The sequence below is a fragment of the Coffea arabica genome, chromosome 8c (assembly GCF_036785885.1).
Source record: "Coffea arabica cultivar ET-39 chromosome 8c, Coffea Arabica ET-39 HiFi, whole genome shotgun sequence".
Lineage (NCBI taxonomy): Eukaryota > Viridiplantae > Streptophyta > Magnoliopsida > Gentianales > Rubiaceae > Coffea > Coffea arabica.
In genome coordinates, this window is record NC_092325.1 from 38,210,000 (window position 1) to 38,261,293 (window position 51,294).

Sequence of the window (51,294 nt, forward strand, 5' to 3'; positions counted from 1 at the left end):
CGCCGCCCGTACCCACTGCCATCTCCAACTCCACCGCGCGCCACCTTCTTCCTCGACCAGACCGCGCGCCGCCTCTCTGCTCAGTTCACTTTCGGCTCCAGCTCGTCTCCACAGTCGCCACACACCGCCTGCTGCTGCCTCCTGTCGTTTGGTTATCGTCCAAGGTGGAGGTATTTGGACTTTATTCCCCAATTTCTAATATTGATTGGTGCTGTTTCGGATTTTCCACAATTGGTATTGGTGACGGTTGGAATTTATTTTCTCAATTGTTGATTTCCGCCAGTGGTACTGGTTGGATTATTCTTGCTTGGCATTGCTATTTTAATTTTGGAATTGGGTGAACTTGTGCAATTGGTTGGCCAACTGGAGCCATTTGTTGAAATTTTTGGGGTGAGCTGACATACTGCTGTCGTGAGTCAATGTGTTGAGGTCTAGTTTGCTTGTATGCTGGAGGAGTTATTGGGGTTTTACGGGGGCTTTGCTTGCGTTAATTTGGCTATTGCATATTGAGCTCAGATCCTGTGCCAGTTGACTTACATTGTGGGGTTCATCTTGCACAATTTCATTGTTGGGGGGGACCTCTGACTGATTGCTTCAACTTTTGAAGTGGGAAGGCCTTGACTGGGCATCTTTAATTGCTGAAAAACTTCTTTTTGATTGGGTTACTACTGGGCATTCTTGCTTTGTTCTGCTGAATCTCCTTTGCTAGTTACATTTGCTGGTTTCTATACCTGTTAAAGCTTCTTGTTGGTCTGAGTTCACTGTGGGAGGTCATGGTGCGACCGAAATCGTCCTCTAGGTCTAGGACCCCTCGTTCTCAACCTCCTCCACAAGCCTCCATCCCTGTGAATACACCTACCAACCTACCCTACTGTTCTAATGTGCGAACCCGTTTGGGTAGGGGTGCTCAGGTAGATACCCCAGCTCACTTTGGAGGACACTTGACCTTCACTAGACCTGCGGATCAGCAGAGGTATGCCAAAGTCTGTGAGCGGCGTATCATACCTTCTAAAACTAGTTGCAAATTAACCATGATGGGCCTAGGCATACGAGAGGAGGTAGAGCAGATGTTCACTGCCATCGGGTGGCGCCCATATCTCGATATCTTCTGCCCCGCATTTGTCGAGCTAACTCGGGAGTTTTATGCTACCTTCGAGTTTGAGTTGCCCTCGAGGTTCACTCTCGCGACACCTAATGTCATTCGCTTCCGTCTGATGGGTCGGGAATTTAATTTTTCGATTACCGAATTTAATTTGGCATTCGGGTTCATTACTCGTGAGTATGCTGAGACGAGGGAGTATAGTGAGAGTGCCTGTGACTACGTAGAGCCATTCCTCTCCCGCTACCATGACGTATGGGAGGAAATGTCCGTCGATGGGGAGCGCTACGATCCTTCCCGGTCTAGGAGTTCCTTTCTTAAGGACCCTAGTGCCCGCTTTGTTCAGCGATTCCTAGCCTACAGCTACTCTGGGAGGAAGGACAGCTCCGGTATACTCTCTCGCCCCGAGTTTTTCTTCCTCTGGAGTATGAAGAACAACATCAAGGTCAATTTGGGGTGTTGGTTGGCGGCGCAGTTCAAGACGGTTCTGACCAAGAAGAACAAACCTCTGATCCTTGGGTCTTTTATCACTCACTTGGCGACCGAGCTAGGGGTTCTTGACTTGGAGGACCATGACCTGCATTTGGCAGTCGAGATGGAGCTCTTGGATGTGGATTGCTTAGAGAGGATGGGAGTCGTCGAGCACTTGCCCGATGGTTCCTACTAGTTTACCCCTCCGGGACCACCTCGAGCTCCGGGTGCACGCCCTACGCCCCGACCAGAACCCTCTTCCTTTCATGAGTCGGCCGAGGACACTGCTGGGCCGTCATCTTCTGCACCACCTCCACGCCGTGGGACTTCTGAATGGCAGCAACTCCGGGAGCAGGTTCAGGATTTGCAGGCCCGAATGACCAACGTCGACGCCAATGTCGCAGGCATAGCACAGAATTTGGCGCAGTTTCTGATGCATACGGGCTTTGCACCTCCGTTTCCACCTCGCCCTCCGTTTTGACCCGGTTTCAGGGAAGTTTGGTCCTTTTCCCTCTCACTTTTGCTTTCTATTTGTCACATTGGGGACAATGTGTCCTATAGGTATGGGGGGAATGGGTCTAAAGTGGTGCTAGTGTTTTCCGTTTTTAGTAGTTTTTAGTTTTTAGTACTTTTTAGTTTTCGGTTTTAGTTTTTAGTTTTTAATAGTTTCTAGTTTTATTAGTTTTTAGTTTTAATTCTAGTTGTTTATTTTTCTTTCTTTGTGACTATTAATTCTAGTTTTAATTCTTAGTTTTAATCCTATGTGACTATTAAAAAAAACAAAAAAAAACAAAAAAAAAAAGAAAAAATTTTTTTGGTTTATTGACTCTAGTTCTACTTTTGCCAAGTTTTTTTTTAAATATAATGTATCGGGTTAGTGTGGTTGGATTCGAGATGTCCCCTTGGTGAATATCGGACTGCTTGGTTCTTTTGATTTCCGTGTTAACTTTTCTAGGCATTGGGAATGATTGTTGGCATTTTAATGTGAACTGGTCCAATATTGACTCCAGTTCTCCATGTTTGGCACTAATGAGGCGAGCTGCCCCTATGTTTAGTTGGTAGTGCTGTTATTTTGCGTTTCTGCTTTGATTAGCTGTGAATAAGCTTGACTGTACTCCTCTATTGGCTACTACCGAGTAACCGGGAATCTGCACCTAAAAGTGTCGATTCTCGCGTCAAAAGGTGGTACTTAATATGAGTACGTGGTTGCATAGCGGTAGGAGCCGAGTAACCGGGCTCCTTCATCTAAAAATGTCGGAGTTCGCGTCAAAAGGCTCCGGCGGCTAGAGACTAAGTCCTCTTGTGTCGAATATTATTATGTGCTTTAAAAACCAAAAAAAAAAAAAACAAAAAAAAAGGGGGAAAAAAAGAGAGAATACATAATAGGGAAGCTTGCTGGTTTATGGACTCGATATGGGGACTTGTGTGCATATTTGGACCATTAACTGATAAATGCTGTGTGTCATTCTTTTTCCTTAGACTGGTTAATTTGGAAATTGAAGGAGCTCGCGGTAGAGGCTAACTAGGGGGATGTTTCTCGGATTTTAACTACTAGTGCCCGATATATGATTTTCTCTTGAATCTCTTGGCAATGTGGTAGATTAGAGTGATGACCGATATATGATTTTTGGGGTCTGTTCACTTTTCCCATGCTTGAGGGCAAGCATGATTTAGGTGTGGGGGGAATTGATAGGGTATAATTTGTTAGTAATTTTATTATTAATTTCCCCTTTCATCCCTGATAAATATTGTGTTAATTGCACATATCTACTTATATTTGGTTTGTGGCCTTTATTTCAGGGGTAGAACAAAAAATTACCAAACATGAGGGATGTTCTGGAGAAAATTGAGTCTTCAAGCGAGTCACAGGCCAGGGCCACAGTGCTGAAAAGAACTGGACTCCCATGCCTTTATTCTTGTTGACCAAGAGGATTACACCCGGAGACTTAGAGAACTAGAAGGCTTGGGCCTTTGACTTCGGTGGGGACCACGGAGGAAAGGAAAAGGGCTTTGGTCCTTTGGTTCTAAAAGAAGAAACAAAGCAACGTAAAAAGCCTAAGGGAACTAAGAAGAAATGGGGCAGCTTTTGGCCAATTGGTGGGGACCACTGGATATCTTTCCTTTGGCTTTAAATAGGGAGCTAACGTACGAAGATGAGGGGGCCAGCTTTTAGTTCTTTTGCTTTAGTTCAGTTTTTAGTTTTCCTTTCTTTTCCTAGGACTGGCCTCTGACACACGCCAGGTGTTTGACAATATTCCCCAACGGGGAAAACATCCTTCATTCCTTACTTTTTAGTACAAAACAATGTCTTCGCAATTTATTAATTCATGTGGTGATTTAATTATGTGGCGTGGCTAAATCTTCCATCTAGTCAAGGGTCAACTCGACGGCGCAGTCCCGAAAATCTGTGAGATCTAATTAGTTTTCACGCGTTCCTTAATTTATTCATATTTGCACATTGCCTGCTTGTATTTTCATGGGATTATTTTATTAATTGGATGTCAAGGGCCCGATGTTCAATGTGATTTATTAATCTCGTGCCAATTTAGTCAATTAAATCCGTAATTGTTTGATTGATTAATATTAGTGGCAACTGGTGTGTTTGCACATTAGGGGAACGTGCAATCTAATTTAAATAACCCTCGTAGCGTGTTATTGGTTAGGGCTAGGTTTTTCTAATATTAATGCAATTGGAAAATTAATTCCTATGGTCGTACCTAGGAGTATTTGCTGATTAGGGGTAATCAACGGTCGTACCTTGGTTATCAATAATTTAAGGAAAAATTGGTCATCAGACTATAACTAGCCTATTAATAAATTAAGTGAACCTCTCCTGCATCAATGATCGGATAAGTGGACTGTGCCTGAGTAGTTGCATCCTTCGCTAGAATTTATTTATTCCTGACTAAATTCCTGCTATATTTGTGCTAGTGATTTATTCATTTTTAATTAAATTGTCTAATTATTTTTAGTTTCATTCCGGTAAAATCCCCCCCCCCCCTTATCAATTGGACTTTAAAAAGAGACAAATATCTCCAGTCCCTGAGGAGACGACCCTACTTGCCACTGTCTACTATTCAGTAATTTTTGTCAATTAATTAATACTGGTATATCGGATTAAGCAAACTCTTCGGGAATAGGGTGAATCAAGTAACCCATTGCACACCTAGAGTCCCTGCTCCAGTACCTAGGATTAATTATTGACTGCTTTTAGTGGTAGTTAGGTTTTATATTTATTGACTTAATGTCATATGTGCATATCAGGTGTATGCTAGATTTAGAAAAAAAATAATAATAAAGTAATGTTCCAATGTTATCCCTAAAATCTATATCAGATTGTCATCCTGAAGCTAATTTGCTTCATTTTATAATGTGTGATAGACAAGAAAAGGTTTTTTTTTTTTTTTTTCAAAACATTGGTGGTCCCAAGATCTTTAATGAAACGGAAAGAATTTGCTGCGATCATCTTTCTTCCTCATGCACAAATTCTTTCTCAATAAAAATTAGAAATTCATTGAATATTCATCATGATCGTGATTAGTGCAAATATTCATTGTGTACTGTTGATGAATCATTTTCCGGTACCGGAGATCCTTAGCCACGGGAACTTCTATTCATTGTTAATGACAAAGCGATCATGAGTTAATAGCTACTTAGCTGTTCAGATTAGATAAATTCATCGTATTTCATGCACTTAGGTCAATATTTTTGCGTCCATGTAATTTCCATATTAATTTTAAGAATTTTCATATTTTATTTATTGTTTAGAAATGTTGTGATTTGGAGTGCCTTTTTTTTTTGGAGAGAGTTGGTATTTTTATTATTCCATTTTATTTTATTTTGTCGTTCCTTGCGTGCCCTGAGCATTACTTCAACAAGGCACTAGATTTTGTTGAAATAAATTAAACTCTAACAAATACTTTGGGATGACATCGTCCGTTTTGCTTTGTTTTGGTCTTTCGCTTTTCTTTCTACTTTAGTTAAGAATTTCAATCGACAATTTTTTAGCATACAGAGATTATTCAATTAGAGTGACCGTCTTAGACTTTTCTCAGAGATTATTTAGGTCGTCAATATTAACCAATCTGAATGCTCTCACAATTTCTATATCCGTGGCCCACAATTTATTATTCTCTCAGGTCTACAACAGTCATCCAGTCTACTAAATGACTTGTCCACTTCACTCAACCACTTGTTAGGAAGGACCAAATGGTTGCTATAATTTTTAAGTCTATAATTTTAAGCTTGCATTTTAGTACACTGCATGTCCACCCTGTAAGGACTAGAAGACTTTAGTGTCTTGGTATAAATACTAGGGAGATGGACAAAGATAGAAAACGTCTCAAATCATAAATTACAGTAACCACTTTTCCTCAAGCTATATTTGTTCACTATTAATATTTATTACAAAGGATAAATATCTTGTACGACAAGACAAAATTTTTTTATCTACAATATATACTAATATGACAAACCGGTTAGAACAATAAAGCATAGTACCTGCAAGAAGAAAGGAGGCATCCTTTTAAGGAAAAAGGATTAAGGAATATTGACATTTTTTCCCATGCATTAGTACCTACAAGAAGACATCCCTTTTCCATGCTACTGAGCGCAACACATAACTTTTGTTTTTTCTTTTTTCTGAATAATAGAATGAGTTAATTACTTATAAGACAATATCAAGAATGAAATTGCTTTTCTAAAATATAGAAGCAATGAACTTCCAACTTATACACACATATATACATCGGAGAGAAAGTGTGACATGACAAAATTGAGAAGGAAAAAATGAAAAAGACAACCAGTGATTGTACCTCCTAAAAGTTCTATGCTTTGCTTCACAATGGAAAACAGAATTGAGTACTCTGCCTCGCAATGAAAAACAGAATGAGTTCAACTGCCAATAACATCTTGACCATAAATACCTGTGGCTGCATAACTGATTGATCCTTTACAGCAAATATTACTGCTGGTTCCTTGCTCGGAAGATCTGTTGATGGGTTCTGGAAGAAGCATTGCCAATCCAAAATCACCCACACGAGCAACAAGACCATTGTCAAGAAGAATGTTACATGGTTTAAGATCACAATGAACAATCTCTGCTTCACAGTGGTTGTGAAGATACTGCAATGCTGAAGCCACATCAATTGCAATGTTCAGCTTCTGAGAAAGATTAAGGCGTCTTGAGTTTGTTGCCAGATTGGTTGTCTATGCAGGATGCAACCACAAGTCCAGATTTCCATTTTCCATAAACTCATAGGCTAGAGCTTTGAATTCATCACCCTTGGAATCAATACTGGGGTAAAACACATGTTTTTTATTCATTTTTTTAAATTTAAGTGGTAATTTCCTTCGGATAAAAAAAAAGTAAAAAGATTAAAGGGTTAATTGGGGGTTAGGAAGGAGACAAGATAGGATAAGAGTTCACAACCAATTAAAACTCTTATCTAAACCACCAGGTAGTGGGTAGTATTAGGGATCTAAAATATCTGTCTAAGAGTTTAAAGAAATAACAATACTCTTATTTCTCATTATCGTCATTTCCTTAGAACTAGAGCCGGCAGAAGACGTCACTGTCAATCAAACAAACAACTAGGCACCTAGACATGTAAGTTCCAAACTCACATTAAAAATTTTCTTTTAAATCTTATTAGTTTCATAAATTATTTTAAAGATTTTACGAGTATGTATATTACTTTATATATATATATATATATATATATATATATATATATATATGCTTGTACGAGAGATTTAGAGGTATTTCGCGAATTATGCGCTTTCCAATGGGATTAATCTGAAATGCCGGTTTAAAGGTCATCTTACCAAGTCAAAAGAGATGTAGTGTGCAATGTCTTAAATCTTAATGACTATGGGCCATTGTTTAGACCTGCTTGTACAAGAAGTGAATTCCGTAGTTGATAGTTGCTGTTTTAATGTTGATGTCTTAAATCTTAATGACTATGGGCCTCCTTGTACAAGAAGTAAACTCCGTAGTCATCCTGTTGTCTTAGATCTTAATGACCATGGTATTTTAAACTTTAGTACTGCTATAGAATAGTGTTTTTTCGACCAGTTTTTTGACATCCAACTTGCAAAGATGAAAAGTTGCTACCATTAAACTTTAAGGGTACTAAGGATTTCAAATGACAGCCACGAAACCGATCTAACGATGCTGGAATTTTCAAACATAGATTACCCATGAAAAAAAAAATGTTACCCATGAAATTGGTTAGATAAAAAAAATTAATCGAGGAATTCAAAAAGTCAATTGCAGTTAGGAAAAATTGTATTTTTTTTCAAAAAGTCAATTGGTCTTCAATGATGGATATATAGAGATATGCATATTATTGATTCCGGTGTTAGACTTGGCCTAAACTATTGATTGTATGGTGCAGCGATGGTGGTACCTTCTGGGTAGTAGTAGAGAAGGAAATGAAAAAAATGTAAGAACAAAGGAAGAAAGAGAAAATACGCTTAATTTTTAAGAGGTTTTAAGGGTTTTTGAATTGACATTTATGTACCAATACATCTGGTTAATTTTAGTTAAAATGATAAGTTAATGGAATATGGGAATTATTCTATTAATTTTGAGCATTCCGTCAAGAATTGGATTTAAGCGGGACGAAATTTACAATTTAAAGAGTAAAGTGTAGTTTAAGGATGAAAATGGTAGTCGGAGCAGAGAGTGCAAAGTGCAATTAACACAAGTGAAAGCTAAAATAATGGTGTTATTTTAAACAAGTTGAAAATGAGATTGTTTAATGAACAAATCATTAATGGTATATAGACAAGCAGGTTTTCTGACGCTTGCAAAGTTTGATATTTAAATTCAAATTGAAATAGCGTGGTTGCGCATCTAAACTCGTAAATATATACATTAGAGGTGCAAAAAAGATTAAGCCTTAATGATATTATCAAAGCAACAAAGTGTACCTTCATATAAGTTGGTATTTCACTTTGCTTCATGAACTAATTATGTAAAAACATTCCCTCAGAAACTCTGTTTGGATTAGCTGTTTTTGGGAGTGTTTTTGAAAAATTTTACTGTAATAGAGTTTTTAGAGTATATTTTGGGATATTTTTAGAAAATATTTTGGAATATTTAAGAGTTATAGGGTTTTTAAAATTTAGACTATTTTTTAGAGTACCTTTTAAAGTACTTTTTAAAAATTTTTATAATATTTGAAAAACTAGTTTTTGAAAAACAGAGAATTTTTGTCAAAATATTACACTTTGCCCCCTATACACTTTTTTGCTTTCCTTTTTCCCTGCTAATGGAGAGTCTATTATTACTACGATGGTAATTCCCTATACACTTTGTTGTGTAATTTCGGGTCTTAATTTTGTTAAAACTAGTGATTTAATGTGTGATTTAAGAACTTTACTACAGGAACTAATGTAATTGATACTTTACCCAATTTGTGCTTCTCCCGAATTTTGACCCTAAGTTGGGCTGCCAGAGCCAGAGGACGCGACTTGCACATGGATGAATTGTTCACTCAAAAATCCTTTTCCCTTCTGATTTTTTTTTCTTGGCAGTTCCGTCAATTATTTAACATTTTATCTTTTCTTTTCATTTCTCCTTCCTCTTCACTTCCTTCTTTAACTTTTCTTTCAACCCGATATTGCCTAGGTTACTTACTAGGCCCTACTAACATTTTACGTTCAAAATCATCAAGATATGACATAAAAATATGAACCCCACCACGGAAAGATCCACAGCTTTAAGAGGCAAGGTGACTTAATTGAGCAATACATGGATATGGTAATAAGGGAACATACGAATTTATTGTACAATTGATGATCATATGTTGTTCTCATAGTAACTGAAATTGCCTATAGTAGCAAAATCAATATTCAAAGAAAGTGGGAGCAAGACTATGCATTGTAAGTATAATGTATTGCATACTATCCAAGCATAATATGGAAGCATTAAGATGTTCAAGCACAATTGAATCAATTGACTGCCTCCCAGAACTTCTAATTCTTATAAATTGAATGTGAACCCGTTAGAGGTTAACTGATGTATAATTTTCAACATATTTCTTATTTCATGATTCGCATGTATTTCTAGCGTGTGTTTCAGTCAACTGCCACAACTGATAATAATTTAGGTCTATTTTTCACTTTATATAAGACCACAAGGGGCTAAGTCGATATTAATGAACAATAAGGGTTTGGCGTGATAAATGCAAATCTACAAGGTAAAACAATAAGGATTTTATTATACTTTTTGATCTTTTTTAACAGTTAAACGATTGATGAAGAACCTCAAGATTATTGTAGCATCATGAGAGCGTTCAATGGTAAGAAAAAGTCATAAAATTTCTTTAATAAAGTAGTGGGACTGCTCTTATTGCTTTGAAATTTCTTTGAAGAACCTAAAGGAATATGTTTGAATCATCCATTTATTTTTATCAACATATATAGAGTAAGAGCCGAAGGCCTGTTGTGACCTGGAATGGTTTTCGTCGTCCTCTCACGTGCCGCACATGTGAGTCACCAGCCTTTTTTTCCCGCGCGATGCGCCGACGCCTGCATATACTTCCTCTCTAGGGTTTTCTTAAATTTCCACCGCTGCCGCTACCGCCGCTTTCTTTCTTCTCTCCTCCTCTCCTTCGCCTCACCTCTATCCTCAGAAGCTAAACCCATCCCAACGCCAACAGATTACTCGCGCGGTCCTGCAGTTTCACTACTGCTGGTGGCAACAGTAGTAGTAGTAGGTAGGACCATAGCTGTCACACTCAAATGGACCAAAATGGTACCGTTAATTCCTGTCATCGTCAATTGCCCTCCTCTGACAGATTTCTCGGCGTTTTCGCTCTGACTGAACGAAGCACTGCTCTCACTACTTTCTGGAGACAACTCTGCCTCCAGAGCTTAACGAAGACGACGTGTTCTGGATTGGTGACTTTACTGAGCTTCATGGCCGGTCCTCTTCCCCTTCCTCAGTCATCAACATGCGCCAGATCTCTCTCTTTTTTTCCCCTTTCTCTTGGTTTTGGGTTAAAACCTTCATTGCATTGAATTTTTTTCACTTTTTTCAGGTTGCAGGTAGAATGATTTTTAATTTCTGGACTCTTATTCTCTGTCTAAGATAGAGTTGGAAGCGCAGAAGCATCTTCCGCAGCTTGCTCTGTTTTTTGCCCTTTCTAAGGTACTACCTTCTTTGTTCTGATGTGCTTTCCCATTTTTTCTATTTCCCTTGTTCAAGCTTTTGTGGATTGTCCCTTGTTCAAGCTTGTTCAAGCAACATCGTTAATACTCGCATATAGTTGGTTCACACCATTTTGAAAGACCTCCACCCCAGCCCACCGCGCATATCATATCACATATGTTGCCGGCGGCCAACCTCAGTGAGTATTGCTTACAAATCAAACTGTACTTTGAGAAGAGTTGCTTACAAATCAACCTCAGTGAGTATAGAGAGTTGGTCCGATCGATCAGCACTTCCCTTTATTAATTCCCTTTGTTCAATTGTTGTTTTTAATTACTACATGCAATGCCTTTGGGTCTAAACGTGAAAGTACATTCTTGCTTTTACAAGTACCGGCTAAAGTAAGAGTATGTTTTATTATTATTTTTAGTGATTAATACGGAACAAAATCAATTGGCAGAAAAGAAAACACAGAGGTAAATTTAGCAGCTTCATTTTATCTTGAGAATCAAGTTACTTGAACTCACTCCCATTCATTTCCATTCAGTCAGTCAACCTCCCCAAGAAGTCCAACTCCCCAACCCCCTCCCGGCCAGAGTCTATTTAAAAAAAAAATGGGGAGAGAGTTGGTGGGGAAGAAGCAAAAAATTGGGACCTTTGTAGTCAGTACCGTGCGATGATCTGATGAAATATACATATATCTTTTAACTTTTAGAGCTGTTAACTTGCAAACCTATTTTTGGTTGGTTAGCAGTAATTAGGCCTTATGTGAATCAATTTTTTTAAAAAAGTGACGTGTGAAACTAACTTGGTGATACAAATTTGTAGGTCATTCGCAGTTAAGGATGACATATTTTGCTTGTTTGAGGGAGCACTTGATAATCTAGGGAGTCTGAAGCAACAATACAGGCTTCCAAAGTCTTCAAATGAGGTGGCTTTGATGATTGAAGCGCCTTGACAGGGCACGTTATCCTCCAAACCATGTTGTTGGCCACCTAGAAAGGAATTTTGCATTTATTGTCTTCGGCAAGGCCACCTCCACCTTGTTTGTGGCTACTGTGAGTGATCTTCGCATTTCCTTACCTACCAATTTGACTTAATTGAAATGTTTTAACAGTCTGGTTGGTGATGTTGTGACAGGATGAAAAGGCTAAGGTTCCTCTATATTGTGGAATCACTGCTGATGGATGGGTAGCATTTGCAGATGATGCTGACTTGCTTAAAGGTGCTTGTGGCAAGTCCCTTGCATCTTTCCCTCAAGGTAAATTTGATTCTTAGGCACTCAATTCAGCCATCAAAGAATTGATTCTTAAATTAATGAATACATTAACTGCTTGTGTTAAGGAACACTAAAGTTCCTTTCTTTTTGTTAGTACATCTTTTCTTTCAAATTTCTTTGCTATGTTGAACAATTCCAATCTTGTAATGTGCGTTGATGTCTGTTTGTTCAGGTTCCTTCTTCTCCACAGCTTTGGGTGAACTGAGAAGCTATGAGAATCCAAAGAATAAGATCACTACAATTCCAGCTAAAGAGGAAGAAATATGGGGAGCAAAGTTCATGGTAAACAGATGAGATTCTCTCTATGTTACCAGCCAAATAACACAGAAAAGAAAAAAAAATTGTGCAAACCTTTTTTTTTTTGGAATCCAGGAACATATACTCAGTGAGGTCATTTGGTCCCTTATTAGGGGGATCTATTGGTCAAAGATGATTGTTTATCATGTGGGCTTGTCTTAAAATCATGGCTTAGATTCACTCTGGTTTGGTGATGCTGAAATTTGTTCTCTTTTGCAATATCTTTTTGGTGATTTATTCCAGGTGGAAGGGCCAGCAGTTTTTGCAGTCACAAAATAGAAGTTCATAATCTCCTCCGCCTGCAATGTGCAAGTTGCTAAAAGACAAGAAAACAGTGGAAGGGGATTGGAAAGGAAGGGGGGTGATTTCTGGGACCATGTAAAATTTAGTGGAGCTGTCGTTCCCTTAGTAGCCGATCATCTTCAACAAAGACCAACTAAACATAGAGCCAAAAATTGTACTCCTGTTCTAGCTCATGCAGGGAGTTGAAGGCCCATCTACAAAGGAGTAAGGAGACTACCTTGTATCAAATATTTATAGCTCCTTCTTTATGAATTAAAGGCTGCCGTGAGATGTTAGTGATTTGCTGCAACTTTGTCGGTCATTAGTAGCTCTAACAAAGTCTAATATGACTAGTGGCAAATTCGATGCTTTATTATTATAGATTTTGCTTATCATGCCTTGATATTTCTGATGTAGAAAATGTTCAATTTAGCAAGTTAATACGCCTTTCATCCTTTTTTCTGCCTTTTGCTTTATATCCTCTCCGATATTTTCCTTCCATATCATATGCTTGTCTTGGGCATCTTCTCTTTCTATACCTCCGCGCACCGCGCGGATTATACCTCCTAGTTTTCAAATAAAAAGCCAAAGGTGTCTTCTTCATTAGCTCACCCCATTAACAACTTCAGCTTGGAGATTCAGACCTGTAAGCAGCTGCAAATCAAGAATTCATGCATTAGTATGAGAAGCCATCTTTTTCCATGCTTGTAAGCACAACACATAGCTGTTGCTTTTTTTTTTTTTGGTTTGGACTGGAATAGATTTTGACTGGTAGAACGAGTTTGCTTGCAAGCTTATGTCAAGAATAAAATACTTTACCTAATATAGAAAAAATGGACTTCAACTTGTGGGCTGTATTAAATGCTTGAGTATACCTGCAGATATTAAGCTTCAAGATTTTCTTGATGCACTCTGACACCAAGGAAAACATCTTTAATGAGATGTAATTTTCTGACAACATCATTCATATGCATCCTATCATATGGTAATCTTGCAGAGCACTTAAGTCCAATTTTCAGCAGGGAAATAATGCACTCCATCTCTTTTCCACCATTGCTATTTTTCCCTCCAGGAGTCATATTTCTGTTTTCATCTCCTTCAAGAAAAAGCAACGGGTCCACTATCTCAGAAACTCGTTCATGCAAAGCCCCATTAACATAGTTATGTAGATCAAGGTCACCAACGAATATATCATCTGTTGGCCTCCTTCTTGTAATCATTTCTAGCAAAAGAATGCCGTAGCTGTAGACATCCCCCTGAGTTGATGCCGCAAGACCCATTCCATACTCTGAGATTTTGTTTCTAGACATGTTATTATTGGGTAATAAAAGAAAAACTATAAAAAAAACTAAGTGATTAAAATTAATCAAATGTTAGATTGGGGCATAATGGACCTTCTTTTATAACAAAGTGAATTAACTAAAATTAGCTACTATTCATCAGTGATTAGAGATCTCATAGTAATTATAATAAAAAAAATTAAAAAGAATTAAATGTCCCAAAAGTTCTATATTTCTGTGCACAATTAAGTAACATCAGTGACCATAAAAAGTTGTAATTACCTGGAGCTGCATAACCTATTGTTCCTTTTATGGCAATAGTACTGCTGGTTCCTTGCTCCGAAGAAGTGTTTACGGGTTTCGGGAGAAGCCTTGCCAATCCAAAATCACCCACATGGGCAACAAGATCATTGTCAAGAAGAATGTTACTTGGTTTTAGATCACAATGAACAATCTCTGCTTGGCAGTGGTCGTGAAGATACTGAAATGCTGAAGCTACATCAATTGCAATATTTAGCTTCTGAAGAAGATTAAAACTTCTTGAGCTTGTTGCCTGATCAGTTGTCTCTGCAGGATGCAGCCACAAGTCCAGATTTCCATTTTCCAAAAACTCATAGACTAGAGCTTTGAATTCATCACCCTTGGAATCAATACTGGAGCAATAACTCACGATAGAAACGAGGTTTCTATGGCGAATATTTCTCAATGCTTTGCACTCGGCCTTCAAACTTTTAGAAGCTCCGTTCTTTTGAAGATCAAGAACTTTGACCGCTACAAGCATATTGCCATGTTTTTCTAGCCTTCCTTTGAAGACAGATCCAAAATTTCCTGAACCAATTAAGTTTTCTGGAGAAAATCCTGAAGTTGCACGAAGAAGTTCATGGTAAGAAATTCGCAAGAGCTTGTCGACTCTTGTAGGCATGCTAGAGAATCCGGCCACCAGTCTTCTTTTTCCTTTATGATATACCAAGAAATATAACAACAATGCACCGAGAACCAGAAGCGTTGCTGGTAAAACAATGGACATCAATATGATAACCTTCAGCTTTCCTCTGTTTTTCCCCTTAATCAGTGGACAAGGTGGGAACTCCAATTCTGGAATCCCTCCACAGAGTTTGTTGTTGCCAATCAGTGATATTTGACTCGCATTGCTGAAAACTCCTGTGTTCGGTGCCGCACCCTCGATGTCGTTATAGGAAAGGTTTAAGTACCTCAAAAATTGAAGCTTCTCAAGTTCTTTTGGTATTGGACCAGTCAAGTTATTACTTGAAAGGTCTAATTGCTGGATGCTCTTCCAAGAAGCCAAATTTGGTGGAATTGTTCCTTGGAAAAAATTGGATTGCATAAAAAGAATCTCCAGATTTGTACAATCAGCAAGTGATATGGGTATACCTCCACTAAGTTGGTTTTGGGAAACATCTAAATCCACCAAATGTATAAGCTTTCCAACTTCAGGAGGCAGAGAACCACTAAACGAATTTTCACTTAAGTACAAATGCATCAGTGATGAGTGCGTCTGCAGAAAATGTGGTGATATAATTCCAGTGAAGTTGTTTTGAGATAATTGCAGAAATTGCAAATTTTGACAGTTTATAAGAACATCAAATATATTGCCCCCTTCAAACTGGTTGATTGATAAGTCCAGAAGGCATAGACTGGTGGCGTTACATAGGGTAGAGACTATCTGTCCTGACAACTCATTTTGGTATAGACTTAAAAATTGCAAATTTTGTAATTTGCCAAAATCTCTTGGAATGACCCCTGAAAGATAGTTCAATTTAAGGCTAAGGAGATATAGGTTGACAAAATTTCCAAACCCTTCTGGAATAGTTCCTGACAGTTGGTTTCCTCCCAAGTACAATGCTGCGAGTTGATTTGAGAGATTGGCCATGATTTTAGGTACATTACCTCCAAATGTATTGGCACTCAAGGAAAGAATTCTTAGATTACTGCAGTTGGTCAGTGATGCAATAAAATCCAAATCTCCTGTAGAATTATTGCCGAAGAGATTGTGATTAAGATTAGCTCTTTTGAGTTGTGTCAGATCTCCTAAATTAGCTGGAACTTGGCCTGCGAACTTATTATAGGGAAGATCAAGTATCTCAAGCCCAGAAGCATTAGTGATTGAAGTTGGAAAGTTTCCAGAGAAATTGTTCCCCTCGACATACAACACTTGTAGATTTGGTAGGGTGAGGCCTATGTTGGTTGGGAGATTGCCATGAAAGGAATTGCCGCCCACTGAAATGACAGTAATGGCTGAACTATTAAAGATGGAGGCAGGGATTATACCAGATAGTTTATTTTCTGAAGCTGCAAAAAAAGATAACCTTTTTAAGAGCCCCATTTCCATGGGCAAATTTCCCTCCAGATTGTTGAAGGCAAGACTGAGTGAAGTCAGCGATGATAAGTTCCCAATGGAAGAGGGAATCTCTCCCGTCAAATTGTTTTGGTTAAAACTTATTCGTTTAAGCTTCTTCACACTGCTCAGCTGATCAATCGGAATTTTCCCTTCTAGCTTGTTCCTCGTTAGGCTAATAGTTACCAACTCTGAGCAGTAGTTCAAGTTTGCTGGGATTTTTCCACTGATTGCGTTACTTGACAGGTTCAAGACTCTCAGCCTGAAGAGGCGACCGAATTCTTGGGGAATCTCACCATGGAATTGATTCTCCCCAAGTTGAATGAACCTCATGAAGCTTAGATTTCCGACCTGAGGAGATATGGTTCCAGACAACTGCTTCTGCCTTAGAGTCAAGGCAATGATCCTCTGATGTCGGGTACTACAGGTGACTCCTTCCCACTGACAATGGTGTTGTGAATGGTTCCAGGACTTCAGCGCTCCAAACGGGTCGTCATATATCTGATTCTTGAATTCAAGCAGAGCAAGGCGATCAGTTTCATTTTGAATTGTTTAGAGGCTGAAACATGGTTTACTGAAAAGCTCATGGCAACTAAGAGTAGGAGAAAAATGTTTGCTAATGTTGATGAGCGAAACCCCCACATGGTATTTGGAATTTCGATGGGCTGTGAAGGCAGAGATGGATTAATTTGCAACAAATTGATGATTGAATGATAAAAGTTTCTGTGGAATGGGAACAATGTTTGAGCTGTTATAGATTCTTGTAGTTCTGCTTTATATAGCCCAAACAACTGGAACGAAATTTGGGCTTAATTTTCTTGGTATATTTTCGAGAAAAATGAGCTAAACTTCGATGTGAGAACTTAATACAGTGAGCTTCCAACAACACAAATACTGATGATATTTCGCAATGGCTGTGGTCCAAAGTCAGAGCTCTTAGTCTCTGGAGATATCAGATTCCATCCAAAGTGTAGACTCTGCTTGATTGCCATCCATATATCAGACGAACTGTTAATTATTCGCTAATTGGTCAAGCCTCGGCTTATCTATGATAACTTCAAGCAACTAGAACGAGCACAAGGCCTCAAAATATTCTCAGGATCATGACTTGACTAGTTATGCTAAAAGTGAAATTTCCACAATTTTCAGTCGTTGGTTAAAAGAAAAATCAACACATATTACTAGACAATGACCCATCGAAACCAAGAAGACTGGCTGGCTAGCTGCACTCGACGGAATCAAGACCCACATGATGGCTTGACTACTGGAAACCAATTGTGGTGTTGCCGCTCATGACGGGGTGGCAACCACATTCCATTGCTTTGCTCTGAGTCTTCACAAACATGCAAAACTGAGCACAAATAATTTACCTGAGGTTGGAGAAAATGTGTTGTCTTCTCTTGACCTAATCAACAAAAGCATTCGCTTCTTCTTACTTAGTTATATTTTTATTCCTTCCCTCATCTTCTAATTTACGGCCAACCTCATGTTTTCCCTCAACTTACATTTCTTCGTGTGTTTTCCTGATGCTAATCACAATTTTAGCAGCTTGAAGATCTTCACATTAAGTTAGATTTGTATGTAGTCAGAAATTAATTGAGATGACTAGTCAGTGGCAGATTTAAAGTAGGGGCAGGGTCACCAAATTCCACTAGTATAGCCTTCAATTTTAGTAAGTTTTTAGCTTTGCCTCCCAATAAATTTTTCTGAAAAGTGAATGTACTGCTCCAAAATCAATCACTAGGTTTGTGATTTTATGGAATTGGAATACTAAACAATTCAAAATCAAATTCTTTTTACTCTAATCATTTAGTTTCCTTGAAAGTCATTTTAATTTACTACTCATTAGTTAAATACGTTCTTGGGATTTTTTCCAATAAAATAAAAAGTACATTTTGTTAATAAGTATATAGAATTAAATAATTGTCCGTGCAATGAGAAATAAAGATAAAGTAATATTTTCCAATGTATCACACGTCAACGAGCAATTTAAAGATGTTTAGTATGCATTTCAAAAGAAAGCGATTATCTTATTAGTGAGTTTTAGCATGCCATTTTGGGTTATATTAATCATGATGTACATTTATTACATTTGCTTGTTATACAAATGTTATTGTTATGTCTTTCAGAAAAATAAAGAAGAAGCTTTAATATTATTTTTGCTTCACTAGAAATTATTTCTGGCTCTGCCCTATGACCAGTGTAAAGGTTTACATTAGCATGTTGGTAACTCAGAAATGCCCTTCTATGAGAGACATTAATTTCCAAAAGCTAAAGAATAAAATTAATAGAATGGACAAATCGTACAACAGATCAAATTTGCTTCAATAGAATGGTCAAGTTTTTTTTCTTATTTATTCTTAGGTAAGTTATACTTTATCATCTTGTTTATTAGAGCCATTTCACATAATCTCCTTGTGATTAAACTGAAGTGTCAAGCAATAGAAAATAACGTTCAAACTACAAAACTTCACCTCAAACTTCACATTCTACTTTGTAGTCTTCTCGGAGAGAAAATCTCCCTTCATGCCAGAAGCTCTCTAAAAATAAAAACAAGCCAATCTTCAAAACTTCACACCCTCGCCCACAAAAGAAACCATTCTTTTTGTACCTAATCAATCCCACCGAAAACAAAAGCAAAAGCCACATTTGTTTGTCGGGCTTCTTCTCACCAAAGGCACCGTGAATCAAGAAAGGAAATTATCTTTACACAATGGTCAAGTCTTCACGGTCCCCACCTAATTGAGATGTTGGCTAGCCAAATGCAATTCAATTCTTCTTCATCAGCAAAAGGAAAGGGCGTTGGTTTACACCATGCATGTGGGCCAATCGTGTAAAGCTTTTAGAAGCTCTCACAGTAATATTCTCAAGAAGGTTTCTGCTCCAATTTCTGAAATTGGGTTTAAATACCAAATATAAATATATATCACAATTAAAGCAATACTTGACAAGATCAAAGAGAAAAATTAACAATAAAATTACTAACAATTGACACCCTATCAGTTGGCCTCCTTCTTGTGATCATCTCCAGCAGAAATATCCCATAGCTATAAACATCGCCTTGAGGTGATGCAGGGAGACCCATCCCGTACTCTGAAATTTTCTTTCAATATGTTACTCTGATGAAAAAGCAACTCAAGGCAACTCTTCGAAATAGGATTAATGAATCAAGTGTGAGAAATCGTAACTAAGTAGAAGCAAAATGCAAATGCTTTGCAAAAACAACTGGCTTTGGTCAGGGGTAATTAATTCTATTACCGCAGTTAAGAAGTAAGAATACACGACAATAAAAATATAAGTTTATTATTAAAAATTTTTAATTACACTTTAGCTTGAATTCTGTTTCACAGAGAATCTAGTGTTGTTTAAGAACCAGTGATTCAATTTGGTTTAGGCTTTTTGTATCTACAAATCTTGGCCATACCTTAATAGATTGGAATTGGATATAAATTACCTGGAGCCGCATATCCGATTGATCCTTTAATTGCAACAGCACTGCTGGTTCCCTGGTCAGAAGAAGTACTGATGGTTTCAGGAAGAAGCCTTGCTAATCCAAATCACCCACGTGAGCAACGAAGTCATTGTCAAGAAGAATGTTGCTTGGCTTCAAATCACAATGAACAATTGTTGTTTCACATTGGTTGTGAAGATAATGCACCGCTGAAGCAACATCAATTGCAATATTCAGCCTCTGAATAAGATTAAGGCAGCTGGATGTTGTTGCTTGATCAGTTGTTTCTGGATGCAACCACAAGTCAAGATTTCCATTTTCCATGAACTCGTAAAACTAGAGCCTTGAATTCATGACCTTTGGAATCAACGCTGGAGCAATAACTTAAGATAGACACTAAATTTCGATGGTGGATGTTTCTTAGTGCTTTGCACTCAGCCTTGAAGCTCTTAGAAGCCCCATTCTTCTGAAGGTCAAGAACTTTAACTGCAACAAGCCTATCTCCGTGTTGATCTAGCCTGCCTTTGTAAACAATCCCAAAACTTCCTGATCCGATCAAGTTTTCTGGAGAAAATCCCGAAGTTGCACGCGGGAGTTCATGGTAAGAAACTCTCAAGAGCTTATCCACTGTTGGGTGCACGAAAGATGAGCTGGCTTCTCTTCGATATCTTTTTTGGTATACTCCCAAATAGAACAACAATATTATACCAAAAGCCAAGAATGTTACTAGTAAAATTGTGGATAATAGGACAATGATCTTATGCTTTTCCTTTTTCTTTCCCATGATCACTTGACAAGGTGGGAAACGCAATTCAGTAATGCCTCCAAAAAGTTTGGTGTTTCCCATCAAAACTATTAGGCTTGCATTCCCAAATATTCCGGTTGTTGGTATCTTCCCATAAAGGTAATTGTAAGAAAGGTTCAGATACTCAACGGCTGAAGTTTCTCAAGGTCTCTTGGTATTTGTCCAGTCAAGTTGTTAAATGAAAGGTCTAATACTTGGATGGCTTTCAGAGAAGCCAATTTTTGAGGGAACCGTCCCTTCGAAAAATTTGGCCTGCATTTCAAGAGTCTCTAAATCCAAACAATCAGCAAGCGATTGGGGTATTTCTCCAGAAAATCTGTTGTAGGCTACAGTGAAATTTACCATGTGCATCAGGTTTCCTACTTCCAGAGGTACAGAACCATTGAATGTGTTCTGTCTCAAACCCAGATATAATAGCAAGGTGTGCATCTCAAAAAACTGTGGTGATATAACACCACTAAGAATATTTATAGATACGTCCAGATATTGCAGATTTCCACAGTTCATGAGAATACTGCCAAATACATCGCTGCCTTCAAAAAGATTGTCTGCTAAGTCCAGATGGTACAGAGAGCTAGTATTACACAAGTTTGACGAAATTTCTCCCGACAACCTGTTTCGTTCTAGACCCAAATATTGCATGTTTGAAATTTACCAAAGTCACTTGGTATGACTCCTGAAAGAGAATTCCATGACATGTCAAAGACAATTAGATTGACAAGATTTCCAAGTCCTTCCGGGATAGTTCCCCATATTTGATTTCCTCCGAGGCCTAATTCAGTGAGCCCATGTGTGAGGTTTGCCATGGACTTAGGCAATTCACCACCAAAATTATTGTCATCTAAGGCAATAGTATATAGATTACTATTGCTTGTCAATGATCCAATGAAATTCAAGTCTCCAGTAGAATTTCTCCCTAACCAATTTCCAGAAAATGCTATTGATTGAAGGTTTGATAGCTGGGAACTTGCCCTTCAAGCTTATTGTCATCAAGGGCAAGTTGCTCAAGCCTAGAAGCATTGGTGATGGAAAGTGGAATGTTGCCATTGAAGTCGTTCATCCTAATTCCTAGGAATTGCAGATTTGGTAGGGTGAGACCTACGTCGGTTGGAAGGTTGCCATTGTTGAATTCAAAGCCTAAATTGTTGACTTTTTTCAAGTCACAATTGTTGAATTTGTAGCATCAATTTCTATCCCACATCGGTGGAATTGAGAGCTTGGGTAAGGGCTTGAGAGTTATGCAAATCAATTCAATTACACCAACAACAATAATTCTTTTGTAATTCTTTCTTCTCCTAAATTATAAGAGCAGGCTGCTTGAGTGGTGCTCGAAAATTAGGCAAAATTGGTCGAATTTCGTTATCAATTTTTCGGATGCGTTCTTTCCTTATCTCTTTTATTTATTCCGCATTTATTTAGTAGTTTCTTTTCAATTGTAGTATAGTATTCAATATATATTTGTCGGGTTTATTTGTAGTATTTTATACGATTCATTTGGGTGTATTTTCTTATTCGTGTATACGTATTATTTATGTATACACCAATCTAGTTGTGATAATACACCGTGCACGTAAATTCTGTCTAGAAAACTGGATTTTAAATGGGACCGCTTGTGACCCCTCTAACCTTTTCTGGGAATTTATTTGGAATGGTAATTCTATCTAAGGAGATTGTTTTGACGATCTTTCTTGGGAATTACTGAATTGGTTTAAATCACTAGTTGAATTTTTTAGTGAAAAATTACCCGATTTCTCCAACAAGTGGTATCAGAGTCAAAGGTTTGTCCTTTGGCTTGTTTGTAATTTGTTATATTGAATTGACAGGTGCCGAACCTGTGCAATAATAATAAATAAATCCTAACTACCACCTAAAACAGTCAGTAATCAATTCGAGTACTGGAGCAGGGACTCTAGGTGTGCAATGGGTTACTTGATTCACCCTGTTCCCGAAGAGTTTGCTTAATCCAATATACCTGAATTAATTATTTAACTGAATTCCCTAACTAGTAGACAGTGGTAACCAGGGTCGTCTCCTCAGGGACTAGCAAGATATTTTGTTTCTTTTTAAGTCAAGATTAATGGGGGGGTTTTGGTATCAAATGCCAACTAAACAAATTAAATGCAGAAAATAATGAATTAAAAGAAATAACTAAGAGAAACTCTAGCCAAAGGAGTACTTCAGAAATGGTCCATACACTGATCATTTATGCAAAAATAATCCCAACATTTATTGATAGATTGGTTATAGTTGTCATGCACGCGATAAACAACCAACCCTTCCTTAATTTATCGACAGCTAAGGTACGACCGTTAGCTATTTCTCTAACCCGAAAACAACCTAGGTACGACCGTAGGATTTAATTTTTAGATTGCATTATTAATTAGAAAGGCCCAATCCTAACTAACAAACACGCTATGAGGGTTTATTTAAGCCAGATCAAATATTCCTCTGACACAAATCCAATTATGCCAGTTGCTACTGGGATAGAGATAACGAACAATTACGGATTCAATTACCCCTATATAGCAAAATAGCCTATGTGAATAATTAATTATTGCGCACTAACCAATCATACACAAGGCTATAGCGATTAAAAGCAAGGAACATGTAAATATTAATAAATGAAGAGAACAATTAACGATGGTTTAGATCTCACAGTATTAGTTGAACCAATTCATCAGTTGCCCCCTTGTCTAGAATTGGCGAATTAGCTCGCCATTAATGAAGGACAAACCGCGCGTGTGGAAGGGAGAAAGGTTCACAAGTCGGTTCTCCCACTCCGGTCAACCCCAGGAGGAAGAAACACAAGATTTTATCGCCTCCAATTGTCTCCAAAAAGAACAACGCAAACGAGGGTCTGAGGCCCTATTTCAATGTCGGTCAAAACCAATTGGAAAGCAAAGCTAATAGTCAACAATTGCGGCCCTTATTTTCTTTTCCCAATTGCTGAGCAAGATACACGAGAGAAAAGGTTCCTCAATTGCTTGATTTCTCAATTTGTCAATTCAAAACATGAAGAGTTGGTTTCTCCCCAGTCAACAATAATGGCTTCCCCCCTTTTAAAGTGTATCCTCCTCGAAAACCTAAAAACCCAGCGAAGAAAAACTAACTACCGCCTCCTGTTGTCGACCGAAGTTCCAGGAAGGGATTTTTCCCTATCGCCAATTGTTGTGTTTTTCCTTTTTCCCCCCAAAATAGAAATAACAAGACTCTCTCAAATAAAATAAAAATAAAGTAAAATCTATTACAATTAAATGTCTTCAGCTCCTCAAGCGGGCCCCATGTAGGATGGATCTTCTAAAACTTGAATTTAAGCACTTTTCGTTATCCACTCCTGTTATTAGTACCAAAACAAAATATCAGTAGAATCCACCCAATTAACGAAAATATTTAGTCAATTAATTGTGCAATACTGCCCAAAATACCCACTAAAATGCACCCTATCAATCTCCCCCACACCTGAACTATGCTTGTCCTCAAGCATAATCAACTCAGAAATGCAATAAAGATACTAAGCAAATCACAGCAGTTCATACCAAGAATGGCGTTCCAAATTCCCCAATAACCTCATCGACATCAGAATATACCAAATCAACAATTCTCGCAGTTTAAAGTGCACTCATTCACTCCAAAGTGTATATGAAATGTATATAAGATGGCTCTCAAATCAACACAATAGAATGACACTACCATAAGTTTGCTCATATATCATATCTCCACCACTTACTCATGAATTTAAATGCAGCAATCAAGGGACTTTGCAAGGTTGTAATGGGGCTAGGGTGAGAAGGTAGGATAAAAAGGAGTCAAAAGGGTGTAAAAGTATAAAGAAAGTGCTCAGAAATTCATTACACAGATTCTTGCACATTGGGAACTTCAAGGCATCTCAACCATTACACAAGTGAAGTAAATTAGCACTTGCCGCAACCTTCGACTTTTCTTTTCTCCTCCTTTCATTCATCTACTTCCCTTTTGTCTTCTTTTTTTTTTCTTTTTTTTCCTTTTTTCAATAACTCCCAACCAGCACCATAAAAATCAATTTTACTTGTTGATTTCCTGCACTTTGTCTTCTTTTCACATTTCCCTTTTGCTCCCCCTTTTTTTTTTCATAGATAGGTGTAATGCCCCTCAAATAATACTCCAAAATTCTGTATAATGAAATCAAAACACTTCTTCACACGAGGTTCAAAAAGAAAGTCTAAAGAGAGGTTTTTCGGCTAAAAACTAGGGTCTCAAGCGAAGAATAGGATGTAAAGCTCAACTTGGCTGCCTAATGGTAAATAATCCAAGGGTTGGTTATAAGAAAGTCCAAAAATGGCTCATTCCTAAGTGCCCTATCATTTCAATGCATTAAACTCATTTAAATGCAGTCTTGACATGCATAACCGAGCAAGTTCTAGAATGACAAACCATGTGCACTAATCACTCAACAAAACGAAAAATTAAACCCAAAAAATCACACAAGTGATCAAATTGATGTCAAGTGCAGCATATTAATCAATCAATTCAGTATCAAGGAAAGTAGAACACCCCCTGGCATGAACTTACTATGTACGCTCATATCTCAATTTGCATTCATCATCGTTTAACTAAAAACACAACCAGAACATAGTCCAAAGCACGCTGTCACGAGGTGTTTAACTCCCTCAATTAAACCGACCATGTGATGGCACTGGTAAGTCCTTCTACCAGTCAGCCTATGCGACACACTTTCCTACAAGTATTTAGAACACCAAACACTTAGGCAAAGTAAAGGAACACACGCACAAGTTACAGCCAACACGGCCAACCCTGTATTGCACAATAACGTTTACAAGGAATTTCTACAAACACTTGGCATGCAGAACATCTAAGGGTGATTCCCACTATCTGAGACTCTCTGCCCTTTAGTCTCTGCCTAGCCCAATATTTATAGGCATGTTACGGTTGACAAAAGACCCAACCGCTGGTCTTAACTGAACGTCCACGAAACTAGGAACCGGCTAGGAACAAGGGCCGAGTTGGCTGGTAACTGCCAGCAACTCCCAGCAACTGCCATCGACGGTTAGCAACTGCCCAACGTTCATTTCTGGCGAGCACAGTAACCGCTGCACCATTCCGCGCGCCCCGCTTCCCGCCATCGTACGTTCCGTGCCCAGCTTGCCCCAACACTTAGCAATCTTACGCACCGTGGTTCCTAGCCCTTGGAACCACCCAAAACATCCCACCGATCCACAGTCAATCCGTGGCCTTGGCCCCTAGCCCTTGGCCTTGACTTGGCTTAGTTACAGTTATCCCTCTATATAGGTATCTTAAGGGAAAACTTCCAACCGTTAGTAGAGGCACCCCTCTGTCCCCAACTAACTTAGAGGCACCTGATGCCCCTAGAACTTTCCCCAGCCCATACTTAGGCTAGGAAAACACTATCAAACATGGGTCCACTCGTTTCCAACAAGCTTCACTTTCGGCCTTCCACCTAGGCCATGGCTTGGCCGAACTTGGCCACGGCCGCGCGCGTTCCGTCTGGTCCGCGCCCTAAGGGGCTAACAAACCACCCCCACCTGAAGAGGTTGACGCCCTCGTCAACTTGGCTTGCTTCCGCACATAGGGGTGAGCAATTACGGTAATTACCGAATTACCGACCGAAATCGATTTCAAGTTGGTAATTCGAATTCGGTAATTCGGTAATTCGGTAATTAGGTCGGTAAATCGGTGGTATCGAATTAGTAAGAATCGAATTAGGGTCGAATTTGGTTTTGGGGTTTTTGAATTCGGATTTACCGAATTCGAATTTAATTCGGTAAAACGGTAAAATATTACCGTTTTCAAATTCGAAATTCCGAATAATATTATACCTCAAGCTTTTGTTAGATGTTCCAATTTCAGACTTTCAGTACCCTAAATTAGCATTCGTTCTAATTTCACTATTTCTGCTCTCCTCTTCCTCTCGTTCCTTTACGCCGTCACCCACTGAAGTCTAAGCCAAGCTGTTTGCCTGTTTCTGAGTTTCTTCTCTCCTCAACTGAAGATACTTTCTCAGTTTGACAGCTTCTCCTTTCCTCTCCTCAACTACAGAAGCCTCCTCCAGCCGGTTCTCTCCAGTCTCCATACTCACTGTAACAGATTTTTGCCGCCAATTTGAGAGAATTTGTTGACGGTCTAGACGTTACTGGGATCCAAGATTTAGGGTTTGTCTCCTCTCCCTCTCTCTCTTTCTCACACATTTCTTTTGGGGCTCGGCCTGTTTTGTCCATTTTGCTCTTTTTTCCTCTATTAAAATGGAAACTAACAAATGAATTCTGCGTGTAAATTTACCTTTGTATCGAATTATTCTTCCTGGCTGTTCTTTTTGTTCTATTGAATTGATTTTTTACGGCTTTTCTTCCTGGCTGATTTTTTACTTTTGTGTCGGATTAATCATTTATGGCTTTTTTTTAATTTTTGAAGTGAGAGAATTTAGTTAATTACTTAATTTACGGTTAGATCGTCCATCAAGGGCACGACCTTACAAATCGAACTGCCGTCACTGACAGGTGCCGAACCTGTGCAATAATAATTACTAAAAAGTCCTAATTACCACATCAATTAAATAATTATAAAACAAATCCAAGTACTGGAGTAGGGACCCTAGGTGTGCAATGGGTTACTTGATTCACCCTGTTCCCGAAGAGTTTGCTTGATCCGATCTACCGGGTTTGTCTATAAAAATACTAATTTTGCGTACAATGGCAAGTAGGATCGATTCCACAGGGAGCAGGTAGGAAATTATTTCTTTCCAAATCAGCAGAACAAAATTGGGGGATTTTCAATGGGAGAGAAATAAAATAAAAGTAAAATAAAAACAAAGCGAACTAAATTCAAAACCAACTCACAAAGCACAAGTCACTAAAAAAAATAGCAATTAATAAAAGTCTACCCAAAGGATTAACTGCTCAGGCACGGTCCAAATAAATGATCATAGATGCAAAGATATTTCACCCATTCATCACTAGGTTGGTTATAGTTATCAATAAGCTCTGACAACCAATTCTTCCTTACCTTTTCGACAGTCAAGGTACGACCGTTGACTGCTTCCCTAACCAGATAACAACTCTAGGTACGACCGTAGGAATTTAATTACCCAATTGCATTAAAGCTAGAAAAATCCAACCCTAACCAATAAACACGCTAAGAGGGTTTATTTAAATTAGATCTTGCATTTCCCCATCATAAAGCCAATTATGGTGGTTGCCACGGGGTGTTAACTAAATGAACAATTACGGATTCTATTTAATTAACGTGGCAGTAGGCTATTAAATTAAATCAAATACCCGGCCGTTGATATTCAATTAATCAAATACCCATGAACAATTAATTCAGAAAATGCACGAATAGCAACAAATTGGGGGAAATAATGAAGATTCGATTAGATCTCACAGATATTATGAACCGCGCCCTTGCGTCACCCTTTGGGTAGAGGAGGAAATTAGCCGCTCCTCATCGTGTCAATCCCGCGTGGTTTAATTGAATACATTCAATTGATTGCCTAAGAATTGGAAAAGCCCAAAAGGAATCTCACGGAATTTAGAAGAGTCAAAAGCAAAAAGTGAAAAAGGGTCTCCGTTGTACAGAGCCCAGATGCAATCCGCAGAAATATTCAACGTCTGGCCGCTAGCCGCCGCAGAAACAAAAGTCACGGAAAAGCAAGGACAAAGCCGCTGACAAAAAGTAGGAAAAGAAAAATTAAAGCTACGGCTCAACAGTTCCTTCCTTTCCCATCTTGCTTTGTCCTCTTTATATAGCCGCCGCAATTCAAGTCAAAAAGCAGAGACGTTTGGAGCAATTTCAGCTAATAGAAGCTATTTCCTTTGGAGTTTTAATCCAATGCTTCGGGTTCACGTGGACCACGGTCCGGCTTTCGGTTTCGTCCTCCTTCTAAGGCGTGGCCACGCTCTGAAATGAAAAGTCTTCTGGAAATTTTTTCCCGCGATATCTTTTTAATGCTAACCACCTACAATTCACACAAATGTCAAATATGAGCGAAATCCCCTTTCTTAGCACCATGAATAGCCAAAATTAGGACAAGATGACAGTGCAAAACGTGCTAAATAACGGCTCTATCAAATCCCCCCAAACCTAGACAATGCTTGCCCTCAAGCATTCCGAAGCTCAGACGTACAACCAAGAGAGCGGAGGTCATGCAGTAGTCTATACTAACACAAGCATCTAGTGTCCCTGACAATATCGCCAAAATTAGAACACACCGGACAGGCTGTAATTCAAAGAAGATATATGAATACTAGGAATGCTCAATTCAACATCACGGAATGCCATTACCATAGGCTTGCACATTTATCACATCTCCACCACTTAAAAGTGAATCGAACACATAAATCAAAGGGACTTTAATAGGGTTGTAATGGGGCTCAGGTGAAAGGCGGGTTAAGAAGGTATAGATAGGGGGTAAAGTGTCAAGAGAATGTCCGAAACTCCCCAATAACCACAGTGCTTTACCAGAGGGGTTTCACTAACAAGGCAGTTTCCATTTGCTGTACACCTTATACAAGTGCCCCAAATTTTTTTTTTTTTTTTGTGAAACTGCTCACAAGGCGTGGGCACGCCTTGTAGCCCATAGTCCTCTGGTCACGAGGTCTATTCAGTTTTTTTTTTTTTTTTTGTCCACGCGCGGGCACGTCTTGAGACTGCTAGTCCCCAATTCGCTCAGGGCACCTGGCGCACCCTTCCCAAGGCGTGGGCACGCCTTGAAACCTCTAGTCTTCTGTCCAACACCACAAAAACAGTCAAAACATTAAGATAAAACTGAAAAATCGCAGAGTAAGTAAAAATGATCACAACTAATATTGTAATCCTTGGGTTGCCTCCCAAGCAGCGCCTTTCTTTAACGTCTTTGACTAGACATGGCCTTCAATTGTTTAAATCTCTCCATTTGGATCTTCAAGGAATAAAACCTCCATTTGCTCATTATTAAACCCTTCGTAATAAGGCTTTAGACGGTGACCATTGACTACGAACCTTTTCTCCGTCTTAAGACTTTGTATTTCCACCGCACCAAAATGAGAAATGTTAGTAACAACAAATGGACCAATTCAACGGGAGCGCAACTTACCAGGAAAAAGCTTAAGTCTTGAGTGATAAAGTAAGACTTTTTGCCCTACGACAAACGACTTTCTCGAAACTTGTTGATCATGAAAAACTTTGCTTTTCTCCTTATAAATTGCGGAATTCTCATAGGCTTCATTCCTTAGCTCTTCCAACTCTTGTAATTGGAGCTTTCTGTGTCCTCCAGCCTCCATGAGATCCATATTACACCGCTTAAGTGCCCAAAATGCTTTGTGTTCATATTCCACCGGGAGGTGGCAAGGCTTCCCAAAAACTAACCTGTAAGGGGACATCCCAATCGGTGTCTTATATGCAGTGTGGTAGGCCCAGAGAGCATCTTCCAATTTCACACTCCAATCCTTTCTATCAGGCCTCACCATCTTCTCCAGGATCGACTTAACCTCTCTATTCGATACTTCGGCCTGACCATTCGTTTGGGGATGGTAGGGAGTGGACACTTTGTGGAGCACACCATACTTACGAAACAAGGCGGTGATCGTTTTATTGCAAAAGTGGGTGCCCCTGTCACTCACTATGGCTCTTGGCATTCCAAAACGGACGAAAATGTTAGATCTTATAAAATCTGCCACCACTCTAGAATCATTAGTTCGGGTGGCTTTCGCCTCCACCCATTTGGAAACATAGTCAACAGCAAGTATAATGTACAAGAAACCAAAAGACGAGGGGAAGGGACCCATGAAATCTATACCCCAGACATCAAAAATCTCAACAAATAATATGGGGGTTTGACTCATTTGATCTCTTCGAGAGATATTCCCCACCCTTTGACACTTATCACAAGATTTGCAAAACAGATATGCATCCTTAAACAGAGTAGGCCAATAAAAACCACTTTCTAACACTTTACGAGCTGTCCGCTTTGGACCAAAATGCCCTCCACATGCAAACGAATGACAAAAAGTCAAAATAGAGTGAAACTCACCTGCACTTACACACCTTCTTATCACCTGGTTCGAGCATTGCCTCCATAGGTACGGGTCATCCCAAAGGTAATGTTTGGCATCACTCTTTAGCTTATCCCTTTTAGCTTTTGGCCAACCTGCAGGTAATTGATTCGTGACCAAAAAATTTACAATGTCAGCGTACCAAGATGTTAACGAATCAATGGCTAATAATTGTTCCTCAGGAAATGATTCTCTTAACGGTAGATCCTCTTGATTTGTGAGCAGTCGGCTCAAATGATCAGCCACCAAATTCTCAGCTCCGCTCTTATCCTTGATCTCTAGATCAAATTCCTGCAGGAGCAAGATCCATCTAATGAGCCGTGGTTTGGCATCCTTTTTCGCCAACAGGTACCTCAAGGCTGCATGGTCAGAGAAAACAATTACTTTTGCACCCAATAAATATGACCTAAATTTCTCTAGTGCAAAAACAACAGGTAGTAATTTCTTCTCCGTCGTGGAGTAATTAAGTTGGGCTCCACTTAAGCTCTCGACGCGTAGTAGATCGCGTGTGGCGCTCTTCCAATTCTTTGCCCCAAAACGGCCCCCACGGCATAGTCACTCGCGTCGCACATGATTTCAAACGGAAGGCTCCAATCTGGGGGTTGAATAACAGGTGGCGATGTCAATGATTCCTTCAGTTTATCAAAAGCCACCTTACATTCATTTGTGAAATCAAATGGCACGTCCTTCTGCAGTAACTTGAACAGAGGAGCTCCTATCTTTGAAAAGTCTTTGATAAATCTCCTGTAAAAACCTGCATGGCCCAAAAACGAACGCACTTCCCGTACACATACGGGGTAAGGTAGAGCAGAAATAAGGTCTATTTTAGCTTTATCTACCTCTATGCCCTTAGCCGACACAACGTGCCCTAAGACAATGTCATGATCTACTATAAAATGACACTTTTCCCAATTAAGCACCAAATTCGTCTCTATGCACCTTTTCAGAATTAGAGCTAGATTTTCAAGGCATTCATCAAAACTGTCCCCATACACACTAAAATCATCCATGAATACCTCAATTATTTTTTTCACATATTCTGAGAAAATACTTACCATGCACCTTTGAAAAGTTGCCGGAGCATTGCAGAGACCGAAAGGCATCCGACGGTAGGCAAACGTGCCAAATGGGCATGTGAAGGTAGTCTTCTCCTGATCTTCTGGTGCGATCGCGATCTGAAAGTAACCTGAAAAGCCATCCAAGAAACAATAGTAAACACGACCTGCCAATCGTTCTACCATCTGATCAATAAAGGGAAGGGGGAAATGGTCCTTTTTAGTCACGGCATTTAGCTTCCTGTAGTCGATGCACTGACGCCAGCCAGTAGCTTTCCTGACCGGGACCATATCACCCTCCTGATTCTCCTCCACGGTCACTCCCGCCTTTTTCGGGATTACCTGGACAGGACTCACCCATGGGCTATCCGAGATAGCAAAAATGATCCCCACCTCTAGAAGCTTGAGTATCTCCTTTTTCACAATCTCCATCATCAGGGGGTTCAACCTCCTTTGAGCCTGTCTTACTGGCTTCGCATCTTCCTCGAGCCGAATTCGGTGCATACATAAGGATGGACTTATTCCCTTGATATCTGCTATACTCCACCCAATTGCCTCCTTATGCTCCCTCAGGACCCGCACTAGTTTGTCTTCTTGACTTGGAGACAGGTGCGCAGAGATGATTACCGGCAGTGTCTCCCGGTCTCCTAGGAATGCGTACTTAAGATGCTTTGGCAGAGGCTTTAATTCTAACTCTGGTGCCTGCACAACTGAAGGAAGTAGCTTTGTTTGAGCCTCTGGCACAAAAAGAGAAGTAAGCTCATACCTTGAGGATACGGGTGGAAGTGAGTGTAAGGCTTCAACAGCATGGAGTAAATCTTCCCTTAGGTCCATATCAAGAGTTACACCCAACTCCAGATGCTTGATTAGAGCCACTTCCAATGCGTCTTTGCCATCTAATTCGAAAGTTTTCTGCACAAAAGGCTCAATAACACTCAAAGCAAAGACCGAGTTAGATTCTTCTGGATACTTCATCGCTTCGAAAATATTGAAATTCACAGTTTCACCATCAAATTCCATTGACAAAGTATCCTCATTCACATCTATTTTAGTCCTGGCAGTGCTAAGAAAAGGTCTACCTAACAGGATAGGTGACGGGCTTAATGATTTCTCATCTCCCATGTCCAAGATATAAAAATCTGCAGGAAAAACCAGTTCATTTACCTGAACCAAGACATCCTCAACTAGCCCCTCTGGATATGCATTTGTGCGATCAGCTAGTTGGATTATGATGGCTGTTTCCTTAAGTGGCCCAAGATTTAGGGAAGCAAAAATGGTCTTTGGCATCACATTGATTGACGCCCCTAAATCTAACATTGCTTTCCTGATCGGTGTATTCCCTATCTTACAGGGGATCGTGAACATACCTGGATCTCCACACTTGGGTGGGAGCTTCCTTTGGAGCATTGCTGACACATTCTCTCCCACCGCTACTCTTTCGTCCCCTCTTAGTTTTCTCTTATGGGTGCACAGATCCTTGAGAAATTTAGCATATTTTGGTATCTGCTTTATTGCATCCAGTAAAGGGATGTTAATCTCCACTTTTTTGAACACGTCTAGGATCTCTTTCTCCTTCTCTGCCTTCTTCGTCTTCGCCAACCTGCAAGGAAAAGGGGGTAAATTAGCTTTAACGGGTATTGATGGTGCGAGATTTACCCCAGGACCCCCACGAATGTGTCCTTCTTCCTCTATCTCCTGCTCGATCTCGTCTTCACTTTTACTCTTTGAGTTCATGACCTTCGGCCCCTCCACTTCCTTTCCACTCCTCAATGTCATGGCACTTACATTTTTGGGATTTGCCTCAGGTTGTGATGGTAATTTCCCATATGTGTGGGACTCCAGGCGGTTTATAGCAGTTGCCATTTGACTCATGCGAGTCTCCATGTCTTTCATGCCTACTTTGGTGTCCTGTTGGAACTGAGTGGTGGTCGTGACAAGTTGAGTGGTAGTGTTGGCCAAACTCTTGACAATTTCTTCCAAAGAACTCCCTGAGCTTGAGGATGAGGGTTGAGACTTATGTTGCCACGGTTGCTGAAATCCTGGAGGCCGATTAGAGAATGCATTTTGTGGCCTACTACCATAGCTGAGATTGGGGTGATCTCTCCAACCAGGATTGTACGTATTGGAATACGGATCGTATTGCCTACGGGGCGCGGGCACGCCTCCGGCCATGTTTACTTGTTCTGCCCCATCCTCTTGTAAAATGGGCACGAGTCTGTGCAATGGTCCATGCTAGTGCAGATTCCACATACTTTCGCTCGCGGCATGTCTCTCATGGCTAATTGCCTAACAACCGATGTCAATTCTGACAGTTGCTGCTGTAAGGATGAAATCTCTACCTCGTTGACTCTACGGGGAGGGTTGCTCTCACGGAAGCCAAATTGCTGGGAGTTCTCTGCCATGGCTTCGATGAGCTCCCACGCTTCCCTCGGTGTCTTGTTTGCAAGTGCTCCTCCACTGGCAGCGTCAATGATACTCCTGTCTGTTGATTGGAGCCCCTCATAGAAGTATTGGATTAACAGTTGCTCACTAATTTGATGCTGCGGGTATCTAGTGCACAACTTGTTAAACCTTTCCCAGTATTCATACAAGGACTCACCGGGATATTGCTTAATGCCGCATATCTCCTTCCTCAAACTCGCAGCTCAGGATGCAGGGAAGAATTTTTCCAAGAATTTCTTTTTTAACTGTGCCTATGTGGTAATACTACCCGCTGGTAGGTAGTATAGCCAATCTTTTGCTGCATCCTTGAGAGAGAAGGGGAAAGCTCTAAGTCTTATCTGCTCCTCAGTGACCCTAGGAGGTTTCATGCTGGAGCAAACTATCTCGAATTCCTTGACATGTTTGTGGGGTTCTTCGCCAGAGAGACCATGGAAAGAAGGTAGAAGGTGAATCAACCCCGACTTCAGTTCGAAAGCAGTATTCTCAGCCAAAGTGGGGAATGTGATGCATAAGGGCTGGTGAGTCAGCTCCGGGGCAGCCAGCTCCCTTAATGTTTGGGTGTTGGCCATGCTTATTTCGTCTTCTACTGACTCGTTTGCAGCAAATAAGTGCCCTTCTTTTTGCCTCTTGGTCTCTTGCCTCCGCTTACGCGCTGCCTTCTCAACCTCAGCGTCGTAGACTAATTCACCTGTGGGAGAAGAACGGAGCATAAACTAGCAAAAATACCAAGAAGAATAGAATAAAGTAAAAATAAAATAAAGACTGAATTTGAAAAGAAACAAATAATCCAAACGCCAGCTCCCCGGCAACGGCGCCAAAAATTGACAGGTGCCGAACCTGTGCAATAATAATTACTAAAAAGTCCTAATTACCACATCAATTAAATAATTATAAAACAAATCCAAGTACTGGAGCAGGGACCCTAGGTGTGCAATGGGTTACTTGATTCACCCTGTTCCCGAAGAGTTTGCTTGATCCGATATACCGGGTTTGTCTATAAAAATACTAATTTTGCGTACAATGGCAAGTAGGGTCGATTCCACAGGGAGCAGGTCGGAAATTATTTCTTTCCAAATCAGCAGAACAAAATTGGGGGATTTTCAATGGGAGAGAAATAAAATAAAAGTAAAATAAAAACAAAGCGAACTAAATTCAAAACCAACTCACAAAGCACAAGTCACTAAAAAAAATAGCAATTAATAAAAGTCTACCCAAAGGATTAACTGCTCAGGCACGGTCCAAATAAATGATCATAGATGCAAAGATATTTCACCCATTCATCACTAGGTTGGTTATAGTTATCAATAAGCTCTGACAACCAGTTCTTCCTTACCTTTTCGACAGTCAAGGTACGACCGTTGACTGCTTCCCTAACCAGATAACAACCCTAGGTACGACCGTAGGAATTTAATTACCCAATTGCATTAAAGCTAGAAAAATCCAACCCTAACCAATAAACACGCTAAGAGGGTTTATTTAAATTAGATCCTGCATTTCCCCATCATAAAGCCAATTATGGTGGTTGCCACGGGGTGTTAACTAAATGAACAATTACGGATTCTATTTAATTAACGTGGCAGTAGGCTATTAAATTAAATCAAATACCCGGCCGTTGATATTCAATTAATCAAATACCCATGAACAATTAATTCAGAAAATGCACGAATAGCAACAAATTGGGGGAAATAATGAAGATTCGATTAGATCTCACAGATATTATGAACCGCGCCCTTGCGTCACCCTTTGGGTAGAGGAGGAAATTAGCCGCTCCTCATAGTGTCAATCCCGCGTGGTTTAATTGAATACATTCAATTGATTGCCTAAGAATTGGAAAAGCCCAAAAGGAATCTCACGGAATTTAGAAGAGTCAAAAGCAAAAAGTGAAAAAGGGTCTCCGTTGTACAGAGCCCAGATGCAATCCGCAGAAATATTCAACGTCTGGCCGCTAGCCGCCGCAGAAACAAAAGTCACGGAAAAGCAAGGACAAAGCCGCTGACAAAAAGTAGGAAAGAAAAATTAAAGCTACGGCTCAACAGTTCCTTCCTTTCCCATCTTGCTTTGTCCTTTTTATATAGCCGCCGCAATTCAAGTCAAAAAGCAGAGACGTCTGGAGCAATTTCAGCTAATAGAAGCTATTTCCTTTGGAGTTTTAATCCAATGCTTCGGGTTCACGTGGACCACGGTCCGGCTTTCGATTTCGTCCTCCTTCTAAGGCGTGGCCACGCTCTGAAATGAAAAGTCTTCTGGAAATTTTTCCCCGCGATATCTTTTTAATGCTAACCACCTACAATTCACGCAAATGTCAAATATGAGCGAAATCCCCTTTCTTAGCACCATGAATAGCCAAAATTAGGACAAGATGACAGTGCAAAACTTGCCAAATAACGGCTCTATCAGTCACTGAGCAGTAGATTCTGATTGTATGCAGCCTATCTATTGATTCGACAGTAAGGCCCCAAATAGGTCTCTGCCAATTTTGATGCTCTTTATAGTCCCACTGTAAAATTAGATTTTTCCCCTCTTTCAATGGTTTTTCTTCTCTCATAATCAGATGTAATGTAATATACTTCGGAAAAAAAAACTGGTCTGGAAGTTGCAATTTCACAAAGTAGTTCTGAGCTATGGTCGTTGTGCAGTTCTGGTTGAGTATGTTGATTAATGTCTAAAGATTTGTTCTGGTTTTAGCTTACTGAACTCATCTGATGCATGAAACCAATGATGGATTAGTATACTTTTAGAGATTATTCCTACTTTTCCACTTTGAATATGTGAATAATAGATTTCAGGGTCGTATTATTCTTTAGAAGCTATGAGCAAATTTTCTCAAAATATCTTGGATTGGATATGAAATTAGACCTACTGATCAGTGAGAAAAAAGTATTATATACCTTTTCTGACTTGTGAAATCTTTGTGCTGTGTCCTTGTTCTGGTCAAAGGTTTCAAGTGCTGGCACACTGAAGCTATGTCTACTACTGATGGTGAGAGTAATCCAAGTCGCAATGAGCTGGAACAAGAAGGATCATCTGGAACTCTTCCTCCTAGTCCTACTACACAAAGCTGCGAAGAATCTAGTTTTGCCAAGAAAAGAGGAGAGTACAAGAAGAGGTCCAAAGCTTGGGATCATTTTCATGTAAAGCATGTGAATGGAGTTCGTCATGCAATTTGCAAGTACTGTGACAAGGACATAGCTGCGGATCCCAAAAGTCATGGTACGACTCCCCTTAATACTCATGTAGCTAAATGTCCTCTAAATCCTAAAAATAAGCACACTGGCCAGGCTACTTTGTGTTTGGGTGAAACTGAAACCTTAGCGGGAGAGGTTAAAGGGGCACTCATAAGTTGGAAATTTGATGCGGAAGCCATTAGAAAAAGCTTAGCTTATATGGTAATTGTTGATGAGTTGCCATTTAAACATGTAGAGGGTAGAGGCTTTCAATATATGATGCGGACTGCTTGTCCATCATTTAGAATTCCTTCGAGATGGACTATTTCTAGAGATTGCTATCAGCTGTATTTAGATGAAAAAACTAAGTTGAAACAACTCTTGAAGAATAACAGTGGCAGAATTTGTCTAACCACAGATTCTTGGACATCCATTCAAAGGATAAACTATATGTGCCTCACTGCCCATTTCATAGATAATGATTGGAAACTGAACAAAAAGATCCTAAATTTCTGTCCTATTGCTAGTCACAAGGGAACTGAAGTTGGTAAGGTCATAGAAAAGTGTCTACTAGAATGGGGAGTTGATGATATCCTAACTGTCACAGTTGACAATGCAAGTTCCAATGATGTAGCTGTCCAGTATTTACGAGGAAAGCTTCAAAATTGGGGAAAAGCTGTGTTAGGGGGGAAATGGACTCATGTGAGGTGTGTAGCTCACATAGTGAATCTAATTGTTAATGATGGCATCAAAAAACTTGGGGATTCAGTTGATTGTATCAGGGCAGCAGTTAGATATGTTAGACAGTCACCTTCTAGATTGAAAAAATTCAAGGAGTGTGTTGAAATTGAAAAAATTGAATGCAAAAGATTGCTCTGTTTAGATGTATCTACTAGGTGGAATTCTACATATCTAATGCTAGACACAGCTCAAAGGTTTGAGCGAGCTTTTTGAGAGGTTTGAGGAGCAGGATCCTTATATGCTTCAAGAGTGAGAAAATCTGCCAACAAAATCTGATTGGACAAAAGCTAGATTCTTGGTAATTTTTTTGGAAAACTTTTATCAGCTAACTGTGAAGGTTTCCGGTTCCAAATATGTGACTTCAAATAATTTTTTCACTGATATTAGTCACATTCATGGCATTTTAGTTGAAATGACAGCAAGTGATAATGATGAATTGAGTTCAATGGCAAGATCAATGAAGGAGAAATATGATAAGTATTGGGGAAAGATTGAAAAGATGATTATGCTGATTTTTATTTCCTCCATTATTGATCCTCGAACTAAACTTGAATACCTTGAATTTGTGGTTTGTCAAATGTATGGTAAGTCCGATAGTACAACAATAGCTGGCCTTGCAAAAGATGCAATGTTTGAGCTGTTTAATGAATATAAGATGCTCAACACACCTGCCTCTCATGCTTCTTCACTTTCAAGTGATTCTCCAACGAGTAAAATTACATTTCATGGACATGGGGATGCCTCTAAAACAATCACTGATAGGTACAAGTTGGAGTTTAAGAAGAGAAAAATGGAACTTGGGGGTAGGGATGCAAAATCTGAATTAGAGAAGTATTTGAATGAGGATTGTGAGGAAGATGATGAGAGATTTGATATCTTGTTATGGTGGAAGGCCAATAGCCTTAGATTCCCAATCCTTTCCAAAGTTGCTCGTGATGTGTTAGCAGTCCCAATTTCTACCGTGGCCTCCGAATCTGCTTTTAGTACCGGAGGTCGTGTTCGTGATACATTTAGGAGTTCTTTGACTCCTAGAATTGTGCAAGGTTTAATACAAGCCGGTCTCCACAGGATGCTACACAAAGGGATTTCCTATCTTTATGCTGAAAAGGGTGGACTTGTACTAGGAGTCTTACGGGTAAAGAGGAAACTAAAAACAAGGACTTTGGAAAGCTCCAATTCTTTGGCCCTTGGACTCTCATTTGAGTGGGGACCACTAGAGATAGCATTAGACTTTCTTTTGGCTTTAAAAAGGAACGTACAGAGAGTTTTTTTTATCGATAGTTTTAGCTTAGCTTTTGGCATAGTTTAGTTTTTATTCTTTCTTGGTTCTTTTGATGGCCTGGACCTCAGTTAAATTACGTGGAGATTTTTCCATGAGGCGTGGCTAAATTCTTCTAGTCGAGGGGACAACTGATGAATTGGTTCGGCAATTACTGTGAGATCTAAACCACTTTTAATTATTTTTCTCATTTATTGGTATTTATATGTTTCCTGCTTTTAATTGTTGTAACCCTTATGTATGATTGATTAGTGCGCAATAATTAATTATTCATATAGGTTATTTTGTTAAATAGGGATAATTAAATCCGTAATTGTTCGTTATCTCTATCTCAGTAGCAACTGGCGTAATTGGGTTTATGTCAGGGGAACATACGATCTAACTTAAACAAACTCTCGTAGCGTGTTTGTTAGTTAGGATTGGGCCTTTCTAATTATTAATGCAATCTAGAAATTAAATCTTACGGTCGTACCTAGGATTGTTTTTGGGTTAGAGAAATAGTTAACGGTCGTACCTTAACTATCGAAAAACTAAGGAAATGTTGGTTGTTTATCGCGTGCATGACAACTATAACTAATCTATTAATAAATGTTGGAATTATATTTGAATCGATTATCAGTTGCATGAACCATTTCTGAAGTGTACCCTTGGCTAGAGTTTCTCCAATTATTTTTTTAATTAATTATTTTCTGCAGTTAATTTATTTAGTTAGCATTCAATCCAAAACCCCCCATACTTTGGACTCTAAAAGAAACGAATTATCCCCAGTCCCTGTGGATTCGACCCTACTCACCGCTATATATAAAATCTGTATTTTTCTCGAGTAGGTATTTATTATTGTACAGGTTCGGCACCTGTCATGTGCTCAAGATTGGCTTCGGTCCTCCAAGACAGAATTAAATGTAGAAGAAAATCTGGAAGAGCTTGAAGCCTTCGAATCTGGTAAGTTATCAAAATTTTTATTGCAGAATTTGAAGTATTTCTTTCTTTCTAATAATTGCCTTTATGATACTTCATGAATTTTATTTGTTCTTGCAGAGTTGCTGAAGACCGGAGCTGAACCAACTATAATTGACCTTTGAGAGGTCACAAATGCTGAAGTTTGCATTTTGAGGGTTGAACCAACTCTTGTTGCAAGTTGCAGTTTCAGCGTAATTGGCTTTCTGTATTGCAACTCTTCTTGTGGCTTTCTGGATTCTGGATTATGGATTGCAGTTTCTGGATTATTGACCTTTGCGGCTTTGTGGCTTTCTAGATTGTGGAATGTGGATTGTGATTTTTGGACAAGTTAATTTAGACTTTTATTTTTGTTTCATTATGATTTCTGGATTGATTTATGATTGTGGATCAGTGGAATTTCTGATTAGTAGCACCAGGGCAACAGTGTAATTTCTGATTTGTGATTTGTGATTTCTGGATTTGTTTGTCATTTGTGATTTGTTTGTGGATCAGTGTAATTTGTTTGTGGATTTGTTTATGATTTCTGGATTTCAATGATCAATGTCAATTGTGTGTTGTTTCGATTCCGAATTTCTGGAGTGATTTGTGATCAGTTACATTCGAACAATTTGTAAGTTGTGGCTCACTTCAATAGCATTCCTATTTGCTGATGAAAAATGGGCCGAAGAAGCAGTTTTCTGGAATTCGGTAATTCGGTAAATTTTTTGTTTACCGAATTGAATTCGGGTTGAATTCGAATTCGGTAGTCTCTAATTCAAATGCGAATTAGGTCGAATATTTCCAGAACCATTTACTGAAAATTACCGATTTCAACCTACCGAATTACCGAATTCGAATTCGATGCTCACCCCTATCCGCACATCTCTCAGGTACTCAGCAATTTTATCTTCGAACTGCCACAAGGTCACGTCCCGTTCCCAAGTAGCATCCAACTCGGTCTTGCCCTTCCACTGGATCAGGTAATCTGTCCGTTTGTTCTTTTTGCTCTGCCCCATCGTTCTGTGGTCCAGCACAGCTTCCACCTCCTTCTGGAATTGCTTGCGGATCACCGACGGAGCACGTTTCGCTTGCCTCCGTCCTTCATCCATCTCGTCCTGGTTGAAGGGTTTCAAGAAGCTCACATGGAAGGTCGGGTGGATCTTTAGTCGGTCAGGCAACTTCAACCGATAGGCTACATGACCCACCTTCTTGATCACCTCAAACGGTCCATCGTACTTCGGAATGAGCCCGCGATGGACGGTTTTGCTGCTCACTTTCTTTCAAATCTGGGGAGTCAACTTCAACATCACTTGATCTCCCACTTGGAATTCCAAGTCTCGTCTATGTTGGTCCACATACTTCTTCATGCGTTGTTGCGCCACCAGAAAGCTATCCCTTGCTTCGTCCACCAGTTCCTGCTTGCCACGAGCAAACCGATGTGTGGCTGGGCAACGACTCCCGCCTTGAAGGGCAACTTCATGCGGAGTCAGAGGTTGTTGCCCGTTCACCAACTCGAACGGACTCAGTTTGGTTGCGGATGACTTGTGCAGATTGTAGCAAAACTGCGCAGCATCCAAGTGATCAAATTGATGTCAAGTGCAGCATATTAATCAATCAATTCAGTATCAAGGAAAGTAGAACACCCCATGGCATGAACTTACTATGTACGCTCATATCTCAATTTGCATTCATCATCGTTTAACTAAAAACACAACCAGAACATAGTTCAAAGCATAGTCAACCCTCCCTCACACCTAAACCTTACATTGCCCTCAATGTAAGCAAAGAAAGATCAAAACAAAGGTACCGGGGCAACAACACTTCCCTTAAAAACGGAGGAGGGGAGAACTGGATCACGGTTGTGGAGGAAAAGGCCGGCGGAAGCCCACGTGATGGAGATACTGCGCTAAATTCTGGGCCATCCCGCCCATTTGACGCTCCATCCGATCCATACGAGTGTCCATGTGTTGCATCTGGAACCGGAGGGCTGCAAGCTGACTATCGACGGAGGAAGATGGTGGAGGTACCGAAGAGGATGGTCCGGGGGCATCCGTGGAAGGACCACCAGCCTCCGGGGCAGTGGATTTGGAAGCGCTGCGCTTTGGAGGAACGGAGATTGGCCCCGAGGGAGCAAACTGAAAAATGCCCGCCACCTGTCTCACAAGACTCATTTTTTCCAAACAAACCAAATCGAGGGGTTCCATAGTACAAGCACGATGCAAGTTATAATTATTTAAGTCTAAAACCCCAAGATTTACAGCCAACTGAGTGATAAATGAGCCTAAGATTAATGGCATATTTTTCTTACTTAACACAGTTCGGAGGTGGAGGGCAAACCAGCTACCCAAATTGACCCTAGTCCGAGTGACCATGCACCAGACGAAAAAGAACTCGGGCTTAGTCAGAGTACCCGAGTTATCCTTCCTACCTGAGAAACTATAGGCCATGAATCTATGTAAATAGCGGTAGGCGGCGTTCTTAAGATAAGAAGTCTTAGACTGACTGGGGTCATAGAAGTGTCGGTCAACCGACAAATCTCTCCAATAATCAATGTAATGAGAGAAAAATGGCTCCGAGTACTCGCACACACTGTGCATATACTCCTCACTCTGGGAGTAAGGAATATCAATAAACCCAAGAGTCAAATTAAACTCAGTGATAGATTGGTTGAACTCTCTACCCATTAATCGAAACCTCACTACCCCAGGAGTGGTAACGGAGAATTCATCAGGAATATTAAATTCGAAAGTAGCATAGAATTCCCACGTGAGTTCAGTAAAAGCAGGTAGATTGATAGAAACATAGCGGGTCCAGCTTACGTTAGTCAAGTGCTGCGTGACCTCATCCCTCAGGTTTAGCATATCAAGTGTAGGGTCATGGATGTATTTACAAGGAATTATCTTCCTTGTGCAAGCCGAGGCATACCGCTCCTTGTCGGCAGCCCGGGTGAAGGTCAAATTGCCGCCAAAGTGAGCTGGAGAGGAGATATGAACCTCCCTATTCCGCCCAAGACGGGTACGAGGCCCTCCAGGCCCAGTCGATGGGGCAGGTCCCCCTAAGGGGACAGTAGGCTGAGGGGTGGAGGTGGATGGCTTGTTCTTGTCTTTAGTTTTTGGTTTGGTCATTTGGTCTATTGGATAGGGCAGAGGCAAGGCAAATGTGCACAAAAGAGGTCAACAGGCTGCTGATTCAGTAAAGGGTCCCACTCACAGCTTCCAATCACAGACAAGTGCACAACCAAACAATAAAAGTACCCTAAAAGCTAATTAGCACTGTGAGCAGCAGAATTCTCCCCAAATACTACCAAATTGACCCAAAAAGTAATTAATCAAATAAACAGAGCACAAACCCTCTCAAAAACTAAATAAACAGGCAACTGGAGCAAAATTTTTCTCCAAATATCACTGGTTGAGCACAAAATTTATCAAACAATTAACAATGCACCACAGATATATCACAGCACCCAAACAAGCACAAAATATCTGTCCTCAGCTAGCAAATCAAAATCTAGCCTCAGCTAATTTTAAAAACTAGTAATCTGGCCTCAGCTAATAGCGACATAAAAATAAAGAAAGGAATCACCAGAAGTTTGGAGTAGGCAGTGGGTGCTGGTGAAGAGAGCAGGGGCGACCACCGGAGTGGAGGAAGGCGCGTGCGTCGCACGCGCTTGGGCAGGCGCCCTGGGGGTTGCTCGCCTAGGATTGACTGCGCGGAGACGGAAGGCGCTCTGCTGCGCGCTTGGGTTGCGCCTGGAGAGGACCTGGAGTCACGCGCAGAAGGCTGGTGATGGCTGCTGGTGCGCCGAGGGCAGCGTGAGAGCTGGCTTGGAGGTCGCGCAGAAAGCAAAGGGGCGAGCTGCGTGCGTGCGGTCTGCGCGCGCGGACTGCGGTCCGCGACTGCAGCTGCTACTCCTGCTCAGGTCGCGCGATCTGTAGTGAGCTAGTGCGCGGCTGGTCAGTCGAGCGGCGGTGTGCGGCGACAGCCAGCAGCGGCGGCGCTCAACGAGGTTGTCCGCTGGCGGAGGAGGCACGGCGCGAGGTGGGCTTGGCGTGGTGGGCGGCGGCAGACAAGGAGAAAAGAAGGAAAAAGAAGGAGAAAAAGAAAGAAAAGGAAGAAGAAAGAAGAAAGAAAGAAAAGGAAAAGAAAGAAGAAGAAGAAAAGAGTAGGGTTCCGTGTCTTTTTCATTTCAAAATTTTTTTTTTGAAAGAAACCCAGTCTTAGGCGTGGGCACGCTCAACTGCTATAGAGTCCGCAGATCCGAAAATTTCTTCCCTCAGGCGTAGCCACCTGGCGTGGGCACGCTCAACTGCTATAGAGTCCGCAGATCCTGAACGAAAATTTCTTCCCTCAGGCGTGACCACCTGGCGTGGGCACGTCTAACTGCTATAGAGTCCGCTGATCCTGAACAAAAATTTCTTTTCCTCAGGCGTGACCACCTGGCGTGGGCACGTCTAACTACTAATTTCCTGCCACCAAACATCAAACTCTTAATTGACACTAACACTTAACTAAAACTTAAAAAATGCATGAAAACTGAAACAAATAGTCTTGGGTTGCCTCCCAAGTATCGCTTTTCTTTAATGTCTTTGGCTAGACATGGCCAAAACCCTCAAGCAAGATAAAGTGGATCTTGGAGGTGTACAACTTCTACTTCTTCAATAGAGAACCCCTCATAATAAGGTTTGAGACGATGGCCATTCACCATGAACTTTTTCTCCGTTTTTAAACTTTGGATCTCCACTGCACCATAATAAAACACATTAGAAACGACAAATGGACCAATCCAACGAGAACGCAACTTACCGGAAAAAAGTTTAAGCCTTGAGTGATACAAGAGGACTTTTGTCCCCACTACAAAAGATTTTCTGGAAACCTGTTGATCATGAAAGATTTTACCCTTTTCCTTATAAATCGTGGCATTCTCATACGCTTCATTTCTTATCTCCTCTAACTCTTGTAGCTGCAATTTCCTTTGGGCCCCTGCTTCGTCTAATCCCATGTTACACTGCTTCACTGCCCAAAACGCCTTGTGTTCGAACTCCACGGGAAGATGGCAAGCCTTACCGAAGACAAGTTTATACGGAGACATCCCAATCGGCGTCTTATACGCGGTTCTGTACGCCCATAGTGCGTCTTCTAGTTTTAAACTCCAATCCTTCCTATCCGGACGCACCATCTTCTCCAAGATCGACTTGATTTCCCTATTTGACACTTCGACTTGACCGTTTGCCTGCGGGTGATACGGTGTGGATACCTTGTGGAGCACGCCATATTTTCGGAACAGGGCAGTGATAGTCTTATTACAAAAATGTGTCCCCCTATCACTTACCACAGTTCTTGGCATTCCAAAGCGGACAAAAATATTAGATTTTAAAAACTCTGCAACCACTCTAGAATCATTAGTACGGGTGGCTTTGGCTTCCACCCATTTAGAGACATAATCTACAGCAAGTAAAATGTATAGGAAACCAAAAGATGAGGGAAAAGGACCCATAAATCTATCCCCCAAACATAAAAAATTTCAACAAACAACATGGGGGTTTGAAGCATTTGTTCCCTACGAAAAATATTCCCCACCCTTTGACACCTATCACAGGATTTACAGAATAAATAAACATCTTTGAAAAGGGTGGGCCAGTAAAAACCACTCTCCAACACCTTGCGAGCTGTTCATTTGGGCCCAAAATGCCCTCCACATACAAACGAATGACAGAAATTTAAAATGGAGTGAAATTCACCTGCACTTACACACCTCCTGAGCACTTGATCCGAACATTGTCTCCAAAGGTACGGGTCGTCCCAAATGTAATACTTAGCATCACTCTTTAACTTGTCTCTCTTAGCTTTTGGCCACCCTGCAGGCAGTTGATTAGTCACTAAGAAATTTACTAAATCGGCATACCAGGGTACAGACGAGTTAATAGCAAGTAGTTGTTCCTCTGGAAATGCCTTCCTCAATGGTGGCTCCTCCTTATGAGCAAGCAGACGGCTCAAGTGATCAGCGACTAAGTTTTCCGCCCCACTTTTATCCTTAATCTCCAAGTTGAACTCTTGAAGAAGCAGGATCCATCTGATGAGCCTTGGTTTAGCATCTTTTTTTGTCATCAAATATCTCAAGGCTGCATGATCAGAAAAAACTATTACTTTTGCACCTAACAAGTAAGGTCTAAATTTTTCTAGTGCAAAAACCACAGCTAGCAATTTTTTCCCTGTTATAGAGTAGTTGAGTTGAGCTCCATTCAACGCTTTGGATGCATAGTAGATTGCATGAGCAGCTCTGCCAATCCGTTACCCCAGCACCGCTCCCACTGCATAGTCACTCGCGTCACACATTATCTCAAATGGGAGGCTCCAGTCTGGGGGCTGGATAACAGGTAGTGATGTCAATGACTCCCTCAACCTGTCAAATGCCACCTTGCATTCTTCGGTGAAGTCAAATGCCACATCCTTCTGCAACAGTTTGAACAGAGGCGCTCCAATTTTTTAGAAATCTTTTATGAATCTCCTGTAGAATCCTGCATGACCCAAAAAGGAGCGCACCTCCCGCACACTTGCGGGGTAAGGTAAAGCAGAAATAATATCGACTTTTGCCTTGTCTACCTCTATGCCCCTGACCGACACTACATGCCGTAAAACAATGCCATGATCCACCATGAAATGACATTTTTTTCAATTTAGAACTAAATTTGTCTCAATGCATCTCTTCAAAATTAAAGCTATATTATCCAGGCATTCATCAAAACTATCCCCATACACACTAAAATTATCCATAAATACCTCAATAATCTTTTCTACATAATCAGAAAATATACTTACCATACACCTCTGAAAAGTAGTTGGAGCATTGCAGAGGGCGAAAGGCATCCTCCGGTATGCAAAAGTACCAAATGGGCAAGTGAATGTAGTTTTCTCCTAATCCTCTGGTGCTATCACGATCTGGAAATAACCTGAGAAACCATCAAGAAAACAGTAGTAGACACGACCAGCTAACCTCTCTATCATCTGATCAATAAAAGGTAGAGAGAAGTGGTCCTTCTTCGTCACAGCATTCGGACGCCGGTAGTCAATGCACTGGCGCCATCCTGTGGGTTTCCTCACCGGGACCATCTCACCCTCTTGGTTCTCTTCAACGGTTACCCCCGCCTTTTTCGGGACTACTTGCACTGGGCTCACCCATGGATTGTCTGAGATGGCGAAGATGATCCCCACTTCCAGGAGTTTAAGTATTTCCTTCTTTACTACTTCCATCATCAGTGGGTTCAATCTCCGTTGCGCCTGCCTGACTGGTTTTGCCTTCTCCTCAAGACGGATCCGATGCATGCATAAAGAGGGGCTAATCCCCTTGATATCTGCTACGCTCCACCCAATTGCCTCCTTATGATCCCGAAGAAGACGAATTAGGTTGTCTTCTTGCCTTGGTGACAGGTGTGCAAATATGATGACTGGTAGTGTCTCATTATCCCCGAGAAAAGCATACTTCAAATGCTTTGGGAGAGGCTTGAGCTCCAACTCAGGTGCCTGCACAATAGAAGGCAACAATTTTGCCTGAATTTCTGGTACAAAGAGAGAAGTAAACTCATACCTTGGGGAGAGTGGTGGGAGCGAATGCAGTGCTTCCACTGCATGGTATAGCTCATCACTTATTTCTACATCAAGAGTTGCTCCCAACTCGAGATGTTTGGCCAACGCCATTTCCAGTGTATCGCCCCTATTCAATTCAAATGTGTCCTGTACAAGAGATTCAATGATGCTCAAAGCAAAAACAGAGTTAATCTCATCCGGGTATTTCATCGCATCAAAGATATTGAAATTTACAATTTCACCATCAAACTCCATCGACAAAGTACCCTCATTCACATCTATTTTCGTCCTAGCAGTGCTTAAAAATGGTCTACCTAGCAAAATAGGTGACGGATTTAATGCCTTTTCATCTCCCATATCTAAGACATAGAAGTCTGCAGGAAAAACTAACTCATTGACCTGTACCAATACATTCTCAACTAACCCCTCTGGATAAGCATTGGTACGGTCTGCCAGTTGGATTATAATGCCTGTGTCTTTTAATGGGCCAAAATTAAGAGAAGCATAGATTGTCTTAGGCATAACATTAATTGACGCCCCCAAATCCAACATTGCTTTCCTAATTGGGGTACCTCCTATCTTGCAGGGGATGGTGAACATACCTGAGTCTCTACATTTTGGTGGGAGTTTCCTTTGAAGTATAGTTGACACGTTCTCTCCCACCGCCACTCGTTCATCTCCCCTTAACTTCCTCTTGTGGGTGCACAAGTCCTTCAAAAATTTAGTATATTTCGGTATCTGCTTGATTGCATCCAACAGGGGAATGTTGATCTCCACTTTCCGAAACACATCCAAGAGCTCTTTTTCCTTCTCTACCTTTTTTGTCTTTTCCATCCTGCAAGGAAAAGGGGGTAAGTTAGAGTTAATAGTGAGTGGAGAGGTGGAGGTTCCCTTAGAATCCTCTCGAACACGTCCTTCCTCCTCAATTTTCTTTTCTATCTCCTCATCACTTTTGCTTTTTGAATTTTTCACTGTAGGCCCTTCCAGTTCCTTGCCACTCCTCAGCGTCATGGCACTTACATTTTTGGGATTTACCTCGGGTTGCGATGGCAGTTTCCCATAAACGTGGGACTCCAAGCGGTTAATGGCAGTTGCCAGTTGGCTTATTCGAGCTTCTTGGTCCTTCTTGTCTGCTTTGGTGTCCTGCTGGAGCTGCGCGGTATTTGCTGCCAAGGATCTGATCTCCTGATGAAACTGAGTAGTAGTCGTGGCCAGGCTTTTGACTAGGTCCTCCAAGGAGCTTCCTGAATTGGAGGATGAGGGTTGCGGTTTCGATTGCCAAGGCTGGTGGAATCCTGGTGGACGATTCGGGAATGAACTTTGTTGCCTGTTCCCATAACTGAGATTGGGATGGTCTCTCCAACCGGGGTTGTATGTGTTGGAATACGGGTCATACTGCCTACGGGACGCGGGCACGCCTCCGGCCATATTTACCTGTTCCGCCCCGTCCTCTTGCAGAATGGGACACGTATCCATGCAGTGGTCCATGCTAGTACAGATTCCACACGCCTTTGCTCGCGGTGTGTCTCTCATGGCCAATTGCCTAACAGCAGACGTCAACTCTGACAGTTGCTGCTGGATGGATGACGCCTCTGCCTCATTGACTCTACGGGTAGGATTGCTCTCACGGAAGCCGAACTGCTGAAAGTTCTCCGCCATGGCTTCAATAAGCTCCCACGCTTCCCTTGGTGTTTTGTTCGCCAAGACTCCTCCACTCGCAGCGTCAATAATACTCCTGTCAGTTGACTGGAGCTCCTCATAGAAGTACTGGATCAACAGTTGTTCACTAATCTGATGCTGTGGGCATCTAGTGCACAACTTGTTGAACCTTTCCCAATAATCGTACAATGACTCTCCGGAATACTGCTTGATGCTGCATATTTCCTTTCTTAAACTAGCAGCTCGGGATGCGGGGAAGAATTTTTCCAGGAATTTCTTTTTCAATTGTACCCACGTGGTGATACTACCTGCAGGTAGGTAGTATAGCCAATCTTTCGCTGCATCCTTGAGAGAGAATGGGAAAGCTCTAAGTCTTATTTGCTCCTCAGTGACCCCAGGAGGTTTCATGCTAGAGCAAACTATTTCGAACTCCTTGACATGTTTGTGGGGTTCTTCACCAGAAAGACCATGGAACGAAGGTAGGAGGTGAATCAATCCCGATTTCAGCTCGAAGGAGGTATTTTCAGCCAGAGTTGGGAACGTGATGCATAAGGGCTGATGAGTCAGCTCCGGGGTAGCCAACTCCCTCAATGTCTGGGTGTTGGCCATGTTAAATTCGTCTTCTACTGACTCGTTTGCAGAAAATAAGTGCCCTTCTTTTCGTCTCTTGGTCTCTTGCCTTCGCCTACGCGCTGCCTTCTCAACCTCAGGATCGTATACCAAGTCACCTGTGCGAGAAGAACGGGGCATAAACTAGCAAAAATACCAAGAAGAAGAAAAATAAAATAAAACAAAATAAAAACTGAATTAAAAAAGAAGCAAATAATTCAAATGCCAGTCCCCAACAATGGCGCCAAAAATTGACAGGTGGCGAACCTGTGCAATAATAATAAATAAATCCTAACTACCACCTAAAACAGTCAGTAATCAATTCGAGTACTGGAGCAGGGACTCTAGGTGTGCAATGGGTTACTTGATTCACCCTGTTCCCGAAGAGTTTGCTTAATCCGATATACCTGAATTAATTATTTAACTGAATTCTCTAACTATTAGACAGTGGTAAGCAGGGTCGTCTCCTCAGGGACTAGCAAGATATTTTGTTTCTTTTCAAGTCAAGATTAATGGGGGGGTTTTGGTATCAAATGCCAACTAAACAAATTAAATGCAGAAAATAATGAATTAAAAGAAATAACTAAGAGAAACTCTAGCCAAAGGAGTACTTCAGAAATGGTCCATACACTGATCATTGATGCAAAAATAATCCCAACATTTATTGATAGATTGGTTATAGTTGTCATGCACGCGATAAACAACCAACTCTTCCTTAATTTATCGACAGCTAAGGTACGACCGTTAGTTATTTCTCTAACCCGAAAACAACCCTAGGTACGACCGTAGGATTTAATTTTTAGATTGCATTATTAATTAGAAAGGCCCAATCCTAACTAACAAACACGCTACAAGGGTTTATTTAAGCCAGATCAAATATTTCCCTGACACAAATCCAATTATACCAGTTGCTACTGGGATAGAGATAACGAACAATTACGGATTCAATTACCCCTATATAGCAAAATAGCCTATGTGAATAATTAATTATTGCGCACTAACCAATCATACACAAGGCTATAGCGATTAAAAGCAAGGAACATGTAAATATCAATAAATGAAGAGAACAATTAACGATGGTTTAGATCTCACAGTATTAGTTGAACCAATTCATCAGTTGCCCCCTTGTCTAGAATTAGCGAATTAGCCCGCCATTAATGAAGGACAAACCGCGCGTGTGGAAGGGGGAAAGGTTCGCAAGTCGGTTCTCCCACTCCGGTCAACCCCAGGAGGAAGAAACACAAGATTTTATCGCCTCCAATTGTCTCCAAAAAGAACAACGCAAACGAGGGTCTGAGGCCC

General features: G+C 40.5%; 4 protein-coding genes and 2 pseudogenes across 5 annotated transcripts; 2 read left to right on the forward strand and 4 right to left on the reverse strand.

The window, feature by feature from the left end:
* Positions 1-11,553: 11,553 nt before the first annotated feature.
* On the forward strand, positions 11,554-13,050 carry LOC113706817 (asparagine synthetase [glutamine-hydrolyzing] 2-like; annotated as a pseudogene). Its single transcript, XR_011820435.1, has 4 exons — positions 11,554-11,788; positions 11,871-11,991; positions 12,182-12,291; positions 12,550-13,050. The product of XR_011820435.1 is annotated as an asparagine synthetase [glutamine-hydrolyzing] 2-like (transcript).
* A 422-nt stretch (positions 13,051-13,472) lies between these two features.
* Positions 13,473-13,898, reverse strand: LOC113706816 (receptor kinase-like protein Xa21). The gene has a single exon (XM_072062887.1). The coding sequence runs from the start codon at positions 13,896-13,898 to the stop codon at positions 13,473-13,475; it is 426 nt and encodes a 141-aa protein (XP_071918988.1).
* Positions 13,899-14,067: 169 nt separating this feature from the next.
* Positions 14,068-16,557, reverse strand: LOC113706084 (uncharacterized). The gene has a single exon (XM_072062888.1). It carries the CDS (start codon positions 16,555-16,557, stop codon positions 14,068-14,070), a length of 2,490 nt encoding a protein of 829 aa, XP_071918989.1.
* Positions 16,558-19,177: 2,620 nt separating this feature from the next.
* LOC113706085 (LRR receptor-like serine/threonine-protein kinase EFR) lies at positions 19,178-21,286 on the reverse strand (annotated as a pseudogene).
* Positions 21,287-33,752: 12,466 nt separating this feature from the next.
* Positions 33,753-34,730, reverse strand: LOC113706086 (uncharacterized). The gene is made up of 2 exons (XM_027227975.1): positions 34,289-34,730; positions 33,753-34,060 (listed from the first exon to the last, which is right to left on the reverse strand). The coding sequence occupies exons 1-2, from the start codon at positions 34,728-34,730 to the stop codon at positions 33,753-33,755; spliced, it is 750 nt and encodes a 249-aa protein (XP_027083776.1).
* A 2,253-nt stretch (positions 34,731-36,983) lies between these two features.
* LOC113706088 (zinc finger BED domain-containing protein RICESLEEPER 2-like) lies at positions 36,984-38,138 on the forward strand. The gene has a single exon (XM_027227976.1). The coding sequence runs from the start codon at positions 36,984-36,986 to the stop codon at positions 38,136-38,138; it is 1,155 nt and encodes a 384-aa protein (XP_027083777.1).
* The last annotated feature ends 13,156 nt before the right edge of the window (positions 38,139-51,294 follow it).

Bases quoted from the DNA above. Each gene is read 5' to 3' on its own strand.
- LOC113706816 (XM_072062887.1), bottom strand. From the start codon at position 13,898: ATGTCTAGAAACAAAATCTCAGAGTATGGAATGGGTCTTGCGGCATCA.
- LOC113706084 (XM_072062888.1), bottom strand. From the start codon at position 16,557: ATGAGGTTCATTCAACTTGGGGAGAATCAATTCCATGGTGAGATTCCC.
- LOC113706086 (XM_027227975.1), bottom strand. From the start codon at position 34,730: ATGCTCCGTTCTTCTCCCACAGGTGAATTAGTCTACGACGCTGAGGTT. The intron at 34,061-34,288 runs GTAGTATTACCA...TCCAATCAACAG, and splicing joins GCTATACTACCTACCAGCGG to ACAGGAGTATCATTGACGCT.
- LOC113706088 (XM_027227976.1), top strand. From the start codon at position 36,984: ATGTCTACTACTGATGGTGAGAGTAATCCAAGTCGCAATGAGCTGGAA.